General features: G+C 49.6%; 3 protein-coding genes and 1 long non-coding RNA gene across 9 annotated transcripts in view; 2 read left to right on the top strand and 2 right to left on the bottom strand.

The window, feature by feature from the left end:
• Nucleotides 1-8791: 8791 nt before the first annotated feature.
• LDLR (low density lipoprotein receptor) lies at nt 8792-44031 on the top strand. Of its 3 annotated transcripts, XM_024745936.1 has the most exons (19): nt 8804-9003; nt 19798-19920; nt 20826-20948; nt 22113-22499; nt 24904-25026; nt 26977-27099; nt 28554-28673; nt 29150-29275; nt 30804-30975; nt 31062-31289; nt 34466-34584; nt 34898-35037; nt 36450-36591; nt 36702-36890; nt 37696-37815; nt 40148-40225; nt 41520-41677; nt 42313-42377; nt 42614-44031. In XM_024745936.1, the coding sequence occupies exons 1-18, from the start codon at nt 8937-8939 to the stop codon at nt 42346-42348; spliced, it is 2574 nt and encodes an 857-aa protein (XP_024601704.1). In that variant the 5' UTR covers nt 8804-8936; the 3' UTR covers nt 42349-42377; nt 42614-44031. The 3 variants fall into 3 exon arrangements, with proteins under 3 accessions (XP_024601705.1, XP_024601704.1, XP_024601703.1); XM_024745937.1 differs by having other exon boundaries at nt 8792-9003; nt 36702-36854; nt 42313-44031; XM_024745935.1 differs by having other exon boundaries at nt 42313-42648.
• Nucleotides 44032-52190: 8159 nt separating this feature from the next.
• Nucleotides 52191-57351, bottom strand: SPC24 (SPC24 component of NDC80 kinetochore complex). The gene is made up of 5 exons (XM_024745919.1): nt 57170-57351; nt 53897-54041; nt 53623-53727; nt 53402-53478; nt 52191-52413 (listed from the first exon to the last, which is right to left on the bottom strand). Exons 1-5 carry the CDS (start codon nt 57327-57329, stop codon nt 52307-52309), a joined length of 594 nt encoding a protein of 197 aa, XP_024601687.1. The 5' UTR covers nt 57330-57351; the 3' UTR covers nt 52191-52306.
• A 239-nt stretch (nt 57352-57590) lies between these two features.
• Nucleotides 57591-65687, top strand: LOC112400239 (uncharacterized). The gene is made up of 3 exons (XR_003003379.1): nt 57591-57917; nt 58657-58864; nt 65562-65687. It is a non-coding gene; the product is annotated as an uncharacterized LOC112400239 (long non-coding RNA).
• The window catches only part of KANK2 (KN motif and ankyrin repeat domains 2), a 21541-nt gene continuing 16498 nt past the window's right edge, over nt 64441-69483 (bottom strand). For all 4 annotated transcript variants that reach the window (XM_024745924.1, XM_024745925.1, XM_024745926.1 and 1 more), the window contains exons 9-11: nt 68139-68339; nt 67970-68059; nt 64441-66530 (exon numbers count right to left, since the gene is read on the bottom strand). In XM_024745924.1, coding sequence (XP_024601692.1) covers nt 66477-66530; nt 67970-68059; nt 68139-68339 — 345 coding nt within the window. In that variant the 3' untranslated portion in view covers nt 64441-66476. The remainder of the gene's footprint in view (nt 66531-67969; nt 68060-68138; nt 68340-69483) is intronic.

Below are 69483 nucleotides of genomic sequence, written 5' to 3'. Positions count from 1 at the left end.
TCCAATAGGAGCTGGGAGGCCAAAAAAACCATTACCTCCCACTGCTCTTATCTTGCCATTCAGTAATTATTTTTGAGTAAATTCTTCTTAATTTGTCAAATGCCTTTGATTAATATCCAGAATCCTGAAATGGTTGTTTTTGACAACTCTGTCTCCTTTTAAGATTGCTTTTATGGAGTGGATTTGCCAAGCTACTCATGTCATTTTGAAAGTCCACATTTGTGTGTGTGAATGGCTTTGACTTCATTTTAACAAATTTGAATTTATTTTAATGTTTACAGAAAAGCAGCTCACCTTGATTTCACGGTATTTAGACTGAGGCCAATTTAAAAATGTGTCCCTTGAGGGGCCAAAAAGTATATGTGAAATTTGAGTAGGAGAAAAGTGTTTGTCTGACATAGTTTGTTGGTGAATAGATGGCAGCAAAATCCAAAATAATATTTGCCATGAGTTCATACCTCTCTCATGTCAAAGTCTGGAGTTGGTGCCTCAGTGTTGGAGAACAGCTCCTTCTCTGTCTCGTTGCTTTAGTACTTGCCACCCCTATGTCCAGCATCACCTCATGGCCCAAGATGGGTGCCGGTGCTCCATCTATCCATTCCACATTCCAGCCATCAACAAGGAGGCAAGGGGAGGGAGATCCTCTCTGGAAACTGACACTTCACTCTCTCTTAAGTGCTCGTTGGCTACAACATAGTCAAGTGGCCACACCTAGCTGCACAGGAAGCTGAGAAATGCAGCCTATCTTCTGGTGCCTATGTGCCCAGCTAAAGTTGTGGGCACACTACTTGCTCACTGCATACTTTGAGGTGGTTAGCCCCAGTTTTCAGATGAGAAAACTGAGGCACAGGGAAGGGAAACATTTGCCCAAGCCTGCACAGCCAGTCCTAGAACCAGTGGTTGTCAAGCCCCACTTGCCTTCCTCCCACATTGGGTGGTCGTGGGTTTGAATCCTGGCCCTGCCACGTCCAGGCTATGTGACTTTGGGCAGTTCTCTGCACCCCTCTGAGCCCACTAGGAGATGAGAAGCCAAACGATGCTCATGGAGGTTTCTTATTTCTTTCTTTGGGCATTTCTGTTTTTTCTACGGTGACAATGAAAAGAGAAATAATTGAAGAAAACAAATGAAGGGCATCAACAAGAGGAGCTAGTTGGGCTGAACACCCACACATGCAAAGCCAGGTGTGATGGTGACCCAGGAACACGTGGGCTGTGCTGGGGGTGAGAGGTCATCCCCCTGGCCTGGCTCTCCCACGTTGACCTTGGCCTGAGGTCCTGGAACCAGCCTGGCCCTCATGTGCACACTGGCCAGGAACCACAGACCTCTACCAGCCTGAACTCCTGTCGCTCCTGGTGACAGCTGCTAACTGCCTACCCACCACCCCCCACTGGCCTTTGCTCTCAGCATCCATCTATCTGGACAGTCCTTTCCCCTCTATCTCGGCCCGGCTGGCCAGTGCCTTCCTCCCCCATTTATTTATCCCAACAACCCTGAGGGGTGTGGACTTCACTCCCATTTCACAGATGACACAAGTGAAGTTCAGAGAGGTTGAGACACTTGCCCAAGGCCACACAGATTTGGGCCCAGGTTTGTGGGGCACAGGAGTGAGTCCTCGGGGGCTGGGACCTGCTCCAAATCTGGAGAAAAGGCCCTGGGTCTGGGAGGGTGAAATGGCCCCTGGAAAGGGTGCTGTGTTGAGTAATGTAGCCAGGTCTGTGTCCTCAGGGAGTCAGGGAAGGCCCCAGCAAGACTTGGGTGAGCAGGTCCCTTTGACTGGAATACCAGATGGTCAGGGCGTGATGGGAGCCCCTGGGGTGCCCTGACATAGCTAGGACTGGGAGGGGGGCAGTCAGAAGAGTATGGAGCATCACATGTGACAGATGGCCACAACAATATCTCCCACCCCATATGCACTTCTAGAACCTTGCAACTCCCCCACCAAGACATGGAATCTAATTCTCCTTCCCTTGACTGTGGCTTGGGACTCTTGGTAAGAAGTAGAGTGCAATAGAAGTGACAATGTGACCACTAAGAGTGGGTCATACAAAGCACCTCAGTTTGTTGGAACACTCCCTGTTAAAGCCATCAGCTCTCATGGAACAGCCCAAATGCCTAGAAGCCACCATGTTGTGAGGAAGCCCGAAGAAGCCCATGCCGAGAGACCACCAAGACCACAGGAGGAGAAAGAGATGGCTGGCCAAACCCCACCTGTGTGCACCTGCCCAGATGAGCCCTTCCCACCTTCCCGACACAAAGTAAGAGAGAGAACAAACTGTTGTTTTAAGCCACTAAGCTGTGGGGTGATTTCTTACACAGTGATAGCAACTGGAACATCCTAAAACAATTTTTCAAATGACATGGGTCTAATTAAGCTAACATGGAAAGATCTTTAGAGCAATGTTAAGGCTAGGAAAGCAAGCTACACAAATGTCCAGCAAGATGCCTTTTTTAAAATTAATTAATTTATTTATTATTTTTGGCTGCGTTGGGTCTTCATTGCTGCGCGTGGGCTTTCTCTAGTTGTGGCGAGCGGGGGCTACTCTTTATTGTGGTCTGCGGTGGCTTCATTGTGGTGGCTTCTCTTGTTGCTGAGCATGGGCTCTAGGCACGTGGGCTCAGTAGTTGTGGCTCACGGGCTCTAGAGAGTAGGCTCAGTAGTTGTGGTGCACGGGTTTAGTTGCTCCAGGGCATGTGGGATCTTCCCGGACCAGAGCTTGAACCTGTGTCCCCTGCACTGGCAGGTGGATTCTTAACCACTGTGCCACCAGGGAAGTCCCAAGATGCCTTTTTTTTAGCACACACAGGGTCTCAGATATTTGCTTTGGACCATGTCTCTGCCACATAAACATTCAGAGAAAGTCCTGTCAGGATATACCCCCAAACACACTATATCCTGAACAGCTGTTACCCCTGGAAGCAGGGGACAAGAGGATGGAGTTGGGAGCTTCTCCAAGCTAGTGAGGTTCTGGACACAAGTCCATTTTACGACCCATTTCTTGATTCCTCACCAATGTTTAATTCAACAGAATAGTTGGTTTCTAGTTTATGTCATGGTCTCAAAGATTTCTGCTTCAATGAGGCCATTTGTATCTTCCAGAGCATTCATACTGACAAGGTGCCCAAAGCCAAGCCCAACTCATCATGTTCCTCCCACACCTGGTTCCGCTTCTGTGTCCCCACCTCTTAGGTGGCTCCAGTGGCCCCAAGAAATCTAACTCAGCTCTCATCCCTTTCCCTCAGCCTCCTACATCCAGTCCGTCCCCCAGCTCAACCATTCTCCTTTCTAAGTATCTTCAATCCACCCACCTCTTCTCCATCCTTGGCCCCTACCTGGTCCCCCACCGCTGCCATCGCTGGTCTGGACCAGTGTGGTCTGCACCTCCCTGGTTCCCCAGCTCCCACCCTCACTCCCCACCAGTCTTTTCTTCCACATGGCCAGAGACTTCTAAACTCTTCCAAATCCTTGAGCGCACATGGGGCCCTGATCATCTGAGCCTGGCAACTCTCCAGCCATATCTTCCTAAACCTCAGCCACACTGAAATTTTACACCACACACTTACAGGTGTTTGCACATGCAGGTCTCTCTTCCCAAAATGCCTCCCTTGGCAAATCTCCTTCCCCTGAGCCTCGTCTCAAATGTCATTTTCCTGCCCCTTCTCACCTTTTGTTGACAATCTGTAGGAGGAAGCATGTAGGCGCCCTCTAAAAGAAGCCCTCATTGTCATTTTGATTTGCATTTCTCTGATAATTAGTGATGTTGAACGTCTTTTCAGGCCCTTATTGGCCATTGTTATATCTTCTTTGGAAAGGTGTATTTAAGTCCTTTGCTTGTTTTTTAATTGGGCTGTTTGTTTTGCTGTCGTTGAGGTGTAGGGGTTCTTTATATATTCTGAATATTAATCTCACCAGATATAGGATGTGCAAATATTTCCTCCCATTCTATGGGTTGCCTTTTCACTTTGTTGATAGTGTCCTTTGATGCATTTTAGTTTTTAATTTTGATGAAGTCCACCTTATTTGTTTTTTCCTTTATTCTGTATGCTTTTATTGTCACAGCCAAGAACTCACTGGCAAATTCAATGTCATGAAGTTTTACCCCAATGTTTTCTTCTAAAAGTTTTATAATTTTAGCTCTTACTTTTAAGTCTTTGATCCAGTTTGAGTTAATTTTTGTATATGGTGAAAGTTAGTATGCAAAATAGTAAGCATCATTATTTTGCATGTGGTTATAGTTTTTCCAACACCGTTTGTTGAAAAGACTGTCCTTTCTCCACTGAACTGTCTTGGCACCCTTGTCAAAAATAATTTGGCCAGGGCTTCCCTGGTGGCTCAGTGGTTAAGAATCTGCCTGCCAGTGCAGGGGACACAGGTTCGAGCCCTGGTCCGGGAAGACCCCACACGCTGCAGAGCAACTAAGCCTGTGCGCCACAACTACTGAGCCTGCACTCTAGAGCCTGTGAGCCACAACTACTGAAGCCTGTGCACCTAGAGCCCGTGCTCCACAACAAGAGAAGCCACCACGATGAGAAGCCCGCACGCAGCAACGAAGACCCAACGCGGCCAAAAATAAATAAATAAAATAAATAAATAAATTTATAAAAAATAAAACTTTTACTTTTTCTCTACTTCTTCCTTTCCTTTTTTTTAGATGTTGGGGGTAGGAGTTTATTAATTAATTAATTAATTTTCTGTGTTGGGTCTTCATTTCTGTGCGAGGGGTTTCTCTAGTTGTGGCAAGTGAGGGCCACTCTTCATCGCGGTGCACGGGCCTCTCACTATCGCGGCCTCTCTTGTTGCAGAGCAGGCTCCAGACATGCAGGCTCAGTAGTTGTGGCTTATGGGCCTAGTTGCTCCGCGGCATGTGGATCCTCCCAGACCAGGGCTCGAACCTGTGTCCCCTGCATTAGCAGGCAGATTCTCAACCACTGGGCCACCAGGGAAGCCCTACTTCTTCCTTCCTTATTTGGACGCCTTTTATTTTTTTTTAATTGCCTAATTACACTAGCTAGAACTTCCAATACTATGTTGAATAAAAGGGTTGAAAGCAAGCATCATTTTCTTGTTCCTGATCTTAGGAAAAAGTCTTTTTACATTTTCCTAACCAGAGAAATGTTTCACCAATTCAAGCTAAATGAAAATATACTTTTTCTCTAGAAGGCTTCCACATCTCATACCAGAAGTAGCCTCTGCACTCTCCATCTGGCACTGCACGGGCTCATGTTTATATACACATCCTGCCGTGTTCTCTCTCCCGGAGTCCTTGAGGATGAGGTGGTGTCTTCCTCAATTTTGAATCTCCCCAACTACAGACTTGGGGCTTTCTCCATGTTCTCAATACAGGTTTGCCTTCAAGTCTGGTGTTCTGCTTGAAAGGAAGGACCGGCAGCCCAGAACAAATTTGAGTTCTGAATTATCAAAATCCCAACAATAGTGGAATTCAGAAGCAGGGCATCTCTAATGTTGTTGCAGCTACGCCAGCAATGATATCTCTTGGACTTCCCTGGCAGTCCAGTGGTTAAGACTCTGCGCATCCACTGCGGGAGTGGCAGGTTCGATCCCTGGTCAGGGAACTAAGATCCCACAAGCCACGTAGTGTGGAAAAAAAGAAACACCTCTAATTTTCATTTATTTATTTAACCCTTACTACCACAGGGCGCTGGATATATAAACCATTGTCTCTGCCCTCACATGGCTTATAGACGTTTTTGTGGAGATAACTGATGGCTACCGAGTCAAGGCAAGTCTCTAATTGTACCTACTGGAAGGCACCAAGGCACCTGCAGTTACTCACCCTCTGTCTGCTGACTTCTGGGTCAAAGGCCAGACGACAGCTACGAAGGCTCACCTTGGTCAAAAGCAGACCCCTTTGTTCAGAGACCTATTCTGGTCTGAGTCTCCTGGTGAATTCGAGAGGTGTAAAATAAGACAAAGAAGGCTGTCCGTTAATTAGAATGAGGAAAATGCCTGCCCTGGATTTGAATGACTTTGCAAGTCTAAGAATTTTCAGATGAAGTGGATTCCATGGAAGGATTGTTTTCAAGTTCCTATGAGAAAGAAAGTGATAAATGGAATATTTATAAATGGAATGGAATATTTGTAAACGGAATATTTCCTGTCATATCAATAGACAAAGGGTGTCACAGTCATCAATGACTGCAGCCCTCCAATGTGACCCAGTGAGCCCTAAGAAAACTCAGGGCTGAAAAGAATACCTGCCAGCTAGCAGCCAACAGACTGCAACCACTCTGGAGATGGTGAGCCCTGAGGAAATTCAGGATGTGAAAATACAGGATACTGGCCCCAGATAGCTGAGGTGCATATCAAAGGAATGAGTCCAGTGAGCCCGGACTTTTACATCTTCCCATACAGAGAAAAGCGCTAAATTCCTTAACTTGAGATATCTGGTTTTCTTTAATTAACAATAATCTTTTTATGTTCAGACTACCTGCCCTTTGTTACAAAACTTCTATATAACCTGGCTCCCCCCCTCACCTCCTCGGAGCAGTTTCTCAGAGCTATCTGAAACGCTGTCTCCCGGGCTGCAGTCCTCATTTTGCCCCAAATAAAACTTAATTTGCAGCTCTTGTGCATTTTTTTTCAAGTCAACAAAAGTGTTCCCTAAAGAAAAGAGAGAGGGGGGGAAAAAAAAGAGATGTAGTTGCAAAGACAGCCAAACAAAACAGGGAACCCATACACTGTCTATTATGTGCCAAGCAAGCATGGCTCCAATCACATTTATTTATTTAGACAGTTTTTTAAAATTATTTATTTATTTATTTATGGCTGTGTTGGGTCTTTATTACTTGGCGCGGGCTTTCTCTTTCTGTGAGGATGGGCTCACAACAGAAACTGAGCCAGTGAGGTCTTGCAATTTTTCTGAAGGGAAATCACACCTAGGGCTCCTGACTTTAAAAGATAAATAAATAAATTAAAAAGGAGCATATGGTGTAAGGAATTGGAATTGGATGGTGACACATTCAGAAATGTTGCAACTCCCAGAACTTGCCTGCCCTTGTAAATTTCTCCAGGTGTTTGCTCATGATCTCATTTTGACCCTGATACTGAACCCGCCAAGTAAGGGAAGTGGCATTACTTTCTCTCCCATATTTATTTTATCTCCCATTTTAAATTTTTATTTATTTTTAAAAAATTTTATTTATTTTTGTCTGTGTTGGGTCTTCTTGCTGTGCGGGCTTTCTCTAGTTGTGGTGAGTGGGGGCTACTCTTCCTTGCAGTGCGTGGGCTTCTCACTGCAGTGGCTTCTCTTGTTTCGGAGAGCGGGCTCTAGGTGCGCAGGCTTCAGTAGTTGTGGCATGCAGGCTCAGCAGTGCTTAACTGCTCTGCAGCATGTGGGATCTTCCCTGACTAGGGACCAAACCCATGTCCCCTCATTGGCAGGTGGACTCAACCACTGAGCCACCAGGGAAGTCCCTATCTTCCATTTTTTAACTGGCAAAGCTAAATAACTCGGGACTTCCTTGGTGGTCCAGTGGGTAAGACTCCACGCTCCCAATGCAGGGGGCCCAGGTTTGATCCCTGGTCAGGAAACTAGATTCCGCATGCATGCCCCAACTAAAGACCTCCGCATGCCCCAATGAAGATCCAGCACGACACAACTAAGACCCTTCACAGACTAAATAAATAAATAAGTGTTAAAAAACAAAACAAAACTGAGTGACTCACTCAGGTCTGTCTGATTCAGAAGCTGGGGCTCTTTACTGCCAAACACTGTCTATAAATTTCTTCCCCTGGATTAAATCACTGCTTTTCTTTCTGTTTCCTCTCTGCCTCTTTTCTGCCTTCTTTCCTGGGTTTCCTGTAAGGCTGCTGAGAGGTAAGTATGCCTTGCCAAGCTCAGTTTGTAAAACCTCAGAGAACTCTGCTCATTCCTGAGGGAACCCTCCAAAACTACCAAACCCCTTACGGGAGGCTTTCTGGCCAGGGGCCTCTGGGAAGTTCATGAATCTCCAAAGAGACACCCTGATTCTTGAAAGCTGTTCTCCATCAGCCCTCTGTGGTTTAGGCAATCGGGTTCAGTTCTGAAAGCTCTATTTTGTTTTCATTTTGCTTTGGGGAGAGGCTTTGGGCCTCTCTGTTGATTCAACTCCTTCTCCTTAAAGGATAAATCAATATTTATGTCCAGACCCCAGGTATTGGGTCAATTGATTTTAGAGATGTTTTTGCTCATAATTCATCCAAGTGCTGGATTCCACAAAACAAAATCAGTCTTTGGCTGTACTTTCGTGACGATTTTATTTAAATGCCTCATTAATAACTGTTTATGGGGTGATTTGGAAGAACCCTCTAAGACTATATATGACAAAACAGTTAAAATCTATAAACAATTCCTACAAAGGAAAAGGCAAGGAGAGACAGAGGTAGGGGGGTGTAGTTTCCAGCATCTCTAGTTTTTTTCCTTTTGAGTCAGAGGGGAGAAGTCATTGGCCAATTAGACGATTTAGAAGGACAGGTGGTTGCTAATCTCCTTTGGGCACCAAAGAGAACGTAGCAATTAAAAGTGGAGTGAAATGTAAGGGAGATCCTTCAGGAGACGCGCATTTCCATTTGGGGGTGGGCGTGGCGGCGACTCCTCTCTTCAGGGGCTACCCAAATGGGACACATCCGGCAGCCTGTCCCGAAGCGGCTTTGGAAAGGACTGGAATCCGAGTCAGGGCTTCACGGGTTAAGGAGCCCATGTCACATCGGCCGTTCCAAACTCCTCCTCTCGAAACTCCTCCTCTCGCAGTGAGGTGAAGATGTTTGAAAATCACCCCACTGCAAACTCCTCCCTCTACGGGAAACCTCACATTGAAATGCTGCAAATGACTGGGGCCCCGCGTGCAGTCGCGTCAGGGCCGCGCGAAGCCCGGGTTTACAGAGCGGACACAGCGGACAGCAGCCCGGCCCGGGGCGTGACAGGCAGAGGCTGGGAACATGAGGCTTGCGGGCTGCGGACTGCGCTGGGCCGTCGCCCTGCTCATCGCTGCGACTGCGGGTGCAGGTAAGGCTGGCTCCAGAAGCTCGCGCGGGGTAGGGGTGAGCCTGCGAACTAGGAGAGCCCCTTGGTAATTTCTTTTTGCAGGGTAAGAGAACGAAAAATCATTCCACCCTTGGAAGACTTGTGGGAAAATGGCACGAAATCCTTCTCAAATGGCTGCAGGGAGCACTAAGGGGAGCGCGAGGGTTGGGAGGGTCTGAGGGGTCTGGGGAGTCAGGGGAATGCGGGATGCGACTTTCCCCACAAGTCTCCACCCGATTGCATACCCTCTTGTCTTAGAGCCGGGTACGCGGGTCTCCACCAATGGGGGGAGGGACCCCCTCCCAGAGTTATTCTAGGGGTGAGAGTGACCCGAAACCCGGCTGCTCAGCCTGGTCCCTGGCTGCACGCTCAGGGTAGTCTGCGGGCGCGCCCCTGCGCCGGTTCACCCTCAGAGGTTACGGCGGCGGGCAAGTTGGCTTTGTGCGACTCAAGGGCGCTGCTGGCTCCCGGAACGGAGAGGAACGCGTCCAGCGCGGACCCCGCACCACACTTCCTCCCAAGGCCACCGCCTTCAGCCCCGCCCCCGAGCTCCCATAGGGCGCCATTGGAACAGGCGAGCCTCGAGCCACTCCCCTTGGCCAATGGGAAGCGGTGGCTGCGGAGGCGCGCGCGGCGCCGGGCGGGGCAGGCTCAAGACTAGCGGCGCACCTCGTTCTCGGTGAGGACGTCCAAGGAGATTCCTCAGGTTGGTCCCAGCTTCTGTCACAAAGGAGGCGTCACGTCCCGGGCCCCTGGAGAAGCTCTGCTAGCGTGGCCGAGGCGCCCGCCGAGCGCCGCGGCCCCCTCGGCGAAGGCCTCAGTTTTCCCCTCTGTGGCGAGGCCTTCGTCCCCGCTTTGTCCTCGGGGGCCGCCCTCACCCACCCCGCCCGGGACATGTTCGCAGACGTGCCCCCCAGGCCACCCTCATGGCCCTCGGGTTAACGTGTTTGTTCAGAGGCGCTGAATGGGTTCAGCTGTGCTGCCCACATGACAGCATTTCGTTTTAGAGGGTTTGAAATTTAGATTTGGGCAAGAGGCTAGTTGATGCACCATCCTGAGTTGTCTGCTGGCTCCCAGAGGCATTTGACCTCGCTCTGGAAAATAGAGAAATGGTCCTTTTCCTACTTACGACCAGCTGGGCCTAGAAAAGGATTGGGATTGTCTGATTAACAGGATGCAGGAAGCTTTTCCTTTTTATTGGCAGGGAGGTGGCTTTGAACTCTTGGAATCAGTACCTGTGACACATCGGTGTCCTCTGGGAGGAGAGGAAGGGAGGTTGCACATGGTAGAGGATTACTGTAATAATTCGGCCATTCAGTTGTGTGAAGCAAAGGGAGCGTGGCTTGGTCAAGAGACACTTGATTAGCCTGTATTTCACACGCGATCCACTCCATTCCTAAGAGGAAATGATGGCAGTGAAGTCTCGAGCAAGATGTGTCGCTTGCTTCAGTTTCCTCTTTCACTGGGTGGCGGAGGATCTGGTGTATTTTGGGTCTCAAGGAGGCTGGCGGAGGATCTGGTGTATTTTGGGTCTCAAGGAGGCTGATCGTCTGGTGTGTTCCCCAGGCTCCCGAGAGCTGGCAGCTACTAAGTATCTTCTCTGGTGTTAACACAACCACATACATTTGTAGCAGTTTGCCCCCGAGGGGGAGGGAATTTCTTGTCTGTTTCCTTTGGGAATGGAAGTAATTGGGATCTTAACGGCATGCTTTCCCTTAGCCAGATCCAAATCAGTTAACAGCTGTGTGTGGAGCCTCAAATATGCCAAGGACACATCCAAACTCAGAAAGTAGAGTGGTCCCGCTAAGAGTTGTGTCTGCTTTGGCAGCAGGCCCCAGGGTTATTCATTGATCATTGCCAAGCATATTTGTCTTCCAGGGCACTGCAAATCTTTAAGAGAAATATGTGCCTCATTCTGTCTTTCCACAGTATTCCTGCTCTTATCTGTAGGGTTCCTCCCCTGACAAGACCCAGTTCTAGATGCCTTTTTTGCTCAGTGCTTGGATGGCCTTTCATGTTCCACATTAAGTACATTAACAGCATCCATACTCTGCCCCGCTGTCAGGAAAGAGACCATGTGTTGCTAAGACACTGTGGAAGTAGCCAGCAGTGAACAGTGATAGAAACAGGCTACCCCTCCCCAAAGGCAACAAAATCTACCATCGAGATCACCCTTGGAGAAAATACCTTGGCGACACCTCCTGTGGAAAAGAGCACTGGTAAAAGGATGTCTCGTTCGTTTTCCGCTGAGTCTGTTAGCTCCCGCCATTTCTTTCTCAAGAAAATGATTCCATGTATTATTTTGATTTCCCTGCACAACGACTGTCTTCAGTAACAGGAAGGAAAACATCGAAAGTGTTTACCACCTCATTTGTGTGCTGGAGAAAAAGCAGAAATGTGTATTCCCCTTTTCTGTTTCGATAATGTTGTTCCTGACTTGTCATTCGTGACAGGAGAGGTCTAAGGGCTAGAGTTTAGTTTTTCTGGTTTTTTTCCTAAGGGAGGGTGCAGTGCTTATGTAATTTTAGGCATCTCCAGAGATAAGGGATTGGGAGCTCCAGTTTGCTTTTGCTGAAATTCAAATGAAACTGACATGGAAAACCCAAATCTTGCTTCTGGAACAGGGAGAAAACAAGAAAGAGGTGTGATTTCTTTGGGCTGTGGTGTTTGAAACAGGCCTAGTTCTGACCCATTGTTCAGGACTGTGTTGCCTGCTGTGGAGACACCCATCTGATGTGCTGTCCCTTGGTGCTCACTGTTCCTCATCCCCGTCCCCATGAGCAAGGCTATGGGATTGATTTCCCAGCTGACCATTCCCTGTAATGGTGAAATCCATTCACTTTTCATTTAAACACTGTCTGGAGCTGTCGGCCAGCTGTTCAGATAGAAATAGGTAGTAGTGGGGTCTTCCTGTTGGTGGGGTCTTCAGGTGTCTATGACAAGCAAATATTTGATTAACTGTTGCCAGGGGAAGGCTTGTTATCCAGGGAAGGGGGTTATTGTTCTTTAAAGGGCCTTAAGATGTTTTAATAGTTCTAACCTTTCCAGGAGCACATTTTGTGTGTAAGATGATTCCTTGTGCAAAGTGGATTAGTAGTGGTAATCAAAACTGCATTCGCCTGGTTGGGAGAGGGGATGACAGAAGGTCCTCCTCCGGGATCCTCACTGAGAATGCCCCTTGCCTGAACTTCCTTTTTTACTTTTTTCTGAGAGTCCTGGAATTCCGATTGCTTGTTGCCTACCCTGTGTGCCAGGATCTAGAAGTGAGTCATTTCCTTTTTCAGGCATGATCACAGTTCGGTTGTGAGTCAGTGGGGTGTGGGGTGTATTGTAGAGGCAACTCTGAGGGAGATATCCTCTTTGGCTCCGTAGCTGGGCAATGTATTTATCAGTCTGTGTTCTGATAGCAGTAGATTCCAAAGTTCAGCTCATTCACTTCTCTTGAATGAATGGGCTCCACTGGGGCCACCTCCAGCCTGGCCTCCTTGTAGTTCAGTTACCAAGTTCTGTTGATGCTTGTCAACGCTCTTTGTATTTCTATCTTCATCACCTGTAGCCTCCTTGTGGCCCTCCTAATCTCACCTGACTGGTTTCCTAACCTCTGGCAGGAACCTTGGATGTGATCTTTGAAGACTTAGAGTTTCCCTTTTGAAATTGAGGTGTAATTGACATACTATAAAATGGACAGATAAGTAAAGAGTTCAGTGAGTTGTGATAAACATTTACTTCTATGTAACCACCTCTCATTAGGATCTAGAGAAATACTCACCTCCCAGAAAGTTCCCAGAAAGCCATTTACACCCAAGCCTGTCTGTCTGAGCACCTCACTACACTGCCTCTCAGGGAGTCTACACAAAAGTGCTGGGTGAACCAGCAAAGTAGAAATGGATGAAGGGATACATTATTCTCCCATGGATCCCTTTACCAGAAATGCCAAATCAAGTTTCTCCATCCGTGCATGCATATTTGAGAACTCAAATACATACATATACACACATGTACATATACATAAATAAGTAAGTAGCTGTTTTTTAAAGAATAGCTTTTACAAGGAAAAGCAACCCAAACGTTAGTTTCATTGTGCTCCATAGACTCCAGGGCAGTGAAAGATGATCTTTTTGCAAGGCTCTCCAAAAGTCCTAAAAATGCAGAACATTCCTTGACAGCTGGAATCAGGCCATGGAAAGTCATCCACCATCATCTTACCTTTTGCTGGCATTCTGTGGCTGCAGTAAAAGGTTTCCTCCCTCTTGTATAAATGTAATACACTCATCTGGGTAGTGGAACTGTTTACCAAAGGAAGCCAGAGGAGAGTGATAAAGTACAGCATATGGTGTCCCATTTCTCCAGGAAGGTGGTTTTCAAACTGGGTCCCAGAGCCCCTGACCCCCATAGCCCTCAACCCAGGCTCAGGATTGGGTTCAAGGCTGAGTGAAATGTTCAAGGGCCTCCAGAGGTCTCTGGCCTTGTCAACCCCCATTGGAATGACCAAAGCCACCAAGAGCTGACAAAAAGGGAGGTTTATTGAATCAGGGGAATTAGGGCTAATGCCAGGGATAGGCACTGACTGATATCTTAGTTCTTTCACTTAATCATTTTCTTCCTTTGTTTAAAAAAAAAAAAAAGAATCTCAAGAGTAAAGCATTCTTAGAAGAAAACCAAACAACCTGAAATGAATTAAAGAAGGCCCCTTGCCACTGTTTCCTATGCAGAAGCACAGATAAGACTTTGTTTCTTCCAAAAGTAGGATCACACTGAACACTATTACAAACTCTTCTGCCCCTTGCTTTTTTCCCCATTTAGCAAAATACCGTGGACAGCTTTCCAACAGTGTCACAACGTAGGATGATTGACATCACCTTTTTCAGTGCCTCTGAAGGATCTGCATTATAATTAGGTATCCATTTTGCATGTGTGGCTACATAGTTCCATTTGAATATAGGCATACCTTCTTAAATTAGGTTATGTATTAATTGTCTATTGCATATCAAATTACCCCAAAACTTAGTGGCTGAAAACAATACACATTTATTATCTCCAAGTTTCTGTGGGTCAGGAATTTGGAAGCAGCATAGCCAGATGGTTCTGGCTCAGGATCTCACATGAAGTTGCCATCTAGATACCCCAGGAAAAAATATATTTGCAGGGGCTGCAGTCATCTGAGGGCTTTATGGAGGCTGAAGCTTCCCTTCCAAGATGGTGTCCTCAGTGGCTTTTCCCAGAAGGCCTCAGGCACTCACTGCATGGAGCACCTCAGCGTGTGCAAAGGGCTTCCCCCAGAGTAAGCAATCCAAGAGATTCTGGAGGAGGCTGTGGTGGCTTCATGATGTAGGGTCAGAAGGCACACCTCATCACGTCTGCCTTTTTCTATATATTAGAAACAAGTCCTGAGTACACGCCAGGCGTGGGGAATTAGGCTCACCTTTTGGAGGGAGTGTCATGGAATTTGTGGTCATATTTTAAAATACCACTGGGCTTCCCTGGTGACGCAGTGGTTAAGAATCCTCCTGCCAATGCAGGGGACACCGGTTCGCGCCCTGGTCAGGGAAGATCCCACATGCCACGGAGCAACTAAGTCTGTGTGCCACAACTACTGAGCCTGCGCTCTAGAGCCCGCGTGCCACAAGTACTGAAGCCTGCGCACCTAGACCCTGTGCTCCGCAACAAGAGAAGTCACCACAATGAGAAGCCCGTGCACCACAACGAAGAGTAGCCCCCACTCGCAGCAACTAGAGAAAGCACTCACGCAACAATGAAGACCCAATGCAGCCAAAAATAAATTAAATACATAAATAATACCACCAATTGTTCCCCCCTTTTCTCTATTATAAGAAAAGTTTTAGGGACTCCCCTGGCGGTCCAGTGGTTAGGACTCTGAGCTTCCACTGCAGGGGGCATGAGTTCAATCCCTGGTGGGGGAAGTAAGATCACGCATGCCGCCGGGCACTGCCAAAATAAACAGAAAAAGCTTTGGACCTCTTTTGAACTTGACATTGTTATACACCTGTGTTAATATTTCTTCTGGGTCCCAGGGACTTTGCACTTTAAATTTTGACAGATTCTGCCCTGTTGCCCTCCTAAGAGGTGGAATGTGGAAGAGTTCCACTTTTCCAAAATCTTTCCCCGGCAAAGATGATGGACCCGGCCCTGATTTTTGGCATACCTATTGAACAAATCTTACTGTGACTGTGTCAGGCCTTGGGCTCTGATGGTTTCATGCTGAAACGATGAAAAAGACATTCCTTACTCTCAAGGAGTTTAAGTCTAGGCTGGGGGATACACAATAAACAGGTGCTTTCGATACTGTGTGTTAGGAATGAGAAATGGGTGTTTTAGGGGCTCACGGCGGTGCCAAACCCAGTTTTGGGGAAGATCAGCTTCAAAGTTGAACTGTTAGGGACTTCCCTGGTAGTTCAGCGGGTAAGACTCGGCAATCCCAATGAAGGGGGCCCAGGTTCAATCCCTGGTCAGGGAACTAGATCCCGCATGCTGCAACTAAGAAGCCCTCATGCTGCAACTAAAAGGTCCTGCATGCCACAACTCAGACCTGGCAAAGCCAAAATACATAAATAAATAATAAAATAAATAAATAAGTATTCAAAGTTGAACTGTTAGCCAAACAAACAGGTGGGAGTTGGGAGGGGGCTTTGCAGTAGAGGGAACTGCAGGGATTTGGGATCTGAGGTTGTGAAATTTTTACCAGATCCAGTACGGAGGCAGAGAATGCCATTTCCATAAGACTGTAATTCACACTGCTTTGGAGTGGGGACAGTTGGTGAAATCTGGTGACCTCAGGGCCTCCCTCTTCCTTGTTTATAGAGGTTTCAGGATGGCATTTTATGGGGAAAACAGATGTCTTGCAGATGGGTGTGTGTGAAAGGAAATGGGATGTGTGTAGGGAACACCGGCCATACATCCGTGAGCTTGGAAAAGAAGTATCCAGGCATGTTCTTTTGTTTCCTTCCGGCTGTGGGCCACCTTCACCTCCCTGCCACCTTATGTCTTGACTTTAACTTAGATGGAGACCACACTTCCATTTTGGTCAAGAATGGGATGAGTTGGAGACTCATAGCTCTTCCTTCATCATGATAAGGTCTGGCTTTCACATGCCTTCCAGCCCTAAAGACTTTTTCCCCACTGATGCTCCCCAAATCTTTATTCACATTCATTGTTCATTTTAAGGAACTGCAGTGGGGACTTCCCTGGTGGCACAGTGGTTAAGAATCCTCCTGCCAGTGCAGGGGACACGGGTTCGATCCCTGGCCCGGGACAATCCCACATGCCACGGAGCAACTAAGCCCGGGGGTCACAACTACTGAGCCTGCATGCCTAGAGTCTGTGCTCCGCAACAAGAGAAGCCACCGCAATGAGAAGCCCATGCACCGCATCGAAGAGCAGCCCCCGCTCGCTGCAACTAGAGAAAGCCCGCACACGGCAATGAAGACCCAACACAGCCAAAAATATTTAATGAAGAAAGGTAAGAAGGAAGGAAGAAAGAAACAAAGGAAGAAAGAAAGAAAGAATGAACTGCAGTCATCTTTCACCTCAATGACTTGGGAAAAAAATTACCTTCTTATTTTGGGATTATATTCAATGTAAAAAAGTTGCAAAGTTATTACAGAGAATTCTCATACCCCTCATACATTTTCCCCCAATATTAACGTCTTACATACTACAGTACATGTCAAAACTAAGAGATTAACATTTGTATATTACTATGAATTCCAGACTTTCTTTGGATTTCATCCATTTTTTTCTTTAATGACCCATTCCTCTTCCAAGATCCAATCCAGTATTTCACATCACATTTGGGCCCTAAAGTCTTTGATCCTAGTCTTAACCAGTTGGTCTCCCAACTCTTTTAATCGCATACCCTCATTGGTTAAAAAAATTTTGAGGAAGTCCTCCCTAATATAATTATTTATCATATACTGTACTAGTGTATGATGTACCTTACAAACCATAAATATACAGAAAAGCAGAAATGTTAAAAAGGTGAGATTAAAAATCAGACACACAACATTTAAAAATATCTTGTTATTCGTGATGGCTTCCTGCTATAGTTAGTTAAAATCTGAAATCATGATGTAGTCAGAGCAAGTGTTTTTTTGCAAAAGTGATTCAGATTCTTTTTCAATTTCTTTTCTCTTATAGATTATTACAAGATATTAGGTGTATAGTTCCCTGTGCTATACAGTAGGTCCTTGTTGGTTATCTATTTTATATATAGTAGTGTGTATATGTTAATCTCAACCTCCTAATTTATCTGTCCCTCACCCCTTTCCTCTTTGGTAACCATAAGACTGTTCTCTGTGTCTATGGGTCTCTTTCTGTTTTGTAAATAAGTTCATTTGTATCTTTTTTTTTAAGATTCCACATATAAGCAATATTGTATGATATTTGTTTTTCTCTGTCTGGTTTACTTCACTTAGTATGATAACCTCTAGGTCCATCCATGTTGCTGCAAGTGGCATTATTTCATTCTTTTTTATGGCTGAGTATTAAGGGCAAGGTTAATCATTAGCAATTGGGCACAGAAGGCCACATTTCAAAGGGCGTCCTTGATCATTTTGATTTTTTTTTGGCTTGACCTTCTATCATATCTGATTAGGTCTCTTTTTATCTTGTACGTTGAGGGTAGGAGGGGCAAAATGCTCATTAATAGGAATAAACTTGGGACTTCCCTGGTGGTCCAGTGGTTAAGACTTTGCCTTCCAGTGCAGGGGGTGTGGGTTCAATTCCTGGTCGTGGAGCTAGGATCCCACATGCCTCGTGACCAAAACATAAAACAGAAGCATTATTGTAACAAATTCAGTAAAGACTTAAAAAAAATAGGAATAGACTTGTCAATGCTGCCATCTAAGGTCGGGAAGTTTGCTCATTTACATCCACTCACAGCTCATTAGCTTAAACTCAGTCCCATGGCCACACCTAGCTGCAAGGAAAATTGGGAAATTATAGATCCTCTTTTGGGTCGTGTGCCCAGCTAAAACTTGAAGGTCTTTATAATATGGAGAAGGAGGAGGAGAACAGATACTTGGAAACATTCTTCAGTAGTCTCAGAGCTAAAGAATTATTCATGGAAATTCTTTTTTTTTTTTTTTTCTTTTCCAGGCAACAAAATTTTAATTTACCTGTAACCATTTACTAGACTAAGTGTAGATGATTCACGTTTTCTAGGCAATACCACCATGGATAAAAACAAATTTTGGGTGTTTAAAGAGAATATCAAAGGAAAAAAAATCTAAATACATAAAAAGCCCCAAAGTGTGTAAGATCTTGAATCTTCTTCTCCCATATCCAGAATGAAGGAAGGAGAGACTTCTCCCATGAGAAGAATCATTAAAGGATCTACTGTCTTCTGTTCTTTTTGTCTGGAGTTTTCTCCCAGACAATGCATTCATTAATTGCCTTTGTGCAAGATGAGCTCATGAATAAGTTTTGCACAAACCATTAAACTCTTGATTTGGTTATGGCTAACATTCAAAATAAATTAATAAAAGAAAAGACATTCTTAATCTTCTTACAAAGGTAATGAAAAATATAAGAAATGTAGCCATCAGTTAAAACTTCTATTTTACATACCATTTGCCTTCAGAACATCTGACTAATCAGGAAAATCCTGCTAGCTTCTTTTTTTTTTTTTGATCTTATTTCCTTATCCTAAGATGAACCAGATCATAATTTTTATTGGCCGCATTACTTTAGATTACAAAGGGGATCAAAGTTTATATTTAGAGATTAAAGGATTAGTACTAGGTTTTACCAACCAATAAAAGTTTGCTTTGATCGTAGTTCACAAATAACAATGCATTCTAAATCAAAGCATGATACCTAAAACTAAATGCAGTCAATATTATTTTGTTCTCTTTTCCAAAGTGCAAAAATCATATATTTTAGAAAACTTCCCAAACACTTACTTTGTCCTCATTTTTTTTTTTTTTTTGCGGTACGCGGGCCTCTCACAGTTGTGGCCTCTCCCGTTGCGGAGCACAGGCTCCGGACGCACAGGCTCAGCGGCCATGGCTCATGGGCCCAGCTGCTCCGCGGCATGTGGGATCTTCCCGGACCGGGGCACGAACCCGCGTCCCCTGCATCGGCAGGCGGACTCTCAACCACTGCGCCACCAGGGAAGCCCCGCTGTCCTCATTTTTATCTCAAAATCCAAGTCTTCGTTTTCCTAAGGAAAGTTTTCTCTTGATTAGATCTTTTGTTACTGTGTCTGTCCCATTTCTTTTGATCTGACTTTTAGTTATATGATTATCTTTTCTGCTGGATCTCTGCTCACTGACCTCTACATTAATAATTTCTCATAATTTTTATCTCTTTATAGTTCCTTTCTACCTACTAGAGAAAGCTTTTCAAGTTTTCCTCCAGCTTAATGCTTTTATAGCCTCAATTTTCCTTGGTACTGTTTCCAATACAGATTTGTAATATGCGAAATAATTTTCTTTTCTTTGTTAATGTACACCCAGTTTCTAATATTTTATTCCCATAGACCAATGGATCCATACTTTGGTCTCAACAACCATGATGCCAAAATCTCATATTGGGGACAAATCTCTCTTTTGGATGTGTTATTTGCATCCTCCACAATACTTACATTTCAGTTCATGAAATTTAATTTGTTGTGCCTGTTTCATTTCCTGGGAACTTGACTGTTATAGTAAGGTTGTATTTCTGGTTCGTTCTTCAGTTGGCAGGAAATAGACACAGGGAGCATGGTCGTTTCTAATCCTGACCCTGATCCTTCCTTCTCCTTTCTTTCTCTCTCAGTGGAAGACAAATGTGGGAGAAATGAGTTCCAGTGCCGAGATGGGACATGCATCTCCTACAAGTGGGTTTGCGACGGGAACGCTGAGTGCCAGGATGGCTCCGATGAGTCCCAGGAGACGTGCAGTGAGTCCCCTTTGGGCGTGACACGCGTCCTAACCTTTTTTTCACTCTTTTTTTAAAATTTAAGTATAGTTGATTTACAACGTTGTGTTAATTTCTGCTGTACAGGGATTTCCCTGGCGGCCCAGTGGTTACTCTCTGGCCATGGCAAGCCATGACACAACAAAAACCACTTTTTAAAAAATAAATAAATAAACATTTCTGCTGTACGGCAAAGTGATTTGATGATACTGGATGACAGACTCGGTGGAAATTGGCCAGTGTATTGATGTATTCAGCTGTGAATTGGGAAATGGAGACAGAAGATATTACTGGAACTGAAACTTTCCTTTAAAGCCTCTTTTTTTTTTTTTTTTTTTTTGTAAATCGAAGTGAAATTCACATAACAGAAATTAGCCATTTTCAAGTGATCAGTTTGAGACAGAGGGGGTAGGGATAAATTAGACGTTTGTGATTAACATATACACACTGCTATATAAAAAATAGATTAACAAGGTCCTACTGTATAGCACAGGGAACTATATTTAATATCCTGTGATAAACCGTAATGGAAAAAAATATATATGAATCACTTTGCTGTACACCTGAAACTAACACAACATTGTAAATCAACTATACTTCAATTTTTAAAAAGCCAAAAAAATTTAAAAAGTAAAAAAAGTAAAGTTCAGTAGCATGAATACATTCACAGTGCGGTACAACCACCACCTCCATCTCGTTCCAAAACCTTTGCAGCACCTAGCTTCTAATTTTAAACAAGCTCCATTAAATGTCCTTCATTTTGACTCAGAAAAGTGGGCTCGGCACTCCCTGTCAGAAAACTCTGGGTTTTTCCCTTGCAAAGCTCGGACTGGCGAGGCAGGTTGGTCTTCCCTCTGGGTTAAGGCTGAATCCTGTTTCTCCCATAGTGTCTGTCACCTGCAAGACGGGGGACTTCAACTGTGGGGGCCATGTCAATCGCTGCATTCCTGAGTCCTGGAGATGCGACGGCCAGCCGGACTGTGAGAACGGCTCAGACGAGGAAGGCTGTCGTAAGTGGAGTCACTGGCCTGGTGGCCTGTGGGTCCTGGCTTAGTCCAAGTGACCTGACTGGGTTCCTGGCTAAGGTCGGAGTTTGTTCCCCAAACTGAGGTTTCTGTGAAGAAACAGGCCGAGAGTCTTGGAGGGGAAGGCACTTTGCAGCTGGTTCTGTCTTGTCTCTTTGATTTTATTCATTGTTTATAATTTCATTTTCAATTGCATAGGTTTTTTTTTTTTTAACAAAATAAGGCCCTTTAAAAAACAAAAAATCCTGGGGAAAATTTAAATAACTGAGATCACATCAAATCTTCAAGTTCACAAAATATAAAAACCCTTAAGAGAGTCTTAAAAAAAACTAAAAACGGGGAGTTCCCTGGTGGCCAGGTGGTTAGGATTCTGGGCTTTCACTGCCATGGCCAGGGTTCAATCCCTAGTCGGGGAACTGAGATCCCACAAGCCATAAGACCCAAAAAGTGAGTGTTTGCTTACATTTACCTTAGAAATGCACGTCTAACCTTGGTTAGTGGTCATCTGATGAAACAGCTCCCTGGGGAACATTTTAATAAATTTTATTTATTTATTTTTGGCTGCGTTGGGTCTTCGTTGCTGGGCGCAGGCTTTCTCTAGTTGTGGCGTGTGGGTTTTCTCTCTCTACTTGTGGCACGCGGACTCCAGAGTGCGTGGGCTCCGTAGTTTGCAGCACACCGGCTCTCTAGTTGAGGCTCACGAACTCAGTAGTTGTGGTGCGGAGGTTTAGTTGCCCCCGCCCCGGCATGCGGGATCTCAGTTCCCCAACCAGTGATGGAACCCGCATCTCCTGCATTGGAAGGTGGATTCTTTACCACTGGAGCACCAGGGAAGTCCGTTGTGCAGACTCATACTGCTTCCCATGTACCCAGCCCAACGTGAGAGCTTTATACCCCAAGTCCTCAGCAAGGCCTTAAGGCACGAACAGATGAGGGAACTGAAGCACAGAGGGGGCCCAGGAGCTGGACAGTCTTCCGGCCAGGGCAGCGGTTCCATGTTCAGGGTTCCTGACCACTGCCTTGAGCTCCTGACCACTGGGCTCTGGCCTCTCCTCGGCTCAGTGTCTGCATCTGTGCAATGGGCTTGTGTCAGGATGTGGTGGGAGGCTCCCTGCTGACTGGGCTGTCGTCTCCCGTCCGTCCCCGCAGCCCCCAAGACGTGCTCCCAGGACGAGTTCCGCTGCAATGACGGCAAGTGCATCGCCCCAAAGTTCGTCTGCGACTCGGACCTGGACTGCTTAGATGGCTCAGACGAGGTGTCCTGCCCTGCGCCCACCTGCGGCCCTGCCAGCTTCCAGTGCAACAGTGCCACCTGCATCCCCGAGCTCTGGGCCTGTGACGGCGACCCCGACTGCGAAGACGGCTCGGACGAGTGGCCGCAGCACTGCGGGAGCCCCCAGCCGTCGGACCCCGCACAGGGCAACAACCCCTGCTCGGCCCTCGAGTTCCATTGTCGCAGCGGCGAATGCATCCACTCCAGCTGGCACTGCGACCACGACCCCGACTGCAAGGACAAGTCTGACGAGGAGAACTGTGGTAGGGGCACCGCACGGGTCCCCTCATCTGTCCCCAGGCTCCCCCAAGTCGGGGCAGGGGCAGTGCCTTTAGGTGGTTGAATGGTTTCACATCTCATAGCAAGAAAATCGGTCCCATTTCATGTTCGAGTCTTTCCAGTCACATGGAGGACAAGCTATCCTCCAAAGGGTGCTCAGTCTGGAACACCTATTTAATTAATCCCTTTTGCCCAGGGGAGCAAACTGCAACCTGCAGTATAATTTGGGTCCAGAAAGGATCCTGGGCTCCGGGCCTGGCTGGTGTCATCTGTGCTGTGTGACCTTTGGCCAGGGACCACTGTGCTGTGGTCTCCTCCCCTGCAGATGGGGCAACAGCATCGGCCTTTGCGGACCTCGGTTAGAATCCAGTGCCATCCAATCGAACTTGCTGTGATGCTGCCCAGTGCACGAGTGCTGGCCAGTGTAGCTGATGCCACTGAAAGATGGAATTCTTTAGGTTGCTTTCATTTTAACTCATTGAAACTTAAATAGCCACAGGTGGTTAGTGGCGACTGTGATGAAGACGTGGCCCCGAGTCAGTGCACCCTGAATCAGGGCCATTCTTGCACGGCTAGTGATGTAGGTTGTCTTCGTCTTTCTGTTTCTTTGGCATCTTTGCCCACGTGCACAGTGTTCAGAGTTGCAATCGCTGTATAGGTGTAATTAGACATTTTATTTTTTTATTATTATTGTTTTCCTTTTTGGCCGCCCCACATGGCATGCGGGATCTTAGTCTCCAACCAGGGATCGAACCTGTGCCCCCTGCATTTGAAGCGTGGAGTCTCAACCACTGGACTGCCAGGGAAGTCCCGTAATTAGACTTTTTAAAAACTTCTTACACCTTTTAAAAACGATTGAAGGGACTTCCAGCATGTGGGGTCCAGTGCACCCGGCCGGGTTCAGTCCCTGGACAGGACACTAGATCCTGCGTGCCGCAACTCAAGACCCCACATGTTGCAATGAAGATCCCGCATGATCCCACCTGCGGCAGTGAAGATCCCACATGCCACAACTAAGACCTGGCGCAGCCAAAAAATAAATAAGGCAAAACAAAACAGTTGAAGACTTTGTATGTGATCGATCGGTTCTAAAACTGAACACCCTGGCAGTCCAGTGGTTAGGACTCCGCTCTTTCACTGCCAAGGGCCGGGGTTCAATCCCTGGTTGGGGAACTAAGATCCCACAAGCCCCACGGCGAGGCCAAAAATAAAAAATAAATAAGTAAATAAACAAATAAAACTAAACACAAACTCATTTAATCCCCATGACTTGTGAGAGCATGCTTCCCTCATTCTTTACAGATGAGGAGACTGAGGCACAGAAAGGCAGAGTAACCCTCTGAGGACACACACCTGTGAACCCAAACCCATCCCTGATCACCCCACCATATGAACTCTCATCAGAGAGCATGTTTTGCGAGAGTTATGTTCAGTTGTATTTTTTTCCTTAATGCAAAGATAGACACAGGGGTTAAAAATAGGATCATTCTAAATACACAAAGCAAAACAAAAAATAGGATCATTCTCCTCTTTTACCTAGGTCACAGCAGAGCAAGTATCCACTTGAAAATAATGAGCTCCAGACATTTGCATATTTTTATTTTATTTTATTTATTTTATATATATTTTTTTGCGGTACACGTGCCACTCACTGTTGTGGCCTCTCCCGTTGCGGAGCACAGGCTCCGGACGCGCAGGCTCAGCGGCCATGGCTCACGGGCCCAGCCGCTCCGCGGCATGTGGGATCTTCCCGGACCGGGGCACGAACCTGTGTCCCCTGCATCGGCAGGCGGACTCTCAACCACTGCGCCACCAGGGAAGTCCATTTGCATATTTTTAAAAAGGTGGATGGGGAGGATCATTCTGCCCATAGATTTATCATCTTTTTTCACTGACCTCCTGAAATCGAATTTTCAAATTGTAAACATTTTGATAGTGAAATGTAACCCATGGGAAAGTGCAGAAAACTTAAGCTTAGAGCTTAATGAATTAGGGTAAAGCAAAAACCTGTTGGAGGTCAAGGTCTGGACCGTGGTTAGAATGACCCTATTCTAGTCATCACGTGTGTCCGCCAAGATTTCATTGTAATGGCCTTTTTAGGTAGTGTCAACTGAAACATGTTTTACGTTTGCGGTGTGAGTCATTTGAAGGGCTGTATGATACTCAGTGGTATTGATATGATTTATCATAGCTTACCTGGCCGTGCCTCTGTCTGGGTTGGGACCACATCACTGCTTTTCTGCAGAGAATGGCCTGTTGGGTCTGCCAGCTTTTTAATGAATTTCCTGCATACGAGGACAGACTGGAGAAAAGTCTAAGAAACCAGTTGTGTTAGGGTGCTTTCCTGCCCACTTTCTTATTTTCCACACCTGGCTCTGTCTTTCCCAGCCGTGGCCACCTGCCGGCCTGACGAGTTCCAGTGCTTGGATGGAACCTGCATCCACGGCAGCCGGCAGTGCGACAGGGAGTATGACTGTAAGGACCTGAGCGACGAGCTGGGCTGCATCAATGGTAAGCTCTGTCCTGCCAGGGTCCAGGGCCATGGGGAGATGTAGGGGGATGAGCATGGTGCATCCCAGACAAGTGAGGAGCCTCCTGTGTGTCCTTGGGCAAGTTACTTGACCTCTCTGAGCCTCACGTCCACTTATCTGCCAAATGGGCAAAAAGTAAGCACCTACTTCAGGACTGTGAGATTTAATGCGGTCAGAGTGTACAGAGCTCATGTCCCTGAGCTCAGAGTTACATGCACAGTACGATTCCATGTAAAGCACTTTGCTGAATTTACGACATAGCAGTTCTGCTCCTGGGAAACTTGCACTGGGAGAGAAGCTCTAGAACAGGCAGAGCAGCACTGTCCTAACAGCAAAACACTGGAAGAAACCCAAATGTTCATCAGCAGTAGAATTAATTAAAAATATATATACGTATTCATTTATTTATCTATCTATTTATTTATTTGTGGCTGCGTTGGATCTTCGTTGCTGTGCGTGGGCTTTCTCTAGTTACAGCCAGTGGGGGCTACTCTTTGTTGTGGTGCGCAGGCTTCTCATTACGGAGGCCTCTCTTGTTGCGGAGCATGGGCTCTAGGCGCACTGGCTTCTGTAGTTATGGCACAGGGGCTCAGTAGTTGCGGCTCGCAGGCTCTAGAGCACAGGCTCAGTAGCTGTGGCTCGCAGGTCAGGCGAACTCTCAACCACTGCGCCACCAGGGAAGCCCGGCAGGTGGATTCTTAACCACTGTGCCACCCAGGAAGTCCCAAAATATTTTTTTAATTGTGGTAAAATACCTATAACATAAAACTTACCATCTTAACCTTATTTTTTTTATATCGTAGCCATTTTTAAGGGTCAAGTTCAGTAGTGCTAAGTAACCGTCACTACCATCCATTGCCAGAACTCTTTTCATCTTCCCAAATTGAAACTCTGTCCTCGTGAAACACTCATTCCCCCTCCTCCTCCCCCAGCCCCTGGCACCCACCATTCTACTTTCTGTCTCTATGAATTTGACTCCTCTAGGGACCTCATGTAAGTGGAATCACACAGTATTTGTCTTTGTGTGACTGGCTTATTTCACTGAGCATGATGTCTTCAATGTACATCCATGTTGTAGCAGGTGTTAGAATTTCCTCCCTTTTTCAGGCTGAATAACATTCTATTGTATGGATGGACCACATTTTGTTTATCCAGTCATCTGTGGATGGATACTTGGGTTGCTTCCACCCCTTGGCTGTTGTGAATAGTGCTGCTGTGAACAGGGGTATATGGAAATAATTTTAAATGGCACATAGTGGAATACCATACAGCTGAGAAAATGAGGCTCCAGCCCTTGTCTGCAGCCCAGGCAAACCTCATAATCTTGTGGTTGGGAGCAAGAAGGAAGTTGTAGGAATTTACTGGGTACAGTTATTATATCATACTCAAAAACAAGCAAAATTCAACAATATATTGTTCATTCATACATGTTTGATAGAATGATTAATGAAAAAATAAGGAAATGGTAAACCCATAATTCAAGACTATCATTACCTCTGGGGGTAGCAGAGAGTAGGGGGATGGGATGGCAAAGACCACTATGATAGTCTCTGTCAGGGCCCAATGGTACAGGCCAGATAGTAAGTATTTTCAGCTTTGTGGGCCATAGTCTCAATTACAACTACTGGACTCTGCTATTATAGCATGAAATCCACCGCTGACGGTATGTAAATGAATGGCCAGGGCTGTGTGCCAATAAAACTTTATTTAAACCAACAGGCAGTGGGCCAGAGTTTCCCAGCCCCTGCTCTTGGTGACATTCTAATTCTTAAGCTGAGTGGAGGCTTCACAGGTGTTCAATAATTATTCTGTTTTATTACCAAATACGTTTGCATCAATTCTTGCATGAATAAGCTATCATATTAATAAAAAGCACTAAGTGGGCTCCTGCTGTTCAGAAGCACCTGATCCTCCTCTGTGGCTCTCACAGTGACTCTGTGTGAGGGACCCAACAAGTTCAAGTGCCAAAGCGGCGAGTGCATCTCCCTGGACAAAGTGTGCAACTCCGTCAGGGACTGCCGAGACTGGTCGGACGAACCCCTCAAGGAGTGTGGTGAGCCCTGGGGTGCGGGCAGCTGGCAGAGCAGGGGTGGGACCCAGATGTGGGTGCTGCGGTGCTGCGAGGGGCTGGCCCACCCAGGCCCACAAGTGCTGTGGGGTGAGACAGATGGTAGAGGGGGTGCTGGGGATAAGTGGATTGGCTTCTAAGCCTTAGTTTTCCCAGCTGTAAAATGGGACAGTAACTGCTCCCACATCCTAGGGCTGCTGGGGATCAAATGATGCAATGCATGTAGTTTTAGCAGTGCTATGACCCATATTTTGGACTTTATAGGCCATAAGGTCTGTGTCACAGCTCTTCAACTTGGCCATTGTAGCAGAAAAGCAGCCATACAAATGCATACACGTGCATATGAAAGCTTGGGGCCGTGCTCCAAGGAATCTTTTATTATGGATACAGAAACTTGAATTTCATAGAACTTTTTCATGAAATACCATTTTGCTTTCGATTCTTATTTTTCTTTTCAACTATTTTTAAATGTAAAAGCCCTTCTTAGCTGTGTAAGAGCAGGTGGAGGGCTGGATTTGGCCCATGCCTGGTACAGAGGGTAAGAGCATAGATTCTGGAGCCGAGTGCCCTGGGTTCGAGTCCAGTGCTGTGATCTTGGGCAGGTCATTTAATCTGGCCGTGCCTCAGTTTCCCCAGCTGTAGTTCCCTTGCCTTTAGGGTTGTAGGGAGGATTAAATGGGTTAATATATGTAACTGTAGGAAGTTGTATGTGGCTTTTATTTCTTATTTTTTTTGCGATACACGGACCTCTCACTGCTGTGGCCTCTCCTGTTGCGGAGCACAGGCTCCGGACACGCAGGCTCAGCGGCCATGGCTCACGGGCCTAGCCGCCCCACGGCATGTGGGATCCTCTCAGACCGGGGCATGAATCTGGGTCCCCTGCATCGGCAGGCGGACTCTCAACCACTGCGCCACCAGGGAAGCCCCGGCTTTTATTTTTTATAATTAAAAAAATTGTAATTACGGTTAAAAAAACATAAAAATTTACCATCTTAACCATTTTTAGTGAAGTTCAGTAGTGTTTTAAGTACAGTCACGTTGTCGTGCAACCATCACCACCATCCATCTCCAGAACTATTTCATCTTGCAGAACTGAGACTCTGTCCCCGTTAAACACTAACTCCCCCTCCCCCTCCCCCAGCCTCTGCACCCACCATCCTACCTTCTGTCCCTATGAATTTTACTCCAACAGGGGCCTCGAGGTGGAATAGTGCAGTATTTGTCCTTCTATACCTGGCTTATTTCACTCAGTATAACATCCTCGTGGTTCATCCATGGCGTCCCATGTGACAGTGACTGAGTCCTCTTAGGAGTCATGGTACTGCAGCTGCACAGTCATTATGGTGATTATAATGATGACGGCGAAATAGCACAGGGTGGCGGGAGAGTGGTGGCTGGAGGCCAGAGTGTGACCGGTCCCCATCCCCCACCTGGCACAGGGACCAACGAGTGTCTGGACAACAAGGGCGGCTGCTCCCACATCTGCAACGACCTCAAGATCGGCTACGAGTGCCTGTGTCCTGAGGGCTTCCAGCTGGTGGACAAGCACAGATGTGAAGGTGATTCCCGAGCCCCGGCCCTTTCCCTGGACATGGGGAAGGTCAAGCCCTCAGCCTCAGTTTTCCCATCCATTAAGTGGGCGTGGGCACTGTCCCCTCTGTACAGGGCTGGTAGGAGGCCAGGTGCACGGGCCAACTGTCGCCAGCTTGGCTCTCAGGGAAGACTTGCTTCTGGCCTTTGGGGATTAATAATTAAGAAAGAAATCTCAGCTGACTCAGCTTGACCCTGCTGGCTGTGCCCTGAGGTGAATGGTGAGGTCGGGGTCACTGTTAGAGGTGACACTTGGCTGTTTCCAAGATTTTGTTGGTCAGAGTCCCTGGCCCTGGAGGTCTTCCCCAGAGGGGATGAGCTATCCCCCATTTGATGAGCTGTCCCCCATTTGCCACTGGGATGCACGGCCTTTGGTCAGAGCCCATGGCTCCATCTGCACCCCGTGGGGAAGATGCCCCAAATCTCTCTGTGTCCCATCCTGCAGACATCGACGAGTGTCAGGACCCAGACGCCTGTAGCCAGCTCTGCGTGAACCTCGAGGGCAGCTACAAGTGCCAGTGTGAGGAGGGCTTCCAGCTGGAGCCCCACAACAAGGCCTGCAAGGCCGTGGGTGAGTGCAGGGAGGCGGCGGGACGGGGAACGAACGTGGTGGGGAATTTTATCATCTGAACTTTGCACCGACTGCAGTGACCTGGGGGTAGACCATCTGCTCCGGAGGCCTCTGGTAGGTGAACACCACAGCCTAGTTAGGAATCGGGCTAGGGAGCTGCCCACACCTGTCCGGCTTCTCTGAAGACGCAGATCAATCCCGTGGGGGATGGTTTGTAGCCCCCAGTCCCATGAGGGGCTTCAGGGCACAAAAAGTGGAAAGCCATGGCCTGAACAGCCTGCACCCCCTCCAGCTAAAGGAACTTATATCAAAAAAAGTAAATCCATTGAAAAGAGACCAAAATATAATTGTTCATAATGAAACAAAATAGTACAAATCACTGAGTTTCTTCTACCTGACGTTTAGGTTAGAACTGCAACCATGCACTAATTCTTAGAATCACCTAGATCGAGGGATCCCATGGTTTTGGAGGCATAGCTGTCCTGGTGAAGTTGACAGGTCACCCAAACATCCTTTGTCTTCTGTCATGTTCTGCTCTTGCAGTGTGATTCCAAATGAGGGCCAGTTTTGCAGAAATATTTTAGAGCTGTTTCCCCTAGGGCCTCTCAGTCATCATCCCTTTGACAGCTCCCTGGCTTCCCTCTGTTACATCCCCATGTGTGAAGCCCTCCAGGATTTGAGATTTCATTTTTATCCCATTCTGTAGGGTCAGGTCCCTACAGATGCCATCCCAGCTGGAATGGTGTCGTGGGGAAGGGATATTCTGAGGGGGTCAGTTGTAGAAGGCTCGGTGTGTTGGTGGATATTGATGTCATGGTTATAGCACAGCCCCCAGAGTCAAAGTGAACCAGGTTCGAATCCCAGCTCTACCACCCACTAGCTGTGTGACCTTGGGCAAGTCACTTCTCTCTGAGCCTTAATTCCCTTATCTGTACAGGGAGTTGACAACAGCCGCTGCCTGTTAGGAGGGTGAGGGTCAATGAGAGAAAAACGTAGGAAAAGCACTAAGCAGAATTCCCTGACATTAGGAATCACTTTGTTTACATTTGCTGTTATCATTTCTTCATCTTTACGTTCTTCAATGTAAAATGCTGGGGCCCAGATGTTTTCAAATGTAGGTTTTACTATTATTCAGCTATGGTGAGGCCAACAGACCAAACCGGGGTTGTGGGAGAGGCTTTATTGTGGTTTCTGTGGGAAGGAACAGGCGAGTTTGAATAATTTCAGTGGTCTCTGGGGAATAGACGCTGGCCCTTGTTGTCTGGCACCTGTCCCTGGGGTGACTAGGGAAGGTAGATAGTGGGCAAGAGTGTGAGACCCCAATAAAGGATGTGGCGGGGTGTGGGCTGGTTAGTTTGCATTTGAAGTGAGTCATTTACCGTGTCCTCCCCGATCCACATCAGAACCACTTTGTTAATACCCCAGGCAGGCATCCTGGTGTCTCCCCTGATTCAGTCAGACCCTGCAGGGTGACAGTGGAGGCCAGGGTCCCTTTCACTCTCCTGAACTCCCCTTCCTGGCTCCCCAGGCACCATCGCCTACCTCTTCTTCACCAACCGCCACGAAGTGAGGAAGATGACTCTGGACCGCAGCGAGTACGCCAGCGTCATTCCCAACCTGAAGAACGTGGTCGCCCTGGACACGGAGGTGGCCAGCAACAAAATCTACTGGTCCGACCTGTCCCAGAGGAAGATCTACAGGTGAGCCTGGGCCCCACCCCGTGCAGCCCCAGTCCCTGAGTAGACTGAGGGCCCCTGGAGCTGACACTCTCCTCCTCTCCCCTCAGCGCCCAGATCAACAGAGCCTCCAGCTTCTCTTCCTATGACACTGTCATCAGCGAGGATCTCCAGGCCCCCGATGGGCTGGCAGTGGATTGGATCCACAGCAACATATACTGGACTGACTCCATCCTGGGCACCGTCTCAGTGGCTGACACCAAGGGTGTGAAGAGGAAGACGCTCTTCCAAGAGAAAGGCTCCAAGCCACGGGCCATTGTGGTGGATCCCATCCACGGGTGGGTATTCCCAGGGCTGGGGGCACAAAGGACACGGGTGGGGTTCATGAACCGATTAGGGCTCCAGGTGGGGGGAGGTTTGTGCTGAGGTAGACCAGACTGAGTTGGATGCGGGCTGTCCCGAACCCCGGGATGCTCTCAATGTCAGAAAAGAACAAGGCCCAGGGCTTCCCTGGTGGCGCAGTGGTTGGGAGTCCGCCTGCCAATGCAGGGGACACAGGTTTGTGCCCTGGTCCAGGAAGATCCCACATGCCGCGGAGCAGCTGGGACCGTGAGCCATGGCCGCTGAGCCTGCACGTCCAGAGCCTGTGCTCTGCAATGGGAGAGGCCACAACAGTGAGAGGCCCGCATACCGCAAAAAAAAAATAAAAATAAAAATAAATAAAAGAACAAGGCCCAGAATGTGGGCCTCCCCACCCATCCTATGGGGGCCCTGGGGGTCGATGCCCCACCATGTCTTCTGTGTCACCTGAGGTGGAATCAGACCCTGAAAAGCCCTGCCCTATGGAATAGAATCCAAAATCAGAGATTAAATACTGATTTAAATTGATATTAGAGGGACTTCCAGGCGGTCCAGTGGTTGGGATTCCATGCTTCCACTGCAGGGGCTGTGGGTTCAATCCCTGGTAGGGGAACTAAGATCCCAGTGCCGGGAGGTGCGGCAAAAAAAAAAATTTATATTAGAAATGAACACTTGTTAGAAGTTAGAAATTTAAATTCCAATGTAGTATTATACGGCAGAGTATCCTACACTGAGACAGGATTGCAGAGATGTTTAAAAACGCTCTGGGTCAATGTTAGCCGACTGACAGATCACCGCCCGTGGATCACCCTCCTCGGGGTCCGCAGGCCCCGTGGCTGACTCAGCAGCTCCAGTGTCCCCAGGGACCCGTGTCCCCTGGCGGAAAGCCTCTGTCCTCTGTCACACGTACCCTGCACCTGCAGCACACACCAGCTGCCCCGGTACATCATGTGTGGCATTTCACAACCCCAGGATGGGCAGGATGTTCTGGCTGCAATAACTGGAGAAAAGGGAGCATTGGGCCTCAGGGAGAAAATGTTGGCAAAGGCGCACTTGGCTGTCCTTGCATGGTGTCCGTGGCTCAGAACGGACAGACCCCCCTTGGGGTGAAGGTGGGCATGTCAGGTCCTCGTCAATCAAGACTAATGCTCTCATTTGGTGGAGGGTCACCCGGTCCACCCTACTGCCAGCAGAGAGAGACACCCTCCCTGACACACTCCACTTATTATTATTTATTTTTAAATATTTATTTATTTATTTGGCTGCGCCAGGTCTTAGTTCCAGCACGCGGACTTCTTAGTTGCAGCATGCATGTGGGATCTAGTTCCCTGACCAGGGACTGAACCCGGGCCCCCTGCATTGGGAGCGGGGAGTCTTACCCATCGGACCACCAGGGAAGTCCCACACGCTTCACTTAGATGCGTGTTGTGTGCTCTGCTATTGATTGATTGATTGATTGCCTCGCTGCATGGCTTGTAGGATCGTAGTTCCCTCAACCAGGGGTCAAACCCGTGCCTGGAAGCTCAGAGTCTTAAGCACTGGACCGCCAGGGAGTCCCCAAGTGCTCTGCTTTTGTGTTTCTTTCCCCCACCCCCAATAGCATGGAATTCTCTGCCCGACCTGGCTCTTTCATTTGGCCTATGGGTTTCCTTCCCTGCCAACCCAATGGGCCATGATTTATTTAAACTGCTATCCAGCCCCTGGAAATTTAGGTTTTTACCCCCTGCCTCATACAAAGTAGCCATGAATACCTTTGAATGCCTTTGAAGGTGAGTCGCTGCAGTTTATCTGCAGGATAACATTCTAGAATTTGGATTACAAATAGGTCTGAGGGTACTTCCATGGACATAGCCTCAAATTGTCCTTCCACGCAAACATTGTGATACTGACCCTCTCGCCAGAGGCGCACCCTAGGACCCGTTTCCCCACACTCTCACCAAAGGGTTTTCCATCTTTGTAATCATGATGGGGAGGGTGTATTCCAGGGTAGTTTTAATTTGTATTAGGTCACTTGCCTGAGCATCTCTTCAGATGTTTAAAAGCCCTTGGAGCGACTTCCCTGGAGGTCCAGTGGTTAAGACTCCGAGCTGCCACTTCAGGGGTCACAGGTTCAATCCCTGGTCGGGGATCCTGCATGCTGCAGGATATGGCAAAAATAAATAAAATAAGATAAATTAAGATTTAAAAAAGAAAGAAAGAAAGAAAATAAAAGCCCTGGGAGATCCACTTGTAAGTATGGATCCAAAAGAATTGAAAGTAGGGACAGAAACAGAGGTTTGTACACCCGTGTTCTTAGCAGCATGACTCACAGTAGCCAAGCGTCCGTCTGCAGAGGATTAGATAAACGAAATGTGGCCTGTGCATACAGTGAGACTTTATTCAGCCTTAAAAACCTGCTACAACATGGATGAACCTTAAGGACATTACGCTTAGTGAAATAAGCCACTCACAAAAGGATAAATACTGTATGATTCCACTTATACGAAGTCCCTAGAGGAGTCAGATCCATGGAGACAGAAAGTAGGAGAGTGGGTGTCAGGGGCTGGGGGAGGGGGTGTCAGTGTTTAATGGGGACAGAGTTTCAGTTTGGGGAGGAAAGAAAGTTCTAGAGATGGACGGTGGTGATGGCTACACAGCAGTGTGAATGTATTTAATGCCACTGAATTGTATACTTAAAAATGGTTAAATGCTAAATTTTATGTTATGTGTGTTTTACCACAATTTAAAGAAATCTCTCTTTCTGTGTGTGTGTATATATACATGTATGTATATGTAGGGGTGTGTGTGTGTGTGTGTGTATATATATATATATATATATATATATATATATATATATATATTTGTATTTAAAAAGCCAAAAAATTACCCCCCCCAAATTTATAAAAAGCCCTTAGAAAGCAGTGTTCAGGGTGCAGATTCCAGGGCCCCAGTCCCAACACTGGAATGAAAACCTCCCTTTGTTCTCAAACGTCATCCAAATCCTGCCAGGTCTCACCAGGTGTGTGGGCCTTGAGGGCAGCAAGGTCAGGGAAGCAGGAAGAACCCATCCAGGGTCTCCCCAGAACCAACTGGGAGTCCTGGCCTGGCTGCTTCAGGGTAGGCAGAGCCTCCCTCCCTGATGTCCTCCTGTCTGTCCTTCCCGCTGTCCCACCAGCTTCATGTATTGGACAGACTGGGGAACCCCCGCTAAGATCAAGAAGGGGGGCCTGAATGGCGTGGACGTTTACTCGCTGGTGACGGAGGACATCCAGTGGCCCAATGGCATCACCCTGGGTATGTTGGGAGCACAGTGGTCCTGGGGGGTCAGGCACAGTCTGGAAGAGAGGAAATGGCCACGGACCTCCCTGAGATTTTATAACCTGAAACTCAGCTCCCATTCCCCCACACACCTGCATGCAGTTCAGGCTCACACATGGGGGTGGTGATGGGGATGGGGGCAGGGTCTGAACTGCTTTCCTGGGCACGTCTCTGCTGGGTCCTTGGGGGTCTCCCTCCTGTGGGGAGCAGCGTGCCCAAGCCCCAAGCACTGCCCCCCGCATCACGTGTGACCACTCCTTATCCCCCCCACCCCCATCTTGGATTCTAGATCTTTCCAGCGGCCGCCTGTACTGGGTCGACTCCAAGCTGCACTCCATCTCCAGCATTGATGTCATGGGGGGCAACCGGAAGACCGTCCTGGAGGACAAGAAGAAGCTTGCGCACCCCTTCTCCTTGGCCATCTTTGAGGTGGGTGCTGGGGGCAAGCGGTCGCTGCTTCCGTGCTTGCGGGAATTCACAGTCAAGTGCTGCTGACTGAGCATCACTTACATACAAGGTGCGAGCGCTCCTGCTAACAGGTCCACACACATCGTGTAGTCATTCAAGCCCACACTAGGTCAGAAAACTGCTGGTGACCATGAAGAGGTCTTAGACCAGGAATTAGGGATTTCCCTGGCAGTCCAGTGGTTAGGAATTAGCGCTTCCACTGCAGGGGACCCGGCTTCCATCCCTTGATGGGGAACTAAGATCCCTGCAAGCCGTGAGTCAAGGCCAGAACAAAAGGATGCTGCTCAACACCCTGCAAGAGAAGGGGGGTGCCCATCAGGAAGGCTTATGTGGCCCTAAATAGCATCCCAGTGGGGAAACTCTGCTCTAAAGAATGTTGCTGTACAGTTGACCCTTGAACAACGTGGGGTTTGGGGCACTGACCCTTCACACAGTCGAAAATCTGAGTATAATTTAGAGTCGGTCCTCCGTATCCAGGGTTTGTTGGTATCTGTAGTTCCACATCCGTGGATTCAACCAGCTGGGAATCGTGTATTTACTATTGAAAAAAATCCACACAGTTCAAATGCATGTTGTTCAAGGGTCAACTGTATTCGTAAACCCATGTTCAAGCAGCACGATCCACAAAAGCCAAGAGTTGGAAGCAACCCAAGTGTCCATCAGTGGATGATTGGATAAACACAATGTGGTCCATCCAACCAATGACATATTATTCAGCCTTAAGAAGGAAGGAGATTTTGACACCTGCTATAACTTGGATGAACCTTGGGGACATTATGCTCAGTGAAATAAGCCAGGCACAAAAAGACAAATACTGTGTGATTCCACTCATTTGAGTCCCTAGAGGAGTCAGATTCATAGAGACAGAAAGTAGAATGGTGGGCGCCAGGGGCTGGGGGAGGGGGATGGGGAGTGAGTGTTTCATGGGGACAGAGTTTTAATTTGGGAAGATGAAAAAGTTTTAGAGATGGATGGTGGTGACACAACAATGTGAATATACTTAATGCCAAAGAACTGGACACCTAAAAATGGTTAAGATGGTAAATTTTACATAATGTGTATTTTACACAATTATTATTATTTTTTATTTTTATTTCTTTGCCGCGCTGCTTGGCATGTGAGATCTTAGTTCCCTGATCAGGGATCGAACCCACGTCCCCTGTACTGGAAGCGTGCAGTCTTAACCACTGGACTGCCAGGGAAGTCCCCACAATTAAAAATTTTTTTAAGAAAAAGAAAAAAGAAATGATGCTACCACCCAGCACTGCTTGTTCCCCAGAGAACCCCAGTAACTTCAAGGGGTGTGGACACAGTGGTCTGTGTCCCAGCCCCATGGTTGATGGGATCTGTCATCTTCCTTAACTCCCATGTAGGATAAAGTATTTTGGACGGATATTGTCAATGAAGCCATTTTCAGTGCCAACCGCCTCACGGGCTCGGACATTAATTTGATGGCAGAAAACCTGCTTTCTCCAGAGGACATCGTCCTTTTCCACAACCTCACGCAGCCGAGAGGTAAAGATGGGATGGCCACCCCCACCTCCACGTCCCTGCCGGCACTCTGGAATTTTCTAGAAATTTTCTGACCTCGTTCTCACCCTGCCTCCCTGACTTTTCCGCCACAGGGGTGAACTGGTGTGAGAGGACTGCCCTCCGCAACGGTGGCTGCCAGTACCTGTGTCTGCCAGCCCCGCAGATCAACCCCCGCTCGCCCAGGTTCACCTGTGCCTGCCCCGACGGCACGCGGCTGGCCGAGGACATGAGAAGCTGCCTTGCAGGTGGGGGCACCAGTCTGCCTTCTGCCACCCTTGCAGGTCAGCCCAGCAGCCGGACCTTCCTGACCCTCACTTTACTCATCCATCAAATGGGAGAGCAAGGCCCCAGGAGGCCCTTGTAAGGCCTTTCTCAAATGCTGGGCGCATCAGCACTGTGCCTGGCAGGGAGATGGACTCAGTTCACCTGTAAGGTCTAGTTCTCTCTTTCCCAGACCTCTTGGGTGGGGGAGGGGCTGATTTTATTTTATTTATTTATTATAAATTTATTTATTTTGTTTATTTTTGGTTGTGTTGGGTCTCTGCTGTTGCACGCGGGCTTTCTCTAGTTGCGGCGAGCGGGGGCTACTCTTTATTGCGGTGCGTGGGCTTCTCATTACGGTGGCTTCTCTTGTTGCGGAGCATGGGCTCCAGGCGCGCGGGCTTCAGCAGTTGTGGCGCACGGGCTTAGTTGCTCCGCGGCATGTGGGATCTTCCCGTACCAGGGCTCTAACCCGTGTCCCCTGCATTGGCAGGTGGACTCTTAATGACTGCCTGCGCCACCAGGGAAGCCCGGGACTGATTTTAGATGCAGACACTAAGGGAGAAGGTGGCCCCCTTTTGATTCTCCTCATCCTCAGAGAAAGTCTCTATTTGGGGCCAGTGTGTCTGTAACACTTAGGAATCTTCCTTTTGAAAAACGTGTAATATAATAACATAGATATTGGTGGGTTTGTATTTTCACTGCGCTTATCTTCAGTTATTTCTTTGTGGCCCGTGGCACTTGCTTCCTATCCATTGTCAGCAGCAGCGCAGCTATCAGTGGGGCTCAGGCTGCAGGGCACTCAGGAACCGTTTATTCTTTCAGAGACTGAACCTGCAGTGACCACCTGGAGGCCCTCCACGGTCAACTCGACAACTGTGGGTCCGAAGCGCACAGCCAGTCATGAGCTCACCACGGCAGAGTCAGTGACGATGTCCCAACAAGGTAAAGGCTGGGGTCACCCTGGCCCTGGTTCATTGATATGAGCATGTTGGTGAAGAGACAGAGTGGATTTAGTCTTGGCTCCTTTTCTCACTGTCTCTGGCATGGTGGAAGCCTCAGTTTCCCTACCTATAAAATGGAGCTAATAACAGTGCCCACCCACCTTCCTGGAATAGTGGGGATCACATGGGCTTTTTCAGGTGTCTGCCCAACAGGGCCAGGACTAGCATGAGGCAGGTCAGGCACTCCCTGGGGCAGCATCTAAAGGGGGCACCAGGGACTTCCCTGGTGGTCCAGTGTGTAAGACTCCGAGCTCCCAGTGCAGGGGGCCTGGGTTTGATCCCTGGTCAGGGAACTAGATCCCACATCCCACAACTAAGAGTTCGCATGCCGCAACTAAAGACCCCTGCAGGCCACAACTAAAGAAAGACCCACCCCTGCATGCCACAACTAAAGATTTCGCATGCTGCAACTAAAAGATCCTACATGTGGCAACGAAGATCCCGTGTGCCACAACTAAGACCCAGAACAGCCAAATAAATAAATATTTTTTAAAAATAAATAAATAAAGGGGGCACCAAAATACCCAAGATTCAAATAATATTTTAATGCAGTATTTTTTTTAAAAATCGAATCCTTAAACTATGGCGTATGGGGTCAGCCACCTGTTCTAGTAAATAAAGTTTGCTCAGAGCCAGGGTCTCAGTGAGGCAGGATCTTGCAAAGTGTATAGTCAGATCCTGTTTTCCTAAAAGTTTTGCTATTTTGGTCACCATGAGGTATCGGCATTAATTTTTCTTTTCTTTTCTTTTTTCTTGGCCGCACCACGTGACTTGTGGAATCTTAGTTCCTCGACCAGGGATTGAACCTGAGCCCTCGGCAGTGAGAGCGTGGAATCCTGACCATTGGGGCCGCTAGGGAATTCCCATTGGCATTAATTTTTATTTTTAAAAACAATGCAGGGACTCCCCTGGCGGTCGGAGATCTAAGATCCCGCATGCTGCACGGTGTGGCCAAAACAGGAGAAAAACAAAAAAACAATGCATTATAATATTACTGGTTTACTGAGTTTTGGGGGGACCCCTTTAAATTTAGTGCCTGGGACGAGTCCCTCTCTCTCCTCATCTTAGCCCACCCTCAAGGTCATGATCTGATCTACCTCCCCAGCTGGAGGAGGTGAAAGCTGGGCTCTCAGTGAATTGGAGCCCACCATTTGCCGCTTTGTCCAGCAGAGGGCGCCCGACCCCGTTTTTGAGCAGCCCGGAAACAGAGCTCAGACTTTTCTGGCCAGGAGAAAAAAAAAAGGCACATCAGCAAGTTTCAGACTTTTTTTTTTTTTGCCCCTCAGAGTAGCTGAATCCTTTGTTCAACCATAAAGGAGATAAAACAGGAACTATATGGTTGAGGGAGGCCCAGAACCCTTCTCACTTGAAGGACCACTGCTTAAAAAACCGTTTCACGGATGGGCCCGTCGAGGGCTTCTCGAATTTGGCAAAGGAGCCCTTTTAAGGGAAAAGTTTTCCCAGGACACCGATGCTGCTGCCCAAAATTATTTTTGTGACAAGGTTTCTTAAATATGCGTAGTGTAAAACTGCATGTAAACTCTGTCCACAACACGTGCGACAGCGGATTGAATTAAAACCCAGAGGGATTTGAACACAACCGCAGACGGTCATCACTGTTCACCGGCCTATGTGTGGCTTGAATGTGGCTTGTGCACTCTTCCCAGCTCACTGGCCTGTTTGTAGGCCTTTAGACTTTCACGTGCACGGCCCCTCACATTGTCCGGCCCAGGTGCACGGGCGTGGTTATATAATGAGGTTCCCCCCCGCCCCCGCTTCCAATATTTCTTATTAGGTGGGGACAGCTGGCGCAGGACTGTGGGGCTTTGGTGCGATGCAACCCAGGCACTGGGATTGCTGAGTATTACGGGGACAGAAGTTGCCCCCTGCCCCATCCAGAAAAGGCTCCTTGTCATCAAATGCAGAAGCAGGTTGAAAAATTCCACCAGTGACCTCGCCAGCCACTGGGAATGTATCTGTAGGCGTTGGTCTCAGGGACCAGCAGTCCCTTCCCCAGTGCCTTGTAATGTGAGGCTAAAGGACCCTCTTAAATTTGCCCCAAATCCCATAACCCCGATTGCTAACAAGCGAGGCCCTGGAGGAAGCCAGCCCGGCTCTTCTCACACCTGGGAGATGCTCCAAGTTCCTTTGAACGTTTGAGGACACTGAGAAATGTCAGGCATTTTCCTTTGCGGGTTGTCATCATACACCTGCTGTGTTTTCCCGCCCCTCACTGGGGAACTGGGCCTCACTTTCTCCTTTCTCCCTCGCAGTCCTGGGTGATGTTGCCGGCCGAGCGGATGCGGAGAGGCCCCAGGGCGTGGGTGCTCTGTACATCGTCCTCCCAATCGGTAAGCCTGTGGCCGGTCCTCCCCTGGTTCCCGGGTTCCTACAAAATGATCTCCGTGCCCAGTAAGCCAGTCTGGTCCACCTTTCCTCCAGGAATGGGGTAGCCCTGCTGCGCATCCTGTTCATCACTGGGCCCCCCTTCCTAGCGCCATTTACTTAACTATAGTTGAGCGCCTACTGTATACCAAGATTGCTTCCGGGCACTGGGGACCCAGCCCTGAAAGAAACAAATATTCCTCCCCCCACCCCCGCCTCGGAGCTGACGGTGAGCAGAGTGGGGCAGTCGATGTGTCACATGGGGGAAGTGGGGCTGGGCCAGGGTCCCTGGTGTGAGTATGGGCGGCCTCACCAACACCCAAGGGATGGGAGGGCAACCAGCAGGGGCGCCTCCTGGTGAGCGGTTCTCTTGCAGGGGGCAGTTTGGAGATTTCTGCTTTCCCACCCTCACCCATCAATCATGGCTTGGTCAGCATCACACCCATTTTTCCTTTTTGAAAAAAGTCCTTTCAAGGTGTCCCTTCACAGAGATGAGAGATCTAAGTGCCCAACAGCTGTGCTCTGTGGGTTGGCGGCTGGGCCCCTTACCTTCCTTGGGGCTGCCGGGGGCCCAGCAGAGCCTGAGCCTCTCCCACCCTCTGGACCAGAATATTTTTCAGACCTGGGCCAGGGGAGCCCTTGGCTGTTCCCTGGATCTGGGGGAGGGGGTAGGGAGGGGACAGGAAGTGCCACCCCAAGGCCCACCATAAAGGATGCAAAGAGGGATCCAGCCCCACCCAAGTTCAAACAGAACCAGAGTACACTGTGGCCCTGTATGTAGAGAACAGTCCTATTTCTGAAAAAGCAGCGGCTCCCATGTGAGTAATCACAGAAACAAACTGGAAGAATTGACAATAGTTGGGTATTCAGAGGGTGAGGCAGGGCTTCCCTGGTGGCGCAGTGGTTGAGCGTCTGCCTGCCGATGCAGGGGCACGGGTTCGTGCCCCGGTCCTGGAGGATCCCACATGCTGCGGAGCGGCTGGGCCCGTGAGCCATGGCCGCTGAGCCTGTGCGTCCAGAGCCTGTGCTCCGCAACGGGAGGGGCCGCGACTGTGAGAGGTCCGCGTACCACAAAAAAAAAAACAAAAAAAGAAAGAGGGTGAGGCAGTCACAGTGGTCTTCAAGCTAGAGATTTGTTATGCTCATAGATAGATTTTTTTTTTTACAACGGGCAAGTACTGCTTTAAATGCAGAATAAAAACCTTTACAAGTTGAAAGGGCCTGACAGCTGAAGGCAACATCTCTCCCCTCTCCCTGCAGCGCTGCTCATCCTCCTGTGCTTCGGGACCTTCCTCCTCTGGAAGAACTGGCGGCTTAAGAGCATCAACAGCATCAACTTTGACAACCCTGTGTACCAGAAGACCACGGAGGACGAGGTCCACATCTGCCGCAGCCAGGATGGCTACACCTACCCGTCGGTGAGCCGCGCCACTTGGGACCTCTCTGGTGCCCGTGTGTCCGTCTGTGTGTCTGTCGTGCCTCCTCAGGGCCAGGTCCTCCCCAGAGAGCAGACATTCTCACGGTGTGGGGACGGGGCCAAAGGATAAGCAAAAGGATCGTAGGTCCGAGGGTGAAAGCCAGAAGGGGGACGGAGAGTGGTTTGTGGGTCTGGGAGGGAGGGGATGCAACTTTAGGTGGGTAGGAAGGCTTCTCTGAGCAGGGAGTGTATGGTGTGCAGAAGGCACCACCTGTGCAAAGGTCCTGTGGCGGAACCCTGCCTGGTGTGTTTGAGGAGCAAGGAGGCCACCGGTGTGACCGGAATGGAGATGGGACAGGGCAGATGGAGCAGCACCCTCGGAATGAGGTGGGAGACACGGAGCCACACGATCAGGCTCGGGTGGTCACGGCGCTCCCTGGTGGCTGTGAGGGGGCAGGCTGGGACCAAGTTGCGGAGCTCCGAGACCCGGGGGGAAGCCACTGTGTGGGTCCAGCGGGCAATGCGTGGGGGCTGGTTGGCCGGAGGGGCCAGGAGGGAGTGAGGCGTAGGTGGCCTCTAGCCATGTTTACTGTATGTTGGACTGATGGTTTCCGGCATTTACCGTTTTGTTGACAGAGACAGATGGTCAGCCTAGAGGATGACGTGGCGTGAGTCCCGTCCCTTCCCGGAACCTGCCGCTGGTCAGTCGCTGGCAGGAAGAACACTTTCTCCCCGGACCCTTGACCTGCCCTAAACCCTTCCTGAGACCTCGGGCACCAAAAGCAGTGCTGGTGGTTGCAGCCCCGGAGCCCGTCTGCCTTGTCTGCCAAAGCTTTGTTTTATATATTTATTTGTTTGGGAGGCAGAACAGGCTTCCGACAGCGCCCACGGACCAGGTTTGGGTTGCATTTTTTTCTTTCTTTCTTTATGCTTAAAGGAAAAGAGGAGGAAGGCAGACGAGCTGGGGGATGTTTCTGAGCTTCTCTCCTCCTTGACGTGCTCTTCCCCCAAGGGAATGATGGACGGAGGGACACGGAGCGGGAAAGCTAGTGGCTTTGAACGCACCAGAGCAGTTGCTACCAACAGGGTCCCGGGTAGCTGCTGCTTCACGTGCCCTCTAGCTCGAGCCTCACACTCAGGACTGAACGTGTTTACCTCTGCCTGCCGAGCTGATGGGATGGCCAGTGTTGGCCTTTGCTCTGCCACCCACAGGTTAGGATCAAACTAGGGTTTTCCAAGCTGGGTTTGCCCTCCCCTTATGCTGGGGAAGGGCCCCTGGTGATGGCTGGATCCAGCCTTCTGGGGGTGGCACCCGCTGAGCCCTATTCATTCACCAAAATCCGGCCATCCCCAGGGAAAACCTGAGCCACCTGTCACCCTTAATATGTATTAAGTGCCTGAGACCCCATTGCCTTGTGCGTGAAGCTAGGTGGCTCCGACCTCTAACTGTGTCCCTCTGGTGTGGGTGTCTGGACCCCAGCCCTGCCCCTTGCACTTTTTCAGTTTAGTTGTACACTGTGTAAAGTCGACAGTCTGTTATTATTTTGCACTGCTTTCCGTTCTGGTTCTGTTCTGGCTGGAGAGAGTCCAGGTCGGTGATGGTGCGGACCTGGCCCCTCTCCCAGCACGTAGGGAGACGTGCGTGAGGAGGAAAGGGTCGGCCTGATCACAACTTCAAAGCCAAGATCAAGATCGAGACTATCTGGCTAGTGTTTCCACTTCTGGGCAGATGCCCCCCGAGCCGTTCATTTCCCCAGTAAGCTGGTCATGGTTGGTGGGGTGGGGGTGGGGGGGGCATCTGAAACGTGCATGGCAGGTCCGCCCTGTAGGATATGCTCCTGGCCTCGAGCATTTCGCGGGACTTACGAAACAAGAATTCTTTCTATCGCATTTGTGACCACAGAGTGGGGGTGGGGGGGTGCCTCCCACGGAGACTCTCTGAGGGGACTGTCTGCTGTACAACCACAGAACATGGCGGCCTTGCAGGAGGCTGTGAATGCCTTTTCTCTTTCTGAAGCATGTAAATAGATCCCCGGGCAGACAATGGGAGGTTTTTGTTATGTTTGCACTTTGTATATTTGTTGAAACATTTATCACGTATATGTATATAAAAAAAGATCTATTTATTTTTGCAAACCCTGGTTGCTGCATTGGGGGAAACTGTCTCTGAGACGCCTCGTCTTTCTGTACAAAAAGATTATTCGCGCGTGCTGTGCGCAATGCTCTTCAGGAGAATCAGGTCTGTGTTGTATATATGGGTTGCTTTTCCGGGATGGGTATCGCTTTTTAAACCACTGTATAGAATGTTTTTATAGCCTGAATGTCTTACTGTGATCGATTAAATTTCTTAAAGTATTTGGCTAAACCAGAAGTGCTTTTCTTCCTCTGTTCTCTGGCTCCCTCCATCTGTTGAGGGACTAGACTCCCCGGAGGGAAGGCTCTGGAAAGGGAACATCTCCCCAGAGCTCCAGCAGGCTGCAGGCTCTCCGCGATATTGTGCTCAGCTGGGGAGCAGCTCTGCTGGGTGCTTCCCTGAGTTGGGGTTTTGCTAAATTTCCTGCTTGTTCATTCAGTGAACAATGGGCACCTGTTGCGTGGCCAGGTCCTGTTCTAGGCATGTGGGACACTGCAGTGAATAAGAGTCCGTGCCCTTGGGACTTCCCTGGAGGGTCCAGTGGTTAAGACTCCATGCTTCCAATGCAAGGGGCGGGGGTTCGATCCCTGGTCAGGGAGAGCTAAGATCCCATATGCCGTGTGGCACGGCCAAGAAAAAAAAAAAGTTATATATATATAAAAAAAAGAGGGCTTCCCTGGTGGCACAGTGGTTGAGAATCTGCCTGCCAATGCTAGGGGACACGGGTTTGAGCCCTGGTCTGGGAGGATCCCACATGCCGCGGAGCGGCTGAGCCCGTGCGCCACAGCAACTGAGCCTGCGCGTCTGGAGCCTGTGCTCTGCAACAAGAGAGGCCGCGACAGCGAGAGGCCCGCGCACAGCGATGAAGAGTGGCCCCCCGCTCGCCGCAACTAGAGAAAGCCCTCGCACAGAAACGAAGACCCAACACAGCCAAAAATAAATAAATAAATTTAAAAAAAATAAAAAAATAAATAAAAATAAAAAAAAGAGTCTGTGCCCTCAAGGAGATGACATTTTAGAAGAGGAAACATAGAAAAAATATTTTACAAGATTATTCTGGAAGGATATTAAAAAGGATAATGAGACAGAGAACTGAGTGGCAGGAGGCTTTTTTTATTTTGGGGGGTGTCGGGGAAGGAGTCTCCTGAATTTAGTCCTATTCAATTCGTTGCTAAGATGGAAAAAAATCGAGAGACTTCACAACACAAATCCAAATTATAAATTCAGGTGAATCTGGCTACATCATGGAAACATTTGGCCAGAGCCATGGGCGTCAGGGTGCGTGGGCTGCAGTCCACCTCAGTCCCCTACACCCTCATTCTCTTGTGCACCCCAGCTTTACCTGAGTCTGGGCCTTGAGGGCATTTCAGACCCCTGTCCTAGGGCATGGCGGTCAAGCCACAAATAGTCCTGGCACATCAACTGGGGAACAGTCAGGAACACAGCAGGTCACTGGATAGAAAAAAACAATACAGGGATCTAAGCGTAACACACCAAATGGGCAAATCATAATGAGATGCCACCTCACACCCATTAGGATGGCTGTAATAAAAAACAAAAAAACAGAAGACAACAAGTGTTAGCGAGGGTGTAGAGAAACTGGAACCTTTGTACATTGTTGGTGGGAATGTAAAATGGTGAAGGCACAGTGGAAAAAAACAGTATGGCAGCTCCTCAAAAAATTGAAAATAGGACCTCAAATTTTTAAAATTAAAAATAGAACTACTGGGACTTCTCTGGCGGTCCAGTGGTTAAGACTCCACGCTTCCACTGTAGGGGGCATGGGTTCGATCTCTGGTCGGGGAACTAAGATCCCGCAAGCCGCGAGGCATGGCCAAAAAAATTAACAATAAAAATAAAAATAGAACTATGATGTGATCCAGCAAGTCTACTTCTGGGTATATATACACAGAAGAATTGAAATCAGGGACTTAAACAGGTATTTGCGCACCCATGTTCTTAGCATTATTCACAAAAGCCAAAAGGTGGAAACAACCCAAGTGTCCATCTGCAGGTGAACAGATAAATAAAATGTGTATATATACAATGGAATATTATTCAGCCTGAAAAAGCAAGAATATTCTGACACATGCTCCAACATGGATGACTCTCGAGGACATTGTGCTAAAGGGAAATCAGCCAGTTATAACAAGGTAACTACTGTATGGCTCCACTTATACGAAGTCCCTAGTGTAGTCAAATTCCTAGAGACAGAAAGTAGGACGGTGGGTGCCTGGGGCTGGACGAAGAGTCTGGGGAGTTGGTGTTTAAACGCTACAGCCTTTCAGTTTTGCAAGACCAAAGAGCTGGATGGCTGGTGGTGCTGGTTGCACAACACTGTGAATGTGCTTAAGGCCGATGAGCTACACACTTAAACTTGGATAAGATGGTGAAGTTTACGTTGTGTGTATTGGAGCACAACTGAAAATAATGCTAAATAACACTTTTTTTCAAAGACCAGGGGGCTTCCCTGGTGGCGCAGTGGCTAAGAATCCGCCTTCCAGTGCAGGGGACACGGGTTCGAGCCCTGGTCCGGGAAGATCCCACATGCCACGGAGCAACTAGGCCCATGCACCACAACTTCTGAGCCTGCACTCTAGAGCCCACAAGCCACAACTACTGAGCCCGCAAGCCACAACTACTGAAGCCCGTGCACCTAAAGCCCGTGCACCGCAACAACAGAAGCCACTGCAATAAGGAGACCACGCAACGCAACAAAGAGTAGTGCCCGCTCTCCCCAACTAGAGAAAGCCCGGGGGCAGCAACCAAGACCCAACGTGGCCGAAAATAAATTTATTAAAACAAAACCAAAAACCCAGGGAATTCCCTCGTGGTCTAGTGGTTAGGGCTCCACGCTTCCACTGCACGGGGCACAGGTTTGATTCCTGGCCGGGGAACTAAGATCCCAAATGCCGCAAGGCGCAACCAAAAAAACCACAAATGGGGACAATGAGGCATCTAGAAATAACAGCAGAAGGGGTGGCATTACTGGAGCCCAGGAGCTGTGGGAGCCTGGGAGGAGACCCCTCCATGGCAGAGAGAGAGGAGAGAGACTCCGTCCTCTCCCCTCCTCCGGGCCCCCCTCCCGTCAGCGCCCCCATGGGCTGAACCCAGCAGGACCTGGGAAACAGGGTTCCCTGCAGGAATGGGCCCAGGGACAGGGGACCCAGAGTGTCAGGGCAGCAGGTGGGAAAGAGCGCAGACTGGGCCAGGCAGCCTGGGTTGAGCTGGGTGACCTTGGACCCATCAGAGTCTCAGTTTCCCCAACAGAAAACGGGGCCGATGCTGATCCCTACCTCCCGGGCTCCACGGGTGGCCGGCGTGGTGGTGGAGAGAAGCGCCAGGAGCCGCAGGGACTGTTATCTTTTCTGTGTCCACAGGGTGGCACTTCCTTCCTTCCTTCCGCCTTTTGTCTTGGGAAGGTTCCAAAATGCCTCTGGGGGCGAAAGCTGAGCGGACCGCACAGGAAGCGTCCGGGGCCTGCAGGCAGGCGGTCGATAATTGGTTGATTGACTGACTCCATGCTCAGCCGCGTGGCAAATGGGACAAATGAGCTCGAATGGCTGGGCCTGCGGGAGGGGCCGGGAGGTGGCAGAGGGTGCTGTGAGGGGAGGGTGGGCAGGACTCAGGTGTCCTCGAGCAGAGGAAGTGCCTGGGAGAGGCTGGAGGTGATGGAAGTTTCTGTTCCCTGGCCTGGGCAGTTTTCCATTAAGGGAGCGAGTAGTTGCTGAAATCCTCCCTCGGGCGTCCCCACCGTGGCACTGAGTACGACACAGACACGCAGGACTAGAGCCTCAGGAAAAATAAGAGCAAACACTTCTTGGGGATTAACTGTCTGCTCTCCTCGGTGGCTACCCAAGGGGCAGGGAGGGAGGGCAGGCCCAGAGCCCATTTTACAGATGGGAAAGGGGAGGCTGGGGTCACCGGTCTCAGCTCCCGCAGCTCCTGGTGAGACCCAGATGTCCCTCCCCACCAGCAGCCAGAGGGGTGGAGGGGGTGCGGCCTGGTGATCCTTTCTGGGCTCACAAGGGGTCCCCTAGGGAAGGGCGTGGATGTCACCCAGGTAAGATGCAGCGCAGCTAGCCGGCCACTTGGAGCTGGTCTGTAGGCTCAGCCTGCCCAAAGGGGTGGGGGGCAGACTGGAGCTTCGGGGCTGCCATCCCCAAGGACAGGGTGTGGGCAGGCGTGACCCTGGCTCCCCCTCTCCAAGGGCTCAATGGCTCTGGCCAGGACTGGCTGGGTGGTGGGAAGAAGCTGCTCCCCCAAGCCTGACACCCCAATTCATGTCCTCTGCTGCCTCCCCCTCCTGCCCCCACCGGCATCTGAAACCACAGCTGCCTGTGGTGAGTCAGGCTGGAGCCTGCGGGGCTGAGCCCAGGTCCGGGGGAGGGAAGGGAGGAGGCAGGGAGGGGGGAGCCCTGTCCCTGATGCCGGCCCCTCCCCCACAGTGGGGGTCAGCACCCCTTCCTCTCCCCCAGGAAGTGAATACCCTCCACGATGAAGGGGTAAGAGAGCGGCTGAGAGTTGGAGTTTGAGCGAACACTGGTCACATCACCCACCCTACTGAGTGGAGTGGGATTGGGGCGGGGGATAGCCCCCAGGACTCCTGGGTCCCGTCCAGCCTCCCCTCCAGGCAGCTCAGGTTTCAGCACTGATTCCTGCCCTTGGTGGAGGGGCTCCACCCTCCCGGCACAGCTGCTCTGCTCACCCCAGAGGCCTCCTCTCCCACGCTGTGCCTGGGATGGAGGTGGGGAGCTTGGGGGTTCATAGCGAGACCAGCCCCCTAGTCGGCTGGGCCTCTGCACCATGACCTGTGTCAAGAGGCCAATGTCAGGCTCCCCTTTCCAAGCCCCAACTCTGGGGCCCCCCTGGAATCTGCAAATCCTCCCCATGCCTCACTGTGGACTGCAGGCCTGGCATGATCCAGCCCCACGGCCTCATGTTCCCTCCATGCTGGCCTCTTTGCTGTCCCTGAACACCCATCTTTGCACTTGCTGTTCCCTCTGCCTGGCTCACTGTCTCCACACCTTTATCCCCAGAGGGCTCAGGTCTATCTGGGCTCAAACGGCTCTTCCTCCCTGGGGTCTCCTGCAGGCTCTGTCTCCATAATCTGCGACACCTTCCACGAATAGCCTGCCGTCTCTGTTCCTCAGTTTCACCACCTGTAGGGCACTGGGAGCCAGCACACGGTACCTGCTCGTGGCCTCCACTGGAGTGTGGCTCCCTGAAGGGGGGCCTGGCAGGTCACAGATGCCCAGTGCACGCTTCTGAGCCAGTCAGGGAGCCGCCGGGAGGTCCTGGGGCCTCCCCGAGGGTGGTCCATGCACTGCCGTGTCTGTGCTGATGCCCTGTGACCAGTCCTCCCGGCCTCTCACCAGCCTCGGCCCACCAAGCTTGCCGGAGGTCCAGTGTGAGGGGTTTGGCTATTTTCCCCAGAAACACCAATTATAAGACAGGTTGGCCAGGTGTGTGGATGTTTGACCAGCAGCCACTGATCACTAAGCGTCTAGAACTTTACCCAGCAGGGCTCCACCCAGTACAGGCCTGAGTTCCAGTCCTTGGTCTCTTTCTACCTGGGTGACCTCGGACAAGGGGCAGATGCCTTGGAGGCCATTTCTCATCTGAAAAGCCAAGATGCTCCTCCATGGACCCCGGGGCCCCACTGCCGAGTTCAGCCTCCCAGGGTGTCACTGTCCTGTGACTTCGGGCAACCGACTGGACCAAGCTGTGCCTCGGATCCCCCACCTATAAAATGGATACTCCTCACCGGCGTGGGACGGTGTTGGCCTGAGGGGTGCAGGAGGAACGGGCTGGGGGTGAGGGGTCAAGTCTCACCTCTGCAGGTGCAAGGCCTCGGTTCCCCACTCACTGCCTGGTCAGGGGGACTCCGATCCTGCATGCACTCCAACAGGCCCGGCCGAGAGAGCTGGTTGCTGGCTGCCCATGGGCTGGCTGTCAGAGGGAGAGCAGGCAGGGGCGGGAGTGGGTGTGCAGGCTGGAGGCTGCGGGCCGAGGCTGTCCGGGCGTCCAGCCAGCGCCGGGCAGTGAGTCAGGGCCCAGGCATGTGGAGGGCCAGGGCCTCTCGCGGCCCCTGTGAGCTCAGGCACCTCCCTGAATGCGCCCGCCGGGCCCCACTGGGCTGCGTTCCTCACCCACTTGCTCACTCCTTGGGCTGGTTGCGGGGGAGGCCTGAGGCGATGGGGCCCCTCTAAGCCTAGGTCCATACTGCCTCCCTAGAGCCACCTTCTTCTTCTTGGGGAAACTGAGTTCTGGGCAGGCAATGCCTCCAGGGCCCCTCCCAGAACAAAGCGAGGCCACTGCTCAGGGGTTGGGGAGCAGGCCCATGGGGGGTTCAGGCCCTGGGCCCGGGGTACAGAGAAGTCTGCGTCTGTAACTGCACCCGCTCCTCAACACTGGCTTTCTCTCCCAGGGACTCTGCACCTGCAAATCTGTTTGAACTAGAGAGCAATATGCCTCTCTGCCCGCCCTGGGACCCTCAGCTAGGCCGGGTCTACTCAGGGCGGGGAGCACTCCTGCAGGGGAGCAGGTGGAAGCTCGCTGTGTCAGCAGGAACAGCCACCAAGGTGACAGCAGCTAGTCAGCTGACCTTGGCAGAAGACTGACTGGTTCCTGGCTGAGGCTGCAAGGCAGGGGGGTGGCAGCCCTGAGTGTGCCTCCCTCGCCCCCGCGGGGTTTTTGCGACAGGGGTGTGCTCCTCCCATCTAGTGGGTGGAGGCCAGGGATGCTGCCAGATATCCTGTGATGTTCAGGACAGCCCCCACCAGAGACAGTGACCTAGCCCGAACATCGTGAAGGCTGAGGCAGGAAAACCCTGGTCTAGATCAAGTCTTTTGCCCTTTGGAGGCCAAGGGTACAAATAAAGGGCTCTGCTTCTTTTTCACATCATAAAAAACTCTGCCAGCCTTGAAAATGAAAACAGCCCAGGAGGGCTTATGTGAACATTTCCTTGAATATGTAAAGCCAGGCCCTCAGCCTCTGAAGTTCTTCTGGGGATCTTTGTGAGCCAGAAGGACTGGGGCTGCTTACATTTCAGGGAGACTAACAACCCCTTTTTTGGGTCTATCTCCTGGAGCCCGACAGGCAGGATCCCTTGCTCTAAGGCCTCCGAGAGACACCGGAATGGACTATTTTTAGTGCCCACTTGATGTACTCAGGAGCTGCTAGAACTTACTGCTCCCTCTGCTTAGCATGTCCCTCTCTGATCAAGAAATACAAATTGTACTTACTGTAAATGGTACAGAGGTGCACAAAACCCAACACCCAGAGGTTCATGTAACCACCAAATCTACTGGCTTCAGGCAAAGCTGTATCCAAGAGGCACTTGATATTGAAGGGACCCTACTTCTCACTCTCTGCCCTCACACAGGCAGGCAGGCTGGCCACAGGCTTCCCACTCTTAGTAGTACCTCAGTCACTGAGGATGGGGGTTAGGTGAAGAAATCAATTGGCTGGCCCAGGCCTTGAATCAGTTAGGGTTTATTTTGGCTGTTTGTGATAGAAAAACTAAAATAACAAAGGCACACATAATAGTTTAGCCCCTACCCGCAAGGAAGTCCAGCATTGATACCCAGCTACACCATCGTCAGGGAACCAGGTTCCTATCATCCCTAGAGGATTGCACCCCTCCTTAAGTGTGGCAATACAGCTGGTAGGGCTCCAGCCATCACACTCAAGTTCCAGAAAACAGAGCAGAGGGGGAAAGGGTATACTACCTTGCCTTTTAAGAAGTCACACACAACACTTCTTTTTACATTTCACTGTCCTGAACTTAACTGCAAGGGAGGCTGGGAAAAGTTGTGTTTTGACTGGGCAGCTAAAAGGATTTCCTTACCAAGGGGGGAGGAGAGAACAAATATCAGGGAGGCAAACAGTGGTCTCTGACACACAGCCCACCCTGGAGCCAGCGATGGGCCCCTATATGTCCTATAATGTAATCTCTTCATGACTGACTCATCCTTTCCAGTCCCAGCAAAAATGCCACCGCCATCCCCTGGGGCAGGCCCCCTCCCTGGCCAGGGTCCTGAAGCATTCTGGATGCTCTCTAGCTCGAGGGTGTCATCTGATCACTTTTGACTCCTCCACTGGCTCAAGGGATCCTTCATCTTGCCTTGGGTTCCCAGCACAGCTCCGACACACAGTGGCGCTCAGAGAACGAACGGATAAAAAAGGGCCAAACCTGAATCACAGATGACGAAGACCTGGAATTTGTCATCGGATACTACGGTGTCATTTGTATGTGTTGTCACAGACGTGAAGTCACAGGCCTGGCACAGTTAAGTCAGTTTTCTTTGGTTACCTAGTCCAGCATTTGAGGCCAAAGTCAAGATGGGGGAACGGGGGAAGAAATCCAGTAAAAAACTCAGTTACGTATAAACATTTAATTTTAAGCTGATCTCACCACTGAGGCACTGACCACCCACCACGGGCCGATTCCCACTGTGTGGGACTGTACGATGCAGTCCTAGAGGCTCCTGGCTACCACTCTGTGTCCACCAAGCTCCAGAGATAGTCACTGATGAATTTCTTGGAGAGCTGGGTGCTGTCCAGGTGGATGGGCTGAGCAACGCTGGGGCCATGATGGACTGAGGGTGCATATGTAAGGGAAACCCAGCACACATGGCCCTCCCTCTCCCCCCACGACAAAAGGACACTGCCTTTAAATTGTTATTATTAAGATAATTAGAGACTGAAAGACATTTTCATGAACAGAAAGTTAAGATAATGAACTGTCTTTTTTTAAATTGTGATAAAATACATATAACATTATATTTGCCACCTTAAACATCTGAAAGTGCCCAGTTCAGCGGCATTAAGCCCATTCATGTTGTTGTGCAACTATCATTACCACCTCCACAACTCTTTTCATCTTGCAAAACCAAAGCTCTGTCTCCATTAAACACTGACTCCCCCTCCTACGTTCTGTTTCCATGAATCTGACTCCTCTAGGGACCTCATGTAGGTGGTATCATACAGTACTTTTTTTTTTTTGCCGTACGCGGGCCTCTCCCTGCTGTGGCCTCTCCCATTGCGGAGCACAGGCTCCGGACGCGCAGGCTCAGCGGCCACGGCTCACGGGCCCAGCCGCTCCGCGGCATGTGGGATCTTCCCGGACCGGGGCACGAACCCGTGTCCCCTGCATCGGCAGGCGGACTCTCAACCACTGCGCCACCAGGGAAGCCCACAGTACTGACTTTTTGTGTCTGGTTTATTTCAACCAGCAGATTATGTTCCAGGTTCATCCATGTTGTAGCATGTGCCCGAATGTCTTTCCTTTCTAAGGCTGAGTAATATTCCACCGTATGGATGGACCACATTTTGTTCATCTGGTCACCTGCTGACCGACACTTGGGTTGCTCCCACCTTTTGGCTTTTGTGAACAGTGCTACTGTGAACATGGATGTACAAACATCTGCTCAAGTCCCTGCTTTCAATTCCTTCGTGTGTATCCCCAGAAGTCGACCTGCTGGGTTATGTGTTTATTCTGGATTTTTTAGGATCTGCCATAGTGTCTGCACCGTTTAAGATTCCCACCAACAGTGCACAGGGTTCCACTTTCACCACAAAGGATACTGCCTTTGATCGTCCCCGGCTCACATTCATAATCCCACTCAATTTTACTAATTCGGCGATAAAGTTGAGCCACATACCTGCGTGAGAAGACAAAACAGAGAGAGAGAGAAAGAGAGAGAGAGAGAAGTTACTCCAGCGTCGACTCCAACAAAGAGCTGTGGGCTGCGTGCACACACGCGCGCGCACACACACACACACTCACACCGCGTCTGTGGACCTACACGGCTGAAGGGATGGTGACTGTCGTGTCTTCGTCAACCTCCCTCTCTTGTCTTTCAAGATCAGTCTCGATCTCCTTGAGCTCCTCCAGCTCCCTGCTGAGCTGAGTACACAGGCAGTTAAGGACTCCTGGCTTTGGAGGGAGGGCTGCCCACGTGCTCACACCAACCCCCATCAGGCCCGGGGCTGCTGGCTCCAGGTGTGCTCTCTAGAGTGAACAAGGGCATCTTGGGTGAGGCTGGGGCCCGGCTGTCCTGCACACACAGGAAAGGATATAGGAGGCTGGCCTTCAGACGGGCGTCCTCCTCGCTGGCCCTCTGAAGCTCGGCTTCAAGCTGCTGCAACTCGGCGCTGCCCTGGTGTGCCTGCTCCTTCGCGTTGAGGAGGCTCTGGGCCACCTCCTTCTCCGCAGTGAGGACCTCTGCAGGGCAGGGAGAAGTCTGCGCTCCTCAACTCGGGCTCCCCAGGAGAGCCCCGGAGCAGAGGGCGGCCTCAATGCCCCCATCTATGGCCACGTTCCCACTTCCATCTCTAGCTCCCTGACCCATCGTTCTATTTGCAAATGCCCGCCTGAGAGTCCCACCTGGACCTGGCACACGTGCTTCCATTTCACCGAAATCACACTTGAATCCATCCAAAGTAATAAAGCCTGGTCCTTGTTTGCACACCTAGTCTTAATTTATGACGGCACTCTCGACCCCATTGTCCAAGCAACAAGCCTGGGACTCACTTTCTGGATCCAGTTAGCCATCCTGTCTGGCAGGACCCTTTCTTCTGCGTGCTGGTCCTTCATGCCTCCAGGACCACCCCAAAAACCTCCCGGCCGTGTCCTGCTTTGGTCTCTCCCGTTGCCCATCCTTTCTGCTCTCTGCCTTCAGAGCAGCTGTGTCAGAGGCCAAATGTTAAGTCGCTCCCCTGATCAAAGACCTCCCGTGGCTCTCCAGGGTCTCCAGGATAACGTCCAGGTCTTTTTGGGCACCTTCGGCATCCCTGCCAACCTCCTCTCTCCCTGCTTTTTGCCCCGCCATGTGCTTTTCCCTTTGCTCTGGCTGCAAAGATGCCTCGTCATTGTGCAGACACGCCATGTTTTTTCAGTCCTGGGCCCCTGCCTGCCGGTCTTCCAGGGACCTGGACCCCTGTGTCCCTGCCCACTGGTGCATCATTCCCAGCATTAAGGCCTTCTGGATAACGCCTGACTCAGGCGGCTGGACACTCTCTTCTCCCTCCTGCGGCGAGACTGTGCTCCCAGGACAGCCCTTATCACACTGGACTATTTATTCCCAAGTCTCTCTTCTTCAAAGCACAGATTGCATCTTAAAATCACCGTACATCGCCAACACCTACTCAGAATAAACACATTTTGAACAAAACATCCAAAAAGATCAAAAACACCCTAAGAAGGTTACTGTGTTCCTTCCCACAGAGTCAGAGAAACCTGCCAACTCAGAGAAGGCACAGATGAAAATGCTTCTTAAAGGGCCAGTGTTTAAGTGTTTATAAACTTATATTAAGTTAATTTTTAATCAAAGCACCACATGTCTATGGTTGTGAAAATTTAAACACACACACACACACACACACACACACACACACATAACCCTCTCTAAGCCTCTCCAACCCTCTGAAGCAGCCACTTAAACTCTTCACTGTTTTCTCTGGCATCGACCTTCATATTTCTAAATAATTTGCTTATGCTGCTATTTCTTGATCTGTCTGTGTTAGACGGTGCCTGCTGACTTCCTGTTAGGAGAGCTGAGGGTCTGGCTCTCTTTTGCAGCCTTCCCGCCCCTTCTCCACTCACCCTCCGAACAACAACCAAGTCTCCTGGGATGATCTCTTCCCCATGGACGTTCATTATAAGCTGTCGTTACCCGAATGTGTGCTAAGTGCCACAGGTGACCACGGAGCCCCAACTCACTGAACTCTCACCACTCTCTGAGGGTGGCTGAACCCCTCCCCCGATTTGAGAGGCGATGAGCAGAAGCCCAAGGTCCAGTGGCTTGTCCACACACTTAGCTCTGAAGCTGGGATCTGAACTGGATCCTTTTGATCGAAACCCCAGCTCCCTAGAACACCGACTCTTGTCTCCCTGCCCCAAATCCCTCCGTTCTTCTGAAACCCAGGCAGGTTGGGTGATGTGGAGCTTCTCCTCAACCATCAGTGAAAGGGGAGTTAATGGAGCGGGAGGGGAGGAAAGAAAGGAGAGAGAAGGAAGGAGGAAGGAGAAAAGAGCAGAAGACCCTGACCAGGACATCTGTTGTGCTTAGCCTAACATCCAAACTCCTCCTGGGGGCTCACAGGCTGGCAAGTCTGGCCCCTGACTTGTAATTGTCAAAAGGCATTACAAATCCCTGGCACTGAAACCACAGTGGAAAACTAGATGACAGTTCCTCAGAAAAATTAAATATCAAATTACCATCTGATCCAGTATTTCCACTTCTGGGAAAATACAAAGAAGAATTGAAAGCAGGGACTCAAAGAGATATTTGTACCCTCATGCTCATAGCAGCATTACTCACAATAGCCAAGGGGTGGAAGTGTCCCAAGTGTCCAGTGATGGATGAATGGATAAACAAAATGTGGCGTATCCATACAATGGAATACTGGAGATGATGGTGGTGATGGTCACACAACAATGTGAATGTACTTAATGCCACTGAACCGGACACTTGAAAATAGTTAAAATGGTAAATCTTAGGTTTTGTCAATTTTACCACAATAAAAAAAAGTTTGAAGCCTTTAAAAGACAAAAACAAAAAACCCCTGATGCTGAGAAAAGCTGCAACAAGGGCAGCTCCTATGCCCCTTTTAAGGGCACAGTGCTGTGCAAGCATCATCTCCATGAATCTCACTTTGATCCATCAAGGGGTGCTATCAGCAACCCCATTCCACAGATGAGGAAACTGAGGCTTGAGAGGGAAGCACTGGACTGGGACAAGAGGGTTCATGAGTTAACAGCTGAAATCCTTAGCCCATCACCTCCTGACAAATCCATTTTTCTTGTTTATCCTCTGCCTCACCCCACTAGAATATTAGCTCTACTCCCACCCCAGGGATTTTGTTTGCTTTGTTCCCGGCTGTCACCCCATGACTGGCACTATGCCTGGACCCAGCAGGTGCTCAGTAAGACATGTGAACAATCTCAGCAAGAAGATGCGGACTATTTATTATTACAACCATTTCATGGGAAACAGAGGCATAGCAAGGTTAAGTAAGTCACCTCAAATCTCACAGCTGGGAAGTGGCGGTGCTGGGATTCAAACTCGGCGCTTTGACCCCTGAGCCCCAATTCAAACCCTGAGTCCCAGCTCCTGCTCACAGCGCGTCAGACCTACATTCACCACTAAACCCCTGGGAGGTGGCTGCTGTCCTGAAGCCCATTTCATGGGTGGGGAAACCGAGGCTCAGACGGGACAGTGCTCATCCGCCGGTCGCACGGGGTAGCGGATGGGGCGCCCAGAAGGGAGGAGGCTTGAGGCCGGTCTGGTCACCACCACCACCACTCGGGCCCGACTGCCCGCCGCCCCCCGCCCCCGACCCGGCCTTCACCTCGCAGCCGCTGTTCGGCACCGTCTTGCGTCTCCAGCAGCCGCTCCACCACCTGCTCGTGGCGCCTCAGCAGCCGCCGTTGCTGCGCCTCGGCGCGGTTGGCACCCAGCAGGCTCAGCAGCCCCTGGCTCACCTCCTCCATGTCGCGGAAGGCCGCCATGACTACACTAGGACCAATCCCGCGCAAATTTAACTGCCCGCTGGGCCCCGCCCCCTTCCCGGAGAGGCCCGTTTCCATTGGGTTTAGCCCACGTCAGTCATCAGCCAATGAGGGAGGCCCCATCTAGTCGGACTAGTGCGCCTGCGCCGGCTCCTCTGTCAGCCATTGGCGACGGCCAGTCTGCGTAGGGAGCGTGGGGGGCGCCTCCGGAGTCCTGCCTGATGCGCCTGCGCAGGCTGGAAATCTGCTGCAAGAGCTTCAAGCTGTTTCTTTCCGCGTCCGGTGCCTGCTGCGAGCAACGCGCTGTTCTAGGGACGAAGCCGAGAACTACTTCTCGTGGAGCTGAGGTTCAGCGGTGTGTGTGTGGGACACTCACAATAAACATCATAAATAAGTAAATTCTCTAAGAGGCTGCGTAGCAAAATGGAGTCTGCATCCAGATTTATTGGGTTTCAATCCCAGATTTGCCACTTACTAGCTGTGTTACCCCGAGCAGATTGCTTCATCCTTCTGTGCTTCACTTTCCTCCTAAGTTAAATGAGGATCATCATAGTGTCTACTTCAGAGTTGGTGTGAGAGTTGAATGAGGTCAGTGTCTGGTATTCAGTACGTGCTTTATAGGTGTTAAATAAAAAATACGTAGAAGGCTAGTGGGTGAGGTGTTTGATTCTCACCGAACACCATGCTGTGTGCGGGGTTACGGTTGAGGAAAGACAAACTGTTCACCTTTGTGACATGTCCCTCAAATGAGGTGAAGAGGGCTTCCCTGGTGGCACAGTGGTTGAGAGTCCGCCTGCCGATGCAGGGGCCATGGGTTCGTGCCCCTGTCCGGGAAGATCCCACATGCCGCGGAGCGGCTGGGCCCGTGAGCCATGGCCGCTGAGCCTGCGCGTCCGGAGCCTGTGCTCCGCAACGGGAGAGGCCACAGCAGTGAGAGGCCCGCGTACCGCAAAAAAAAAAAAAAAAAAAAAAAAAAATGAGGTGAAGAAATAAGCGGGTCATGACCAGCATTTTCAACAAAATACAATGGAGAAAAAAATCAGTGCATTGTGTACAGAAAGCTAAGTATTGTTTTGGGAAACTCCCCCCATTTGTCTACTGGGTGTGGAAGATTGTATTTTCCAAAAAATGGCTACAGAAATAGTTCCAATTTTGCCAGTCCCTATCAAGAGGCAGACTCCAATTCTTCACTTGAACTTGAGTAGGATTTGTTTAAGAAACAGAATGTGGCAGGAGGGATGCCGTGTGAATTCCAAGTCTAGGTCAGAAACTAGAATACATCTTTTGCCTGGTGCTAGCTCGCTCTCTCCCTCTTTCTCAATTCCAGGATACTCTGAGCCCAGCTGCTATGTTGTGAGGAAGCCCAAGCCATGTGAGGAGTCTCCCAGATAAGGTCCCAGCTGAAACCAGCATCAACCACCAGAGAAGTGAGTGAACATTGAGATGATTCCGGCCCCCAGGCTTTGAGCCGTCCCAGCTGACACCAAGAGGAGCAGGGAGAGAACTGTTCCCATCAAGCCCGGCCCAAACTGCAGGTTTGTGAGCAACATCGATGCCTTTGTTTAAAGCCAGTAAACTTGGGGGTAATTTGTGATGCAGCCATAACACCTGTATCACTGGGTCACATGTGAAATTTGTATCTTACTGTGGGTTGTGTAAAAAATCATTGAAAGCCACAGCTGTAGTGGCAAGTCCTCACAGTAAGCAAAGAAACAGATGAACAGAATCATTTTAGCCAGGAACACCTGCTACAGGGAATAAACCAGGGTCATAGGACAGAGTCACCAGAGTTGGGGCAGGGGAGGGAATTGGCTTTAGGTTACGTGGTCGGGGATGGACTCCCAGAGAAGGGGACATATGAACTGCGACCTGAGTGATGAAAAGGAAACAAAAAGGAAACAAAGCACCAGGCAGAGGAAAGAGTAAGTTCAAAGGTGTTAAGCAGGGAAGAGCTATGGAGTGGATTGGCTCCAGATCTTCCGGAGTCAAGAGAACTTGCCCGCAAGACTGGATTCCATCCTTCTCTGAGGAAGAGAAAGGATGCTTCTGGGTGTTTGGCCCAAACACCTGTTGGGTGGTGGGTGGTGGTGGTGGTACTGGTGGCCAAGGCGGGTAAGGGAGCAGGCTTGGAGGTGGAGGGCTGCGTGAAATGGAAAGCTTGGGGAAGTTCCCAGTGCCTGGAGGCTGACCACGTGGAGCTACCAAGAGGGTAGTTGCAGGACTTCCCTGGCGGCCCAGTCGTTAAGACTCCGTGCTTCCACTTCAGGGGACGTGGGTTCAATCCCTGGTCAGGGAACTAAGATCTCGCATGATCCACGGCGTGGCCAAAAAAAGAAAGAAAAGAAAAGGTAGTTGCTTGGCTATGAGTCTGCAGAGACATTTGAGCTGCAGATAAAAATCCGGGCGTCGTCAGGGTGCAGCCAATATCAGGTGACAGCTCTCCTCGGGGAGAGTATGGAGAGGACAAGGTCTGAGGACTAAGTTCTGAGACCCACCAATTGCAGACGTTGGAGAAGAGAGGAGAAGCCGGCCAGATTGAGAAGGCACAGCCAGGGAGAGAGGAGAGAAACTACAGCAGAGGCGTCAAGATTTCCACTGACCATCCAGAATCTGACAGGTCCCCAAGCCCAAGCCTGGAGCCACCTTCCTCCTTAGAGCTTACTTTCATGGGATAATTTTTGCCAAGACCCCAGGGACTGCTCATGTTGTAATATTTTTACAGCGATCATGGAGCTGGGGACACCCTAAGACTAATATATTTATTTAGTCTTCCCCGGGTCACAGATTCCTTTGAAATCTAATGAGAGTAATGAGACAGGCTCTTCTTTGAAAAACGTACCCAACAGGCACACATTTTTGGATTTCAGGACCCCAGAAGGCCATCCCCAGATTTTCAGGTTAAGAAGCTCCACAGCCTTTATCTCATAGGGTGGCTAGCAGATGTATAAGTGATGACACCTTAGTTTCCTGCAAAAATGTCGGTGTCCGGGCATGGAGCTGGGTCTCCAGAGTCAGCGCTTATGGCATCGCTCACCGTCCCGTTAGCTGAGCATTTGATGCTGAGATTGCTCTGTCACCATCAGCTACGTGACCTTTGGTGGCAGGGGCTGGCCTTCTCTGTGCCTAAAGGCGGGCACAGTGCTGAGTGAGGTGAAGAAGAGATAAGACCATGGGTTCCGTTTCTGGCTCTGCAGTTCACCTATGACCGTGGCAAGTTCTTAACCTTTCTAAGTCATGGGCTAATGATAGCTCTCTTATCAGCTGGGAAAGGTTTTTCAAGAGTTAAGCCATTCCAGGTTGCACAACCAGAGCCTGAAATATATAAATGCTCGTGTCAAAAAGGCCACTCACCTCACTTCCAAAAAATAAAGAGAAAACCACTCACAGCCATTAGGATGGCTACTATTTAAAAAAAAAAATCAGAAAATAACAGTTGTTGGTGAGGACATGGAAAAACTGGTTGGTGGGAATGTAAATTGGTGCAACTTCCCTGGAAAAAAACACTGGCTATTCCTCAAAATACTGAAAACAGAACTACTGTATGACCCAGCAATTGTACTTCTAGGTATATACCCCCCAGATTGAAAGCTGGGACTTGAAGATGTTTGTATAACCAGCATGATTGACAGTAGCCAAAAGTTGGAAGCAACCAAGTGTCCACTGATGGATGAATGGATAAATAAAACGTGGTGCATGCAAACAGTGGAACAGCATTCAGTCTTTAAGTAAGGGAATTCTGCTACATGCTACAATGTGGATGAATCTTGAGTATATTATGCTAAGTGAAATAAGCCAGCCATAAAAAGACAAATACTGCACGATTCCACTTATATGAGGTCCCTAGAGTAGTTGAATTCAGAGACAGAAAATAGAATGGCAGTTACCAGCGGCTGGGTGTGGGAGTGATGATGTCAGTGTTTCATGGGGACAGAGTTTCACTTTGGGAAGATGAAAAGAGTTCTGGAGATGGATGGTGGAGATCGTTGCACAACGATGTGAATGTACTTAATGGCACTGAACTGCACGGTTAAAAACAGTTTAGATGGTAAATGTTTTGTTGTGTATATTTTGCCACAAAAATAGACATATATATATTTTTTCAGACATGTATTTTTTTCATGCACAATTTCTATTCTTTTTCTGTAATATCTTTTTAAAAATTTTTTATTTATTTACTTTTGGCTGTGTTTGGTCTTCGTTGCTGCATTCGGGCTTTCTCTAGTTGTGGCGAGCGGGGGCTACTCTTCATTGTGGTATGCGGGCTTCTCATTGTGGTGGCCTCTCTTGTTGTGGAGCACGGGCTCCAGGCGTGAGGGCTTCAGTAGTTGTGGCTCGCAGACTTAGTAGTTGTGGCTCACGGGCTCTAGAGCACAGGCTCAGTAGTTGTGGCACATGGGCTTAGTTGCTCTGCGGCATGTGGGATCTTCCCGGACCAGGGCTCGAACCCGTGTCCCCTGCATTGACAGGCGGATTCTTAACCACCGTGCCACCAGGGAAGTCCCTGTAATATCTTTATTGGAGTATAATTACTTTACAATTTTGTATTAGTTTCTGCTGTACAACAAAGTGAATCAGCTATATGTATACATATATCCCCATATCCCCTCCCTCTTGAGCCTCCCTCCCACCCTCCCTATCCCACCCCTCTAGGTGGTCACAAAGCACCGAGCTGATCTCCCTGTGCTATGCAGCTGCTTCCCACTAGCCATCCATTTTACATTTGGTAGTGTATACATGTCAATGCTACTCTCTCACTTCATCCCAGCTTCCCCTTCCCCCACTGTGTCCTCAAGTCCGTTCCCTATGTCGGCGTCTTTATTCCTCCCCTGCCACTAGGTTCATCAGTACCAGTTTTTTAGATTCCATATATGTGTGTTAGCATACGGTATTTGTTTTCCTCTTTCTTTCTTACTTCGCTCTGTATGACGGACTCTAGGTCCATCTACCTCATTACAAATAACTCAAATTTCATTCCTTTTTGCAGACATGTATTTTTAAAAAGCAAAGCAATACACTGGGTTTGGAGGGTGGGGAATGGGGTCTTAAGCATGAGCTGAACAAGGTAACAAAGATGATGAAATAAATGGTCCTGGGTGATTGCTTGTGAGAAACAATTTTTTTTTAATTTAATTTAATTTATTTATATTTTGGCCATGCCACGTGGCGTGTGGGATCTTAGTTCCCCAACCAGGGATGGAACCCGGGCCATGGCAGTGAAAGCACCGAGTCCTAACCACTGGACCACCAGGGAGCGTCCAAACAATTTTTTTCCTTTTAATTTCCGAAAGGCCCCTTCTTGGCTCACAGACCCTTCTGGAAAACTGACAAGATCAGTGGACCTTCCACTTAGAAATATACAACTTTGCATAAAATTTCTGGGACTTCCTATAACCTCTGAAAACCACCCATTATCTCCTGGTTGAACAGTCCAGAGGAAAAACAGAGGAAGTGAGAATCAGGAGAGCAATCATCCATCATCAGTCATCCTTGGGGGAGAGAGAGGAGTGGCCTAGGGGCTGGGGGGTGTTGCTAAGGATGCTCCGCTTCCTTTCCTGGAGCTGGTGACTCATAGATGTTCACTTTTCAAAAAGCCATGGAGCTGTACACTTTTGTACATGACTTGTACGCAAATGGTATACGCCATCTCAATAAAAAATAAAACAGCAAAACAAAGTATTTTAATATCCAACCTATAAGAAAGAGGCTTGGGCTTCCCTGGTGGCGCAGTGGTCGAGAGTCTGCCTGCCAATGCAGGGGACACGGGTTCGAGCCCTGGTCTGGGAAGATCCCACATGCCGCGGAGCAACTGGGCCCGTGAGCCACAATTACTGAGCCTGCGCATCTGAGCCTGCGCGTCCGGAGCCTGTGCTCCGCAACAAGAGAGGCCGCGATAGTGAGAGGCCTGCACCGCGATGAAGAGTGGTCCCCACTTGCCACAACTAGAGAAAGCCCTCACACAGAAACGAAGACCCAACACAGCCATAAATAAATAAATAAATAAAGCAAACTGTCAACACGTAAAAATAAATAAACACTAAAAAAAAAAAAGAAAAGAAAAAGGTTTGACAGGAGATTCTCCAAAGTATTGACAATGGCACGCATTGCTACCAAGTAGGACCATGGCACCCTCCACTATGCCAAATGTTTTTGTATTGCTTAAACTTTGTGTTTTACAATCACTATAAATTCTTTTGTCATGAGGAAAAAACAATTAGTAAACATTTTTTTCTGCCCACAGTGGGTTTTTTTACAATAAATTTATTCATTTTTGGCTGCTTTGGGTCTTGCTGCACGCGGGCTTTCTCTAGTTGCAGTGAGCTGGGGCTACTCTTCGTTGTGGTGCGTGGGCTTCTCATTGCGGTGGCTTCTCTTGTTGCGGAGCACGGGATCTAGGTGCACAGGTTTCAGCAGTTGAGGCTCGTGGGCTCTAGAGCGCAGGCTCAGTAGTTGTGGCGCATGGGCTTAGTAGCTCTGTGGCATGTGGGATCTTCCCGGACAAGGGTTCGAACCCATGTCCCCTGCATTGGCAGGCGGATTCTTAACCACTGCACCACCAAGGGAGTCCCACCCACAATGGGTCTGATTAGAACTTTCTGCCACAGTGGCAGTGTTCTGTATCTCTGCAGCCCAGTAGGGTAGCCACCAACCACATGCAGCTACTGACCATGAATTAATTACAGTTGATTTACATCTAAATGGAAATTGCCACAGGTGGCTAGTGGCAATAGTATTGGATAGTGCCAGTGTAGGGCAGAACATAAGGGCGTTTATTGTAATATTCTTGTCACCTTTCTGTAGCTTGGAACATTGTTCAAATAAGTCCATTTTAAAAGAGAGATCTATTTTAGGGCTTCCCTGGTGGCGCAGCGGTTGAGAGTCTGCCTGCCGATGCAGGCGACACGGGTTCGTGCCCCGGTCCGGGAAGATCCCACATGCCGCGGAGTGGCTGGGCCCGTGAGCCATGGCCGCTGAGCCTGCGTGTCCGGAGCCTGTGCTCTGCAACGGGAGAGACCACAACAGTGAGAGGCCCGCTAACCGCAAAAAAAAATAAAAAAGAGATCTATTTTAAAACTTCAAGAGTAGTACAGTAACAAAGACCAGACACAGATGCTTTGGCATAATCATAAGGTAGCTTTATTAAATTCCTTTACTTTCTAAAAAACGATTACAAAAAGGAATACTTCATTTAAGTGTAATACTGTCTTTATGGACGTACCGTGGTTGGAAAGTGAAGTTAAAGGTCATGAATACACGTGAGAAGAGAGTGGGATCAGAGGCAGGACCCCCTGTAGCCTACCATGCCAAGTCCAGTGGGTAAGCTGGGGAGAAGGGAACACAGTGATAACTATGGACTTATAGGGGGTGTCAATGAACTGCTTCTAAAAGCTTAAAAGAAACACACCCACCGGCTCCAGGGCCAGACACATAGGCACACAACGCTTGTACCGCTTCTCAAAGCTGCCCAAAGCTGTGGCCTTCTGTCAGTGGTCATCCCCAGTCAGCTTGGGTTTCCTTTCCTCGACATTTACACACACACACACGCACGCACACGCGCACACACACACACACACACACACACACACACACTGGGGTGTCTCTCTCCTTTGACCATTTAAGCTCTCTTGACTTGGGTACCATCCCTTCCATCAAAATCAAAGCAAGCCAGACTCCATCAAGCCAGGAAACCTACTTTTCTAGGAGAGAAGCCAGCACTTGGCTGTATTGAATGAACGTGTAAGTGCCGAGGGTTTGCTCTGTCCTGCTGGGGTTTTGGCTTCCACCCCAGCAGCTAGGCTGAGAACTGGACAAGAGAGGGCAGGACACCTAAGAACTAGGGATCTTACTCCCTGGTCACAAGGCACTTTTCGACGCTCGGAACCTGTCCCCCTTCCCCCCTCCCTTTTTTTTTTTTTTTTTTTGGTCACAAAAGGAAGGAACAGGAAAGAAAACTTTGTTGAGATTCTGGGGACAAAATAGGCCATGCAGGAAACTACGTGTGTTGAGAGAGCCCCGTTTCCAGCAGGCTCCGTTCCAGGCAGCTCTGGAAAGCCTGTACGTTGTTAAAAAAAAAACCCAGCTGGCCCTTGTTTGGTTTTCGGCAAAGCCCTGTCTCTTTAAGTTTGCACTGGGAGCCCTTGGGGGCAGCCAACTTTTAATCGAGCACACATGGAGTTTTTGGAACTGGTCCTATGCTTTGCCAACAATCTCATGCCCTGTTTTCTTTCCTTTGAGGAGAGAAATTCTGGAGTCTGGGGAGAAAAAGGATGGCCCTGCTACTGGCGTTCTAAGCCTAGGGATGCAAGGACCACTCTGGGGACTGGATTCATTTCCTGCATCTCCACATCTAAAGGATTTTCTAGGAAAATGAGTATGTGCCAGGGCCCCCACGTGGGGAGGGGACGGATTTCTGGGTAATCTCTCGATATGAACTACTTGCACACCTTGGCTGCTGGGTCCTGAGGCCCCCCACCTGAATGAGGGCGTGGGAGACGCTGGCAGTGGCCACGTGAAGGCAGAAGAAACGACTAAACTTCCTGCCCTGGGTGACAAAGACAGGGTCTGCTTTGTGAAGAGACCAGAAGAAAATTCCACCAAGAAAACCGTCTGGGGAGGGGGAAGTGGACAAAATGCTATTATATACCGAACAGTTAAATGTAGGGGAGCGAGCGGGGGGCGCATGAGGCCACTCCATACGTGATCCGTGCGTAATCACGTTGAGGATTAAAATGAAAATATGCGATTCCAGTGACTTTCAAATTTTACCCCCCTTCCCCGAACATGATTCAGAAATCCAATATTTTTCCCTCTCACCCTCCTCCATCCTTAATTGCCAGTGGATTGTTCTCAGCGTTCTTCGCAAACCCACGCCCCAGCATCAGCCGCTGGCGCCAGTTTATATAAGAATTTAGCTTCGGTCTGCGCTGCGGCTGCTTTGAGCCGGGGTACTGGGAAAAAACCTGCTTTCGGCTGAAGCCTCAGAGCTGTCGGGGGCTCCCTGGGGAAGCCGAAGAAAACCCCACTTGCATTTGAGACTTGGGCCTTGGTGGATAGAGTGGGGGCCGGCCAGGGAGGGGATGGAGGGACCAGGGATGGTTCGCTCTGGGGCTGCCTGGCCCCCGGGAGAGGCGCCTCGGGCCCCTCTGACGGCTACTCTTCTGCGGAGGATGACGCAGGACTCTCCTCATCCGACATCGGGGCAAACTGAAACGAGAGGCAGAATTCCTTTTGTTTGGCATCCTTTCCTGTGCTGTGAGGCGCCGACTTTGTTGGCTGGCCCCGCGCCTGCCGTGAGTGAACAAGAGGCCTTGGTTTCTTGGCCTCAAGGAGGTGACGTCGGGGAGATGCTTCGGAGCAGCTCACAGATGAATACAGTGGAGGGTTTTTCCTGAGGGATAAGGGGTGGAAGGCAGTGAAAGTGGAGAGTGGGCGGTTGGGGAGGGTGACGTCTGAGCTGAAGGATGTTAGGGGTCCAGCCAAGGGGCAGGGCGTTCCAGGCAGAGGAAAACAGCAAGTGCAAAAGCCCTGAGGCAGGAGCAGCGACCAGGCCAGTGTGGCTGGAGCAGAGTGAGCGAGGGGGAGAGGAAAGAGAGTGGGGGGAGGTGAGGGGTGTTGAGCAGGGCTTGGTGTGCTCTGGAGATGACTTCTGCTTTTTTCTCTAAGTGGGGTGGGAGCCACAGAGGGCTGTGGGCAGAGGAGGGATGTACCCCGACTCAGGTGCTCACAGTGGCCTCTGGCCGCTGTGGGGAGAACAGAGTGGAGGGGACAGTGAGGGTGGGAGCCAGGGAAGCAGAGCGGAGGCAGCGGCAATGGTCCAGGGGAACAGTGATGGAAGAGTGGGATTCATCCCTCAGGAGCCCTGGGAAGCAGGACCACAGATCAGACCGCAGGACGCCACCCAGCCCCATCACCCCCCATTTTCCAGCTGAGGACATGAAGGCCCACAGCTGATCCCAAGGGGATCCCCTAAGCACCACAACTGAGGCTCAGGTGTCCTAACAACACCCTACGCAGTGAAGGTGGAAAGACTCGGAGCCTCAGGAAGAAGCTGGAAGCCAGTCAGGACCCAAATGGCTTTGGTCTCAGCAACCTTTTCTCTCCTAGACCATCTGGGGAATCGCTGTGGTTGACACCCACCACGCCACCCTTGAACCTGGCCCCAGACGTGCCTGGGGAGGCCGGGGCAGGTACAAGGTAGGGGTGAAGAGGAGGGGGCAGAGGGCTCCTGCCCGTGGTCTGGATTCAGACCCTGAGGTCTCTCCGCCCCTTCCTGTCTGTGAGACTTTGGGCCAGGAGTGTAACCATTCAAAGCGTCAGCTTCCCCACCTGAGAAATGGTAATAGTAACAGTACTTTATGCAACTGAATTGGGTTATTGTGGAAGGTTCCAGAAATCATGCTTTGGGAGGCATGCCAGAGTCCTCTGTGTGGTAATTAAGAGCATGATTTGGAGCTAGACAGATCCGGGTTCGAATACCGTGATGCCAACCATAACCATGCAGTCTCAGCTCTCGTGCCTTATTTCCTCGCGGGGGCACCGTGAAGGTTCAACAAGCAGCTGACCATGCAGCCCTTGGGATGGTCCCCATACACCATCCCTTCCCAGAGCCCCGCACCCACTGCCCTGCCCGGGCCAAGACTCACCGAGCACTTGATGTTCATGCGAGAGTACAGCATGGATGCAATTTCACTGTGTCCTGCATCCAAGGCCACCATCAAAGCCGTGCTCCCGTCCTGCAAAGCATCAGTTGCTATGCTGACACCCTGCACCATGTTCCCGCCCTCCCCGGAGTGCGCCTGGGTGGGGACTCACGCGGTCGGTGATAGAGATGTCGCAGCTGGGCACAGCCAGCAGCAGCGCCGTGATCTCCTTGTGGCCGTGCTCGCAGGCACACATGAGGGCCGTGGAGCCGTCATCATCTTGGACGTTGACGTCCGCCTCGCAGGCAAGCAGGGCTTTGACCACGTCCACCCGCCCGTGGCTGACCGCCAGCATCAGGGCTGTCTGCCCTGCCTGGGTAGGGCAAGGAACAGCTTATGGATCATGCAGCCTCCAGACCATGACACCCCTGCTCCGGAACCATCCATGGTTCCTGAGTACTCTGGCGCTAACAGCACCTCCACTCACGGGCCTCCTTCTGTATCTCAAATAATCCTTCCTACCACTGGGCCTTTGCACTTGCTGATCCGTCTTCCTCCTGCTGGCTCCTCCCTCAGGTCTCAGCTTAAATGTCTCCTCCTTGGGGAGAAGCTCTGTGCCTCCCCACCGCTATGCCCACTTAAATCAGATTCCTAACTCACAGGTGCAAACGTAAGTAAAATGTGTTAAGCTAAGAGTTGTACACTTTTCTGTCTGCCAGTTAAACTTCACTGTAAAAAAAAAATCAACATCCATCAGCGGATGAATGGATAAAGAAATTTATATATCCATACTACAGAGCATTATTCATCCTTAAAAAGAAATGAAGGCCTGAAGCATACTGCAACATGGATGAACCTTGAAAATATTATGCTCCATGATAGGAGCCAGACACGAAAGGACACGATACTACATGATTCCATTTATATGAAATATCCAGAACAGGCAAATCCATAGAGACAGAGAGCAGACTGGAGGGGGGCCAGGGGCTGGGGAAGTGAGGATGGGAGTGACAGCTGTGGGTGCCGGGTCTCCTATCAGGGTGTAAAGATGTTCTGGAGGTAGACAGAGATGCGGGTTGCACAGCATTATGGATCGATTTGTTCACTTTAAAAGGGTTAATCTTATGTGCACTTCACCTCAATTTTTAGAAAAGTAAACCACCTGGGCATACATCTGGAAGGACAAAAACTCGAATTCAAAAAGATACATGCACCCCAATGCTCATAGCAGCACTTTTACAACAGGCAAGACTTGGAAGCAACCTAAGTGTCCATCGACAGATGAATGGATAAAGATGTGGTACATATATACACAATGGAGTATTACTCAGCCATAAAGAAGAATGAAGTAATGCCATTTGCAGTAACATGGGTGGACCTAGAGATGACCATACTAGGCGAAGTAAGTCAGAGAAAGACAAATATTATCATATGATACCACTTATATGTGGAATCTAAAAAAAATGATACAAATGAACTTATTTACAAAACAGAAACAGACTCACAGGCATAGAAAA

Source organism: Neophocaena asiaeorientalis, unplaced genomic scaffold (genome assembly GCF_003031525.2).
Source record: "Neophocaena asiaeorientalis asiaeorientalis breed wild unplaced genomic scaffold, Neophocaena_asiaeorientalis_V1.1 scaffold357, whole genome shotgun sequence".
In the NCBI taxonomy this organism is placed as follows: domain Eukaryota; kingdom Metazoa; phylum Chordata; class Mammalia; order Artiodactyla; family Phocoenidae; genus Neophocaena; species Neophocaena asiaeorientalis.
Note: the sequence above shows the minus strand (reverse complement) of the source record. Positions and strands in the feature narration are given on the sequence as shown.

Bases quoted from the DNA above. Each gene is read 5' to 3' on its own strand.
- LDLR (XM_024745936.1), top strand. From the start codon at position 8,937: ATGAGGCTTGCGGGCTGCGGACTGCGCTGGGCCGTCGCCCTGCTCATC. The intron at 19,921-20,825 runs GTGAGTCCCCTT...TTTCTCCCATAG, and splicing joins TGAGTCCCAGGAGACGTGCA to TGTCTGTCACCTGCAAGACG. The intron at 36,592-36,701 runs GTAAAGATGGGA...TTTCCGCCACAG, and splicing joins CAACCTCACGCAGCCGAGAG to GGGTGAACTGGTGTGAGAGG.
- SPC24 (XM_024745919.1), bottom strand. From the start codon at position 57,329: ATGGCGGCCTTCCGCGACATGGAGGAGGTGAGCCAGGGGCTGCTGAGC. The intron at 53,479-53,622 runs GTAGGTCCACAG...CTTCTCACGCAG, and splicing joins GTCACCATCCCTTCAGCCGT to GTATGTGGCTCAACTTTATC. The intron at 52,414-53,401 runs GTATCCTTTGTG...ATGCACCCTCAG, and splicing joins GCCGGGGACGATCAAAGGCA to TCCATCATGGCCCCAGCGTT.